At 37.2% G+C, this 72,089-nt stretch overlaps 1 pseudogene; it reads left to right on the top strand.

Annotated features, from left to right (window-relative positions):
• The first annotated feature begins 21,197 nt into the window (after positions 1-21,197).
• On the top strand, positions 21,198-51,037 carry LOC124228185 (39S ribosomal protein L13, mitochondrial-like; annotated as a pseudogene).
• The last annotated feature ends 21,052 nt before the right edge of the window (positions 51,038-72,089 follow it).

The following is a 72,089-nucleotide window of genomic DNA, read 5'->3' as shown; positions in this document are numbered from 1 at the left end:
CACTTCTCCAGTCTAGGTACATTTCCCCTGTTGCCTTCTCACATAGGCTCTATATTCACCCTTGCAGGACTTTCCATTTTGTAATTAATCATTTGCTCGACATATGATTATTCCTCTATCAAACTACATGAGTTCTAGAACCTTACCTGTCTTATTTACAGCTTAATATATTTAATGTTTATCTATATTTATCTACCAGGCACTGTACAATATCCAGGAGAAGCTGTCTGAAAATCATTTTTCATAGTAGCAAGAAACCCAGAAGGTGACTGGTGTTACGTAGGAAGAAGATAGATGTCAGCTACTTGGTTCAAAATGCTAATTAGTGATTATACTTGCTAGAAACAAAACACTTGTGATACGCTAGAATTTCTACAACACTAACAGCAAGAGAGAGTGGGTGGGATTAAGTTCTTGATTGTGTGGGGTGCTCTGTGTAAAGATTTAAAGCTGAAATGCTAGTATGTGTATAATGTACTTGATGTTGTTCTGTATTCTTATGAACTTCTAAAACGACATTGAGGTGACAACATTTAATAATGTGGTATCAATATGAAAATAGTACATTTTCCACTCTTATTTAGACACGTAATTTACATTCTTTTTAGAAATAATCAGAAAATAAACAAGCAAAAAAAAAAGAAGATAATGAATGAAATATATCCATTATAGCATGCTACAAGGATGGCTATTGATAACATTTTCTGTATATATTTACATCCTTGTGATTATATATGGAAAGTGTCCCAGTGAAAATTACGCAAATTACTAATGCATATTTTGAAGATACATCAGTGTTTAGATAGGCAGTTCTTAATTTGCTACCTTAAGTTTCTCCTCTAATATATTAAAATATGTTATTTTAAAATGTTTTGTAATTTTTTTGGTTTCAATTATTTTATTGAGAACATAATGGTTTATAACCTTGTGTAAATTTGGGTATACATTATTATTTACCAGATTCTTTATAGACTTCATTGTGCTCACCACTAGTAGTCTAATTTTTATCCGTCACATATGTATGTGCCCCTTTACCCCTTTTGCCAACCCTCCAGCCCTCTTCCCCACTGGTAACCACTAATCTGTTCTTCTCACCCATGTGTTTGTTTATCTTCCACGTATGAATGAAATCATGCAGAATTTGTCTTTCTCTGTCTGGCTTATTTCAGTTAACATCATACCGTCAAGGTCCATCTATGTTGCAAACGAGATGATTTTGTCTTTTTTTATGGCTGAGTAGTGTTCCGTTGTATATATATACCACATCTTCTTTTTCCATTCAACTGTAGAAGAGCACTTGGGTTGCTTCCACGTCTTGGCTATTGTGAATAACGCTGCAATGAACATAAGGGTGCATAAATCTCTTTGGATTGTTGATTTCAAGTTCTTTGGATTAAGACCCAGTAGAGGGATAGCTGGGTTGTATGGTATTTCTATTTTCAATTTTTTGAGAAATCTCCATATTGTTTTACATATTGGCTATACCAGTTTGCATTCCCACCTGCGGTGTTTGAGGGTTCCCTTTTCTCCACATCCTCTCCAATATTTGTTATTTTTTGTCTTAGTGATTATAGCCATTCTGACCAGTGCTAGCCATTCTGACCAGTGCAAGGTGATATCTCATGTTACTTTTGATTTGCATTTCCTTAATAATTAGTGATTTTAACATCTTTTCATGCATCTATTAGCCTTCTATATCTTAGAAAAATGTCTTTTCATATCATCTGCCCATTTTTTGATCAGGTTGTTTGTTTTTTGTTGTTGTTGAGTTGTACGAGTTCTTTATATTTTGGAAATTAACCCCTTGTTGGATATATGATTTTCAAATATTTTCTCCCAGTTGGTGGGTTGTCTTTTCATTTTGTTCATGGTTTCCTTTGCCTTGTAGAAGCTTTTTAGTATGATATAGTCTCAGTTGTTAATTTTTTCTTTTGTTTCCCTTGCCTGAGTAGACATGGTATTTGCACAGATGCTGCTAAGAGCGATGTCAAATAATGTACTGCCCATATTTTCTTCTAGGACTTTTATAGTTTCAAGTCTTACTTTCAAGTCTTTAATCCACTTTGAGTTAATTTTTGTGTATGGTGTAAGAGAATGGTCTACTTTCATTCTTTTGCATGTGGCTGTCCAGTTTTCTCAACACTATTTATTGAAGAGACTTTCCTTTCTCCATTGTATGTTCTTGGCTCCTATGTTGAAGATTAGCTGTCCATAGATGTGTGGTTTTATTTCTGGGCCTTCAATTCTGTTCCATTGATCAGTGTGACTGTTTTTGTGCCAGTACCATACTGTTTTGATTACTATAGCTTTGTAGTATATTTTGAAGCCAGGGATTGTGTGCCTCCGGCTTTGTTCTTTTTTCTCAGGATTGCTTTGGCTATTCGAGGTCTTTTGTTGTTCCATATGAATTTTAGGATTCTTTGTTCTATTTCTGTGAAAAAAAAGTCATTGGGATTCTGATTGGGATTACATTGCATCTGTGGATTGCTTTAGGTAATATGGAAGTCTTAACAGTGTTAATTCTCCCAATCCATGTGCATGGAATATCGTTCCATTTCTTTATATCTTCTTCAATTTCTTTCAATAATGTCTTATTGTTTTTAGTATATAGATCTTTCACCTCTTTGATTAAATTTATTCTTAGATATTTTATTCTTTTTGTTGCAATTATAAATGGGATTGTATTCTTGACTTCTCTTTCTGCTAATTCATTATTAATGTATAGACTGCAACTGATTTTTGTAAGTTGATTTTGTGCCCTGCAACTTTGCTGTAGTTGTTGATTATTTCTAATAGTTTTCTGATGGATTCTTTAGGGTTTTCTATGTATAGAATCACGTCATCTGCAAATAGCACAAATTTCAGGTCTTTGTTGCCAATTTGGATACCTTTTATTTCTTCTTCTTGCCTAATTACTCTGGCTAAAACTTCCAGTGATATGTTGAATAGGAGTGGTGAGAGTGGGCAACCTTGTCTTGTTCCTGTTCTCAGAGGGATTTTAGATTTTCACCATTAAGTATGATGTTGGCCGTGGGTTTGTCATACATGGCCTTTATTATATTGAGGTACTTTCCTTCTATATCCATTTTATTTAGAGTTTTTATCATAAATGGATGTTGGATCTTGTCAAATGCTTTCTCTGGATCTATTGAGATGATCATGTGATTTTTATTCCTCATTTTATTAATGTGATGTATCATATTGATTGATTTGTGGATGTTGAACCATCCTTGCATCCCTGGTATAAATCCCGCTGGCTCATGGTGTATCATTTTAGTGTATTGCTGTATTCAATTTACTAATATTTTATTGAGGATTTTTTTGTGTTTATGTTCATCAGCAATATTGGCCTGTAATTTTCCTTCTTTGTATTTTCTTTGTCTGGTGTTGATATCAGAGTCACATTGGCCTCATAGAATGAATTAGGAGCATTCCATCTTCTTCAATATTTTGGAATAGTTTGAGCAGGATAGGTACTAAATCTTCTCTGAATGTTTGGTCAGATTCTCGAGAGAAGATGTCTAGTCCTGGACTTTTGTTTTTTTGGGAAGTTTTTGATTACTGTTTCAATCTCTTTACTTGTGATTGGTTTATTCAGATTTTCTATTTCTTCTTGATTCAGTTTTGGGAGGTTGTATAAGTCTAAGAATTTATTCATTTCTTATAGGCTATTCAATTTGTGGGCATATAATTTTTCATAATATTCTTTTATAATCCTTTGTATTTCTACAGTATTCGTTGTAATTTCTCCTCTTTCATTTATAATTTTATTTGTTTGGGCCTTCTGTCTTTTTTTCTTGGTGACTCTGGCTAAGAGTGTGTCAGTTTTGTGTATCTTCTCGAAGAACAAGCTCTTAATTTCATTTATCCTTTCTACTGTTTTTTAAGTCTCAATTTCATTTATTTCTGCTTTAATTTTTATTATTTCCGTCTTTCTGCTGACTTTGGGCTTTGTTATTCTTTTTCTAGTTGTTAGGTTCAGTTTAAGATTACTTATTTGAGATTTTTCTTGTTTGCTGAGGTGGGCCTGTGTTGCTATGAATTTCCCTTTTATAATCTATTTTGCTGCATCCCATAAGATTTGGTATGTTGGATTTTCATTTTGTTTGTCTGCAGGAATTTTTTAATTTCTCCTTTGTTTTCTTCATTGATCCAATAGTTGTTCAGTAGCATGTTGTTTAGTATCCACAAATTTGTGATGTACCCAATTTTTTCCTTGTAGTTGATTTCTAGTTTCATAGCTTGTGGTCAGAAAAGATACTTGATATGATTTAATCTTCTTAAATTTATTGAGCCTTGACTTGTTTCCCAAAATATGGTCTGTCTTTGAGAATGTTCCATATGCACTTGAGAAGAATGTATATTCTGCTGTTTTGGGATGGAATGCTCTCTATTAAGTCCATCTGATGCAGTGTTTCATTTAAACCCACTATTTCCTTGTTGACTTTCTGTCTGGATGATCTATCCATTGATGTAAGTGGGGTGTTGAGGTCCCTTACTATTATTGTGTTGCTGTTAATTTCTCTCTTTAGGTCTGTTAATAGTTGCTTTATGTTCTTTGGTGCTCCTGTGTTAGGTGCCTATATATTCATAAATGTTATGTCCTCTTGGTGGAATGTCCCTTTTATCTTTATATACTGCCCCTCTTATCTCTCATTGTCTTTTTTACCTTGAAGTCTACTTTGTCTGATATAAGTATGGCAACACCTGCTTTTTTATGTTTACCGTTAGCTTGGAGCATTATTTACCATCCCTTCATTCTGAGCCTGTTTGTCCTTAGAGCTGAGATGTCTTTCCTGGAGGCAGCATATTGTTGGGTCTTGTTTTTTAATCCATCCAACTACTCTGTATCTTTTGATTAGAGAATTTAATCTGTTTACGTGTAGAATGATTATTGATATATAAGGGCTTAATACTGCCATTTTATCTCTTGTTTTCTGGTTGATCTATGTTTCTGCTGTTTCTCTTCCTTTGTATTTTTGACTGCCATTTTCATTTTGGTGGTTTTCTGTCGAGATTTTTCTCAGTTTTCTCTTTTATTATGAATTGTGGCTCTGCTCTGATTTTTTTGTTTAGTGGTTACCATGAGGTTTGCGTAAACGATCTCGTAGATGAGATAGTCCATTTTCTGGTAGTTTCTTATCTCCATTAGCCTAAGCATATGCCATCCCATTCCTCTTCCCTGTCTGAGTTATTGTTGTCAAAAACTATTCTGTTTCATGTTGTGAGTTTGTGACTAAGTTGAAGTGTTTATAGTTACTTTTGATTCTTTCCTTCCCTTTATCTTTATTATTAGTATTACTGCTGAGGAAGATTTGCCCTGAGCTAACATCTGTGCCAATCTTTCTTTATTTTTTTGTGTGTGGTCCACCAACACAGCATGGCTGCTAACAGAGCAGTGTAGGTCCATGCCTGGGAACCAAACCCGGACTGCCACAGTGGAGCACACTAAACTTAACCACTAGGCCACAGGGATTGGCCCTCCTTTATCTTTTATGTTGTAATTAAGTATTACTTCCCTGTCTGAGAGAGAGGTACAATTTTCTGATTTTGTCTATCTATCTTCTTGCTCAAGCTTTGTAGACCTTTCCCTTTTTGTTTCAGGTATGAGGGCATCCTTAATCATTTCTTGTAGGGGAGGTCTAGTGGTGATGAACTCCCTCAGCTTTTGTTTATCTTGGAAAGCTTTTATTTCTCCATCATATCTGAAGGATAGTTTCACTGAATAAAATATTCCTGGCTGAAAGTTTTTGTTTTTCAGTATTTCAAATATATCATTCCATTCTCTCCTATCCTATAACTTTTTTTGCCAAGAAATCTGCTGAACGTCTGATAGGGCTTCCTGTATAGATTGTTTTCTTCTGCCTTGCTGCCCTTAATTTTTTGTCATTGACTTTTGCCAGTTTTACTATTATATGCATTGGAGAAGGTCTTTTAGCAGTGATGTAATTAGGAGTTCTACTGACTTCAAGTATTTGTAAGTCCAGTTCCTTCCCCAGGTTTAGGAAGTTCTCAGCTGTTATTTCTTTGAACAAGCTCTTTGCTCCTTTCGCCCCCTCTTCTCCCTCTTGAATACCTTTAATCCTTATGTTTCTTTTCCCAATTAAGTTGGATATTTCTTGAAGAATTCCTTCATTTAAAAAAAAAATCTTAGTTCTCTCTCCTTCTAGACCTGTAGCATTTCTATATTTCTATCCTCTGAATCACTAATTCTTCCTTCCATAACATCAACTCTAGTTTTTAGGCATTCTAGATTATTTTTTATTTCATGAATTGTGTTCTTCATATCTAGAATTTTTACTGTTTTTTTTTTTATAGTTTCAATCTCTTTGGTGAAGTATTCCTTCTTCTCATTGATTTTATTCCTGAGCTCATTGAAATGTCTTTCTGAATTTATTGGAACTCACTGAGTTTCTTTATGATGGCTATTTTGAATTCTCCGTCATTTAGGTTGTGAATTTCTGTGACTTCAGGGTTGGTTTCTGGAGAATTGTCATTTTTTTCTTCTCTGAATTGTTGCTGTAGTTTCTCATGGTGTTAGATGAACTAATCATTTGCCAGTGCATTTGTGGTAGTTTCAGGTCACAGATTCCACCTGCTACCACTGGGGGGAAGCAAAAGCTGTGTTTCTGATCTCACCTGTCTGCTAGATGTTGTGGGGTTCTGTGGGCACTTGCGCCAGCCAGGAAGGTGTTAGCATGTTGTGTAGATCTGCTGCCCCCTCTTCTTACAGTTGTGTAGACCACTGTGCTTGTTTGGTGGGACTTCTTCAGAGGGTCTGAGCCTGGGCCATTCATTGGGACTGCAGTGGTACAGTGGGCTCTCTTGCAAGCCAGGAAAGCATTCACACACAGTCTCAGGACTGCTGCTGCCTCTTCCCACAGTTGTGCCAAAGCATGTTTCCACTTGTGGGGCTGCAGCACTACTATGCGTGCTTTTACCAGCCAGGAAAGTGTTCACTTGGGTGCATAGATCTGCCAACACCTCTTACAGTCATGCTGTCTTCTGTGCTTTGTGTGTGGGACTTCCTCATGGGGACTGAGCCTGGGTGACTCCTTGGGACTACAGTGGTGCGGTAGGCTCTCCCACCAGTTTGGAAAACAATCATGTATTGGCTCAGGGCTGCTGCTGCCGCTGCCTCTTCCTACAGTTGTACTGAGGCACATTCTCACTTTTGGGGTTGCAGGGGTACTATGGGTGCTCACACTGGCTGGAAAACATTTGTGCGTGTGCACAAAGCTGCTTGGGAAGTGCTGGGGAGTGCTCAACTATCTCCACCACTTCTCAGGGGCCAGTCCATCCACCTTCAGATGTATAGCTGCATGGGTCTCTCAGGTGTCCTGTTGTGTTGTGTGGGTATCCTCTGTTGGTCAATGAATATCCATTTAGTTGTCCTTCAAGGGGGAGAGATAAAGGGAAGAGCTCACCCTGCCATGTTGCTGATGTCACTCCTACTTTAAAATGTTTTCACTTTGATTCTCTTGATATGGGTTCTACTAAAATATTCTAATTGTGAAAAAATATATATATACATATTAAATTGGGAAAATACACAGACACATACAGGCAAATATACTTATAAAAATGGAATAAGTTCTCTAAATTTTCTTATTTATTTTTTTATCTGGATACTGTGTCACGATTGTCTACCTATCTTTTTAATTAATATACTTTCTCACTAAAGTTTTTAATAGGAGTGTAGAATTCCACACTATGATAATTTATTGGACCAATCATCTATTTTGGCAGATCTGCATTGTTTAGGATTTATCTCAATTATAAGAGCATTGCCATTTCCATCCTTGATGGCACATCTTTGTGCACTTGCCTAATTGTATTCTTATTCTGGTTCTAATCAAATGGAGGTTACATTTTCCCAGGTGTCCTTATTTCATGGGAAATTATAGAATAAACTTATTGTCATAATGTTTAATATATATAGTTTTGTAGTGGAGTAAATTGCAAAAATGCATACATTTTAAGAATAAAACTGGAATTTCAAAGAAATTTCAAGCTGTCAGCTTGAAGGCCATTTGAGAGTGGGGAAGCTAGCAAAGGTGGATAAGTGGAAAGTCATGTGGGAGTGGGAGAAAATCACATCTACTCAAATCATTAAAGTTTCTTTGATGGATAAGTTTAGGAAGCTTTTAAGATATAGCTCTAAAAGAACTTCTAGATCAAATGACGTTTGCATTTTTGTGACTTTTTAACCATGTTGCAAATGTTTCCCCTAGACATGTTTTACCACTTTCCCTTCTATCTGTAAAAACTGTGTCAATTTGTTGGAGGGTGGTATAATCTTCCAATGCTTATGATATTTAAAGGTATATTTTAAAAATAAAAACATTGTGAGCACAAATATCTATTATTTGAGATTTCAACATTTCTCTTTCTTCTCATCCTACTTATGTTACCATCTCGAGATGTTCATATATACAACCTCTTTGAAGCCTTAGCTAATTTTGAATGAATGAAATTTTGTTCTTCTTTCTCTGATTCTATAAGTAGGCAAGGATTAAAGTGAATTTCAAAATCATTTCATGAGGGTGGTCAGACCAGCTGCACCAAAATTAAAAAAATTATTTATGGGTATCTAAATTTATTTTAAAATGAAATCATCACATTCTGCATTGACTTTGATTAAGAAAAAAAAAGTTCTAGCTTTTCAGACAGCTGGCAGCCCAACTACAGTTGGAAATGAATATTGCTTTGTGAGCATAGCAATGAGGACTGTTGAGTGTGCTGTACTGTGGTAAATGATTAAATAATGGCCCAAATTCAATCCTGAAATAGAATGGACACAAGTATTACACCAGTTGAGACCCCTCCCTTTTGTAATTCATTAAAGTGCCTTTCTCATAGCAGGATAACTTTTTATATGTCATGAATAATTTGTTAATGATACCTATAGTCATTGTACAAATGTTTTTAAGCTACAATTATCATATAAACCATAATAAATTAGGTATACTATCAGCTCTCTGAGAGTGGGACAGACTCTTATCTTTGTATCTCTAATACTCAGCACAGTATCTGGCATAAGAAAGAAACTGAGTATAAGGTTTTTGAATACGTGAAATGTAGCAAGTGGCCCCAAAATTATGATATAAAATTAAAACATACACTTCAGAGATGATTTTCAAATTCCCTAATTTAATCGACATTAATTGAATGCCTACTATGAGCCAGGTACTGGAGATATGGTGCTGAATAAATCAGACAGGTCCCTAATCCCTGTATCCTAGAAATTTATAGTATTCATGTTGCTAATGAGATTAGCATGCTCCCCAAATCCCATCTTGTCCTTTCTATCACAAAACATAATCTGTCTCACCAGAATCTTATTAAGTCACAAGGAGACACACCAGCACAGAATTATACTAAATTTTAGTAATCACAGCAACTCCACTTCTTATCCTCCTCCCTTTCTTTGGTCCAGTGATACTGGTCATCTTTCTGTCCTTGGATTCCCTAAGCACTTTCCATTCTTAGAGATTTTGTGTTTGCTCTTCCATCCATCTGGAATGTTCCACTTCAGATCTTCTCACTCAGGATTTGGGTTGAAATTTTTCTCCTTAAAGGGGTCTTTCTTGTTCTCCCCTCTCCCAACCTTAACTAGTCACCCCCACTCCAGTCATTCTAGCACATTAAACTCATTTTCTTCATAGTGATGAGAACTTTTTGAAATTATATTGTCTGTTTATCTGTTTATTTATTCTTTCCTCCACACAGACTCTAAATTCCATGAAAGCAAAGAGCTCCATGAAAGCAAATCTGTCTTGTTCACCACTATATTCCAGTGTATAAAGGAGCAACCCACCAGTTTCATCAAGACAATTAGATTCAGTTAAGAAATTTTTTTCCCATTTTGTATGACAACTATGCACCTACACTGGAAAAACAAAGTTCAAAGAGGGACAAAACACTATTATTTTTGTATTAAGAAAATAAATAATTTAAATGAAAAGTTCAAACAGTAGAGAAAGATACAGAAAGAAAAGTAAAAGCCTCTCCTTTCTTTCCACTCTTGGTCTCACTTGCACTCCCCAGAAATTTAACCTTTAACTTTCAGACATTTCTGTTTAAATGTTTCCATTGGTTGCCACTGGCACTCTAAGTAATATACTTATATTTCTTGATTTATCATTATTAGACAATCTCTCACCATAAAAGATGAGGAATTTGGTGTACTTTCTGTACATCTCCCTCTCTTTCCCTACTTCATGTCCCATTTCTTATTTATTTATTTATTATTATTTTTTTTTGGTGAGGAAGACTGGCCCTGAGCTAACATCCGTTGCCAATCTTCCTCTTTTTGCTTGAAGAAGATTGTCCCTGAGCTAACCTATGTGTCAATCTCCCTCTATTTTGTATGTGGGACGCCACCACAGCATGGCTTAATGAGCAATGTGTAGGTCTGCTCCCGGGACCCAAACCTGTGAACCTTGGGTCGTTGAAGTGGAGCACACAAACTTAACCACAGTGCCACTGGGCTCGCCCACCCCTCATTTCTTGATATTATTATCTGAGTACTTATAGTTACTTTCTCACTGTTAACAGATTTAAATCTCTCAATTAACCCATTTAGATATTATCTAATTATGTTAATTATGGAAAATTGGGCAGTTAGCTCTCCTACAATTTTTCGCTCTGCTCTTCTCACCTATTCTTTTCATAATTTTTGTCGTTGCTTCTTCATTGGCAAGGTTATGTCATTTACAGTCTGTAGGTTGATTCTAGTACTATAACCACAATTTGTGAAACTATTACTGAGTAAATTTTCTCAAACTGGTAGCATGATTGGATAGAGGAGAAACTCTAAACCAATGCTGTTATCTATGTATTCCTCTAAGGATAATGTTTCAAGAGCAAAGTTCAAATTAATTTTCTTACATCAACCAATTGCTCTAAATCACATCACATTTTCGTTAGCTTCCTATTTGGATCATTATTTTCATGCACACGTGAGAAGTTTTTGCTGGAGTTTCCAATTGTTTTCTTCCCATTGGCCAAAGAGGTAATTAGCTTTATTATGTTTTTAAAATTTTCTGGATTTTAAAATGAAATTCTCTAGTGGGATATACTTTTATCCTGAAAATATGGTTCCTAGAGCCTTCTGACCTTCTGTGGAAATGTAAATTTATTCATTTATAAGTGCATGACCATCGTTCTGAGATTTATTTTCATTGTATTACTATTTTGGTTCCACTCCTGTTATTTCTTTTTAACTTTTTTATGACTTTCTCCTTCTTGCATCCCTGATTTTACTCTGCCTATGTATATCCTCAGGATATTTTTTTTTTCAGAAAATGATGAATGGGATGTAAATTCTTCAGTGCATGCACATCTGAAAATTGCTTGGTTTTATTCATACCTGACTGATAAAATTGGGTAGTAAAAAATTTCTGGATTCCAAACCATTTTGTCATATCTCTAAACGTATTTTTCCTTTGGCTTCTGGCATCCATTACCACTGATGGGACCATCTGATACTAATCTTATTCATCTTCTTTTATAAGTAAACTTTTATAAGGAATTTTACCCTAAAAGTTTTAAAATTTCACCAGGATGTGAACAAGTGTGTGTCTTTTTCCTTCTTTCCATTTATTCTCCTTGACCTTTAGTGGGACTTTCAATTTGAAGACTAAAAATTGCCTTTAATTCAGGAAAATTTTCTCTTATTTTTCCCTACCATTCATTACCTCTTTCCCCACCCCACGTCTTTTGGAAGTCCTCCTAGAAGGATGTTTTAAGGAGCAAGCAAGGTAGCTTGAGACCCTCACAATTAACCAAAACAAACAAACAAAAAACTGCCTTATTCTAGATCTATTGTATAGATCTGAATTTCTCTTAGGATCTGCTCTATCTCTTTTTCCCAACTACAAGACCAACATCTTGGAGCCTGCCTAGGAAAATTTTTGAGGTTCTAACTGGGGTCAAAAGTTCTAGCTAACTACTAGACTGGAGGGGAGAGAGGCCAACTGGTCCAAAGTGTTCTTAGTTAAACCCTTTAGTGATTGATTCAAATTCCAAACAGAGCTTGGAGCCTAGAGCTCTATTTGGGGCTCTTCAAAGAAGATGGCTCCCTAGTGCACTGTAGCTCTGTAGTTTCCTTTGCTGTTGACTTTCCATTAATATGATCCATTCAAATTCTATCTGTTTGAAATGTATAAAAATCTCTAGTATGTACATGATATACTCACTCATTTTCAGTGCTGCCATGGATTTATTATTTTTATTATACTTTTTACTGAAATTTCAGAGTAATCTTGAGGACAAGGAGAGGCAAACAATATGCTCAATCTGCCATACTGAATCAGACATCAACACATGACAATCAGATGCATGGTTTTGTATAGTAATTTTAATATTGGGCTTTTTCAAAACTACATCAAAATCATTAAATTTTTCAGTATTTAAATTAGTAAGTAATATGTTCAAGACATACCTTCTGTCTGATCCCTGAGCTTTCCCTCAAGCTTCACAGGAACAGAAATTGAGTAATAATGTGTCAAGACCTTCTGCTTTGTTGATTAACAAGAGCATAATCCTTGTTGAAACAAGTGATCAATTTCTTGGAGACAGAATTTGAATGGAATTATAAAGAGATAACCACACAACAGTGTGGTTAGTGCTAGGATAAAACCAGAGCATTGCTTTTTCTGTATCATTTCCCTTCTTCACTGCCACAAATCCCCAAAGTTTCTTTGCCTTTGAGGCATGTCCAGAACACTATTCTTCCTCTGCCAATCAAGTTATTCTTACTTTCTAGATTCTTATCTATCAAATTCTCTGTTTTCAGCTTTTTAAGACCTGTCTGAAATCCCAAATTCTTCATAAAGTTTTCCTTAGTTAATTAGAAAAATAGCTAAAATTTTTTATCATGATGAGAATAATTTTTATTTTATTCTTTTAAAAAATAGCTTTAATGAGATATAATTTATATACCATACAATTTACCTATTAAAGTGTACAATTCAGTGGCTTTTAGTATATTCATAGAATTACGTATCCATTACCACAGTCAATTTTAGAACATTTTTATCACCTCAGAAAGAAACCCTGTACCCTTTAGGTATCACTTCCCTATTCTCCCATCCCTCCCACCACCAGCCCTACGCAAGCACTAATTTACTGTCTCTATAGAGTTCCCTATTCTGAACTTTCATGTGAATAGAATCATATAACACATGGATTTTTGTGACTGACTTCTTTCACTTAGCATGCTCTTTTCAAGGTGCATCCAACTTGTAGCATATATCAGTACTTTATTCCCTTTTCTGGCCAAATGATAGTCCATTGTATGTATATTTTGCATTTTAATTATCCATTCATCCATTGATGGACATTTGTGTTGTTTCTACCTTTTGCCTATTATGAATAATGTTGCTATAAACATTCATGTATAAGTGTTTGCATGGACATATGTTTTCATTTTTCTAGGAGTAGAATTGCTTGGTCATATGGTATTTTTGTTTAAATGTTTAAGAAACTGCTAGATTGTTTTTCAAAGCAGCTGTACCATTTTCCTTTCTCACTACTAGTGTACCAACATTCTGTTTTACCGCATCGTTACCAACTCTTGTCATCTGACTTTCTGATTCTAGGCATCTTACTCTGTGTGAGGTGATATCTCATTGTGGTTTTGATTTGCATTTCCCTGATGACTAATGACGTGAGCATCTTTTTATGTGCTTATTGGCCATTTGTTTATCTTCTTTGGATAAATGTCTATTCAGATCTTTGCCCATTTTTAAATTTGGTTGTCTTTTTACGATTGAGTTGTAAGAGTTCTTTATGTATTCTACATACAAATCTCTTATCAGATATATGATTTGCAAATATTTTCCCCCATTCTGTGAGTTGTCCTTTCACTTTGGCATCCTTTGAAATACAAAAATTTTAAATTTTGGTAAAGACGAGGTTGTCTATTTTTGTTGTTGTTGCTTATGCTTTCAGTGTTATAACTAGAATTATTTTCCAAATCTAGCGTCATGAAGATTTATCTCTATATTTTCTTCTAAGGGTTTTATAGTTTTAGCTCTTATATTTAGGTCATTGTTGCATTTCAAGTTAATTTTTTGTATATAGTGTGAGGTAAGGGTTCAACTTCATTCTTTTACATGTCACTATCTAGTTGTCCTAGCACCATTTGTTGAAAAGACTATTCTCTTCATATTGAATATTCTTGACACCCTTGTTGAAAATCTGTTGACCATAGATTCTATTGATTCCATTTTATTCTTTACTCCACAATATATATTTATCTCTTTGCTTGAATATAGTTTATTTCTGGAGAATACTAAAATTCTCTGTAACATTTAGCCAGGCAGATAATCTGGAAATCAGTTAGTTATTGCTGTGTAACAACCAACACAAATTCTCAGTTGCATAAGCATGTATTTAGTTTATGCATCTGGGGGTTGACTTGGGATTGTCTAATCTAGGCTGGGTCTGACTAGGACAACCTGCATAGGGCAGCTCTTCTGCAAGTCTCTCTCATTTTATGTCTGGGACTAGTGTGCCAAACTGGGCATGCTTTTCTCATGGTGACAGCAGGAGCTCCAGGTAACAAGCACAACTGCATAAATACATTTCAAGATTCTCCTGTGTCATGTCTGCCAACATTTCATTAACCAAAACAAGTCACATGGTCAGGTCTAACATCAAAGCAGCAGGGAAGTATATTTCTCCCATGGAATTGAGGGAGAGGAAGTGAATATCAAGCAATAATTCAGGCTATCACAATGCCTCCCATTATGCAAAACTTGTTCTAGGAAAGAAATTGAAAACTCCAAACTCCTGTGTTAGCTACCCCTTGCAAAATTCTCTTATTATTTCTAGGAATTTTCTTTTCTCTCTTCCACAGAGTTTTCAGAATTCCTAGTCATGTCATCTATAAATAATTACAGCTTACCATGTTCTCTCCAATCTTCATGTCTTTTATTTATTTTTCTTGCTGTATTACCTGGGTTAGAATATTCTAGTTCAGTGCTGAATGGAAGCAATAAGATCAGGCATCTTTGCCTTCACATTTCACCATTAAATGTGATTTGGTCATAGATTTTCTTTTATACATTTTATCATATTCAAGAAGTTTCCCATTATTTCCAGTTTGTGGAGAGCTTTTATCATGAATGGGTGTTAAATTTTGTCAAATGCTCTTTCTGCAACTTTTGAAATGATGATTTATTTTTCTTTTCAGTTCTCCTGAAATGATAAAGTATATTGGTTGATTTTCTTACAGCTTTATTGAGGTGTAATTGACATACAATAAACTTGACATATTTGAAGTGCACAATTTGATAAGTTATGGCATTGGTATACATTGTGAAATCATCATTGTGATCAAAATACTGAACATTTCTATTGCTTCCAAAAATTTCTTGGTGGCCATTGTAATTCTTCCTTCTTGTTTTTCCCTTTCCCTCACCCTGATCCCCAGGCAACCACCGACAACGGTTACCACTAGTTTTCACTTCCTAGAAATTTATACAAATGGAAGCATATGGTAAGACTATTTTTTTGTTTGACACTTTTCACTCAACATACTTATTCTGAGATTCCTCAATGTATAACATGTAACAATTCATCGTTATGGAACATGATTTTGGCATTGAATCTAACCAATCTTTGCTAGGTCAAATATGTTTTCTCCTTTGTATTATACTAGATGTTTTATAGGTTTAGATTTTACATTTATATATATCATCAATTTTGAGTTATGGTGGACATTTGTGATTATATTGGGCCTACCTTGATAATCCAAAATAATCTCCCCATCTCAAAATCCTTAATGTAATCACATCTGCAAACTCCCCTTTTCTCTGTAAGGTAAAATATTCACAGGTTCTGGGGATTAGGACACGGGCATATTTTCAGAGTGGGGGGTGGTTATTATTCTGCCTACCACAGATGGATTCTCGTAAACAATTATCCTTGGATTTTTCATGTGATACAAGTGACCTCCATGTTGCTCTAAAATGGCCTCATATGGTGGACAGCCTGCGGATGAAGCGAGAAAGACTAAAGATGTAAAGCTCTACCACCCAAAGCTCAGTCAATTTGTAGTGGAGACAGCTCCAGCCTTGGAGTAACCAGGATTTGGATGTGAATCCCCAGTTTCTCCATTATTCACTCTGTGACGTTGGACAGGCTAATTTACCCTCTATCTTCAAGTTTCTCACTTAAAAATACCTAGCTTATCTAATAGGGTTAATTTGAGGACTAAAGAGACAAGGTAAGTTAAAATGTCTAGACAGCACCTGGCACATAAAATGTATAATAGTTTACATTTCTCCCAGAAAACTTTGCTTCCATTAGGCTGTATTTTTCTGAACAAAAACAATGCTTTATTTATTCCTGATGCTTATGTTATTGGTTTATGTGCACTGAAAACATTCATCTTCATATTACTATCACGGCTGAGAGCACATTAGTAGAGAAGTTAAGAGTTGTAGAGTTCTAAATCTTGCTGTCAGTATGCGCTAGCTGTGTGAGATCAGCTCATTTGTTTACACCTCGGGTTCTTATCTCCTGAATGAGGGGAGTAACAGGACCTCCCTACCTCAGTGTTGCTGTGAGGATAATGGAGGCGTATGTAAACTGCTCATCACAGGACTGAGCCCGTGGGCATCCCTTGGCTGTCTTGGGTAGGCTTTGAGGCGCAGTAATTAATTTGGCCCCTAGAGGGAGCTCCGTGTGAGTGAGAATCCTGTGAAGCAGGCAGCAATGTGGTGCTTCTTTCCTTGGATTGTGTTTTTAGCAAAACTGATTAAGCGGTGATTTAAATCGCACAGATTCACAGCCATGTGACATTATACATGAATTTTTAAAATTTTGAAGCAGAGCATTAATTTAGGTTCATTCTAGGTTAACAATAAACTATTTCACAAAATGCTCTTAATGTCCTTGGCAAGATCAGAGCATTTAAATAATCTCACATACCAGAGCATCATTCAGTGGCTGACCAAGATTGTAAATCCCCTAATTCATAAAATATATTTTTGGCATATATTATATATATATATATATATATATATGTAATGATTACACTAAAATAGGCAAGGCATCAATCATTTTGAATCTTTCAAACCATAACCTTTCAAAGAAATTAATTCTTCCTGTGACAAAGATTGCTAAGGCAATAAACTATAAATGGCTTTCACGGAAGCAAATCCAAATAGAAGAGTTACAATTAACATCAACACTCCAGATAACCCAGAGCAGCCCTAAACTTATTTTCAGCTTATTGAAAAAATGAAAATATGAAACAAGAAAGATGTCACACTCAACGCTAGAACCAGAATGCAATATTAATAAGTTTAAAAGAAGATGCATTAAAGGAGAGATTAATGTGAAGCTTACTCCTCATGTGGCAAGAAATAAGATAATGTAGTTTAAAAACGTTTCTCCTAAGAAATTATTAAATTCAATTTTTGAAGCAACTAAATAGGAACCATCTTAAAGTGAAGGAAGGAATTTCCTGTTTTAGACACTGTGAAACTATTTCACTGTGAACTTACTTTTGCAACAATACAGCTGATTTTCTTTAGCGTGGTGAAGCAGGTCTGAGCCAGAGCCCCACAGTAGGACTAGCTGTTTCCCTAACACACTTTGCACTTTCAAAGTCTCCATGATTTGCTTTGTGATTCCTTCCAGGGAAGGTTCCATTCTTTCTACCCTTGTTTGCTGCTCTTTGAGTAGAGCTCAAATATCTCATTTTCTCAATAATCCTCCCTAAACAAGCTTTCAACCCCTCTCTACCGCATGCAAATGTTTATTTCCTCATCATGTTTCCCAAAACACATGTTCTAGTCCAGTTATTGGTTTACAGTCTTGTCTCCATGCCTGAATTCTGAACTTTGTGTGAGCAGAGACTCTGCCTTATTTACTTCAGTATCTTCAGAACCTTCCAGGGTTCCCAGGACATATTATGAAGTGAAGTTGGACTTTTGTAGGGTTAGGTACACACAGTGCTATGTATTCCTGGGCAACTTTAAGTCTGTGAGATGAGAGCAGTAGTGATAATGATGGTGATTTAAGTACGTCGGGAGCCTGATATACAAAATTAAGAGACCATTATATCCTTTCCTTTCTTTCCAGAAACAAAAAAATTACTCATTATTATGTTCATTACAAGAAAATCCAATTTCTTTTCAAAATGAGTGCTTAATGTTTTAGACAAAAGCAGAACAAGATAAAATTACTTACACTTACTCAAGCCTCTCATTAGGTGTACTCAGGAAAATCTTACGTACAGAGAAAATAGATCTTCATGATGTATTTGGAGGTGTGCTGGGCAAACTCCAGTTCCTACAACTTCCTCTTACCCCTCCCATTTGCTATCTGGTCTCCCCACAGAAGCCAGAGCAATTTCTTTTTCGAAGAAAAGAAATCAGACCATATCATTTACCTGAATAAGACTCTCTGATGGCTTCCTAATCCACTAAGAATAAAAGACTCTTTTCTTTGGCCTCCAGGTCCCACTGGGTCTGGCCTCCACTGACCACTCTCGTCATTTCTCACTGTGTTTTGTTTTATTCACAAGCTACAGTCTCATTCCTTTCTTCTCTTACTTGAAGGCACCCAGTTTAGTCCCACTTTCAGCCTTTGAAGAACCCTCTTCTCTCCTGGAGAGCTTTTCCCTCACCTCTTTTAAGAGACTTGCTATCTTGTTTGGATCCAGATTAAAGACACTTCCTAAGCCATCCCTGAGCGCCTAATCTAAATGGATTCTCAGATCTTCCAAGGATGTCATCTTTTTTATCTTTATTTGTAGCATTTAGCACCACTTAGCTATTTGTTTATTTTTCTATCCCTCTCCACTAGCTGGGACAATCCTTAAAAACAGAAACTTTGTTCATTTCTCTTTCCCAGACTCCCCAAAAGGCAAATAGGGGCGCAAAAGCATTTCTTAAACAAAAGAATGTTCTACAAGGAATCAATTTCCCACAGCAACAATTCCTCAGTCCTCTTCATGTTTCCCCCTGATATTCTTTTAAAATATTTCCCAAGGGAGTTGGAATTAAGAACACGTTCAGCTAAGTTATCTTCAATGTTTAGAAAATTAGTAGATTAATTGAAAGGATCAGCATCTTGAGAAGCAAATGTTGGAAACACTCCTGATTTTGAGATATCCGAAGACAGGTGTGTCCATTCGGCTAGAACCGAGCAGACATGGACTATAGCAACTCTTCTAAGGAGTCTAGCTAACAATGAGACCAAAGAAAAGGTGAGAGAGAAGTTGGGCCAGGAGAAATTTTTTCTTTTTTCTTTAAAATGAAAGAAGTAATTACATGTCTTTAAAAATGATGTAGTGGCAAAGATCATATTAATTAGTCGGAACATGTGTTATTGTAGAAATTTGAGAATTAGTTTTTCATATTTAAAGTGCTATAAATTACCCAGAGGTAATATAGCATCTCCAAGAGGAGATGCTAATATGTAATTAGTGTCATAATCAGAGTGAAGTTGTTAGATATTTATGAAGGGAGGGATCAGAAAAGGATTTTGGTACAGTGTCTGATAACAAGCGAAAAATGCACTGGGTAAGTTTGGAGTATAATACATAATACGCTACTGTATTTATCCTGGACGTAGTGGGCCGTATTAATTGGGCCTGCTTCATGGGGCTCCAACAGTGAGAGCCTGGGAAAAATCCCTTCACTGCCTAGGTTTCTTCATTTTTAATATGACAAGAATATGTTATCATTTCTAAGAGTCTCTAACAGGCCTGAAAACTCTATAACTAATTGGAGCATTGCAGGTTTCAGAAGTAAAATGCACTGAAAGCAGGAGGAAAGTGCACAAAAGAGACAAGTGAAGGTAAAATTCATCTACTTCGCATCTCTGACTGGATGGCCTTATGTGCCACTTGGAAAGTGCATTACCTCTTTCTAAGTAGAGTAAATCAGTTAACAAATAGCACCGACAGGGCATGCCTAGCAATTTAAGATTGCAAAACGTTTCCTGGTGGAATACATTTTATAGATAGAAGGCACCTAAAAAATTATGTGATGTAGCTTTTTTTAAAAACTGTGGAATCCAAGTATTGTGAGACGTTAGTAGGTATTATGTAACAAATGAGTTCTGTGGCCAAATAAGTGTGGAAAACATTGCACACTATATTTGGTTGGGAGATTCTCAGATCTCATCAGTATATTAAAGGCCTTGAGAAATTCTTCAGTAAGCAAACCCAATTAACTTTGAATATATATTTTATTCATTCAACAAATATTTATTATGTACCTACTATGTGCAAAGCTCTGTCAGAGGTACTTGGGATAGATCAGTGCCAAAATAGACCAAGAATCTTGTCCTCATGAGGCTTGCATGTTGGAAGCTTGAGGTGAGGAATAAACAATAAACATAAGGATAAGTAATTTATAAAATATGATAGAAATGATAAATGCTATAAAAAATTAGAGGCATGTAAGGGGAATTAAGAGAGTTCGTGCAGGGATGGGAACAGACTTCATTCAGTATCTCATGTGGTGGTCAAGAAAGCCCTCATTGAGAAGATGACATTTGAACAAAGACTTGACAGAGGTAAGGGAATTATACAAGTAGATACTTGGGGGAATAGCATTTCAGTCAGAGAGAACAACCAAGGCTAAGGCAAGAGCAGGTCTGATGTTCAAACAAAAGTGAGGGGGCCATTGTGACTGAAGAAAAATGATCAAAAGGGACAGACACAGGTGAAGAGATGAGAGAGGATAGCTCCTGGAGTTTTTTGCAGGCCATTGAAGGCTTTCGGCTTTTTCTCTAGGTGAAATGGGTAGCTACTGAAAGGTTTTGACCATAGAAATAACTTGAACATATTTAAGCTGTAAAAAGATCATTTTGGCTGCTGTGTTGAGAATAGACTATAGAGTTGCAAGGACAGAAACAAGGAAACTCATTAGGGGTCCATTGCAGTAATCCACGTGAGGGATCATTGTGATCTTGACTAGGAGGATAGCAGTCAAGATGGTGCAAGTGGTGCAACTTTTTTGCATGTAGAACCAAGAGAATTAGCAGATTACATGGGGAGTATGAAAGAGAGAGAGAAGTGTCAAAGATATCTTCCAGGATTTCAGCCTGAGGAACTCAAAGGATGGAGTTCTCATCAACTGAGTTGTGAAGGCTCTATGTAAAGCTAGTTTTTCAGGGAAAGATCAGGAATTTGGTTTTGGGTTTGTTGATCTTTCATAGACATGGAACCTGGAGATGCTGGGAAGGCAGTCAAATGTATCAGTCAGAAGTTCAGGAGGGAGAGCTTAACTGGAGATACAAATCTGGAAGCAATCAACATGTCAATTATATTTGAAGACATGAAACTTGAAGAGGTCATCAAGATTGTGTCAGTAAAAAACAGAAATGAGTGGAAGAGTAAACCTTGGAGCCTCCAATATCAAGAGGCTGGGGAGAAGGGGACAAACCAGCAGAGGAGACTGAGAAGCAGCCAAGGAGATAGCTAAACCAGGAGAATATGGTGTCCTGGTGGACAAACGATGACACTAGCTCAAGCAGGTCACAGTGGCAATTGCGTCAAATGCTTCTAACAGGCCAAGTAACATAAGGATTGAGAATTAAACATTGGATTTAGCAATGTGGAATCATCGGTGACCTTGACAAGTGTAATTTTGGAAGAATGATGGAGTCAAAACCCTTATGAAGTGGGTTTAGGAAAAAACTGGAAGAGGGCTAATTGGAGATAAGTATAGCAAGTCTTCCAAGGAGTTTTGTTGCAAATGGCATCAAAGAGAAGGTAGGAGGAAAGTAGGGCCAAGGGGAGTTTTTTTATTTTCCCTTTAAGATGTAAGAAATACTCATATACTTGTATTCTTATGACAATGATCCAGAAGAGTGAGAAACTGATGATGGAGACGAGGGGGGACTTGCTACACAATTTCCTATAGGCACAAGTAAGGTTCTGGCTTTAGATGGCAGCACACAGTTCATTTATGGTAACAGGTAGGAAGGCAGAGTTCGTGGGGGCAGATATTGGTAGGTAAGTGGAAGGGGTAGTGGGAGTCTATAAAAGTCCTCTTCTGATCACAGAACCCTTTTCTCTTCCTCCTCAGCCCCAACACAATACTTCTAACATACCCAGGTGCACCAGTATGCCAGAGAACACTGGGAAACACTGTTTCATTGCCCCTCCTTCACTTTACCATAAACTATATCCAGAGGGATAATATGGCTAGTCTAGCTTACGTATATGGTTAATGTTAGTAACATTTCCTTTTTTTTACAGATAAACTACTTGAGCACTAAATAATCTAATCACTTCCAATTCTTCTCCTAAAGTAGTTGGTGTAACCTATATTGATATCATCATTCACAGACCATTTCTCAGTACCTGATACATATAGACTCTCAATAAGTATTTGTTGAACAAATGAATTCATTAAGAACTCACGTGCTTTTCAAAACAAAGAGGAGGCCAAAATATGGCAATTCACTTATTTCACTCATTACAGTAAGAGCAATTAAACTTTTAAGTTCCAAATTATTTAGAAATGGGAGAATTATACAGTCACTGCATCATTGTATTAATTTTCTATTGCTGCTGTAACAATTTGCTAAAACTTTAGCAACTTAAAACAAAACCTATTTATTATGTCATAGTTTTTTGTGTCAGAAGTCTGACACCAGGGCCCAGCCCGGTGGCGCAGAGGTTAAGTTTGCATGTTCCGCTCCAGCAGCCTGGGGTTTACTGGTTCAGATCCTGAGTGCAGACCTACACACCACACTTGTCAAGCCATGCTGTGGCAGGCATCCCACATATAAAGTAGAGGAAGATGGGCACAGATGTTAGCTCAGGGCCAGTCTTCCTCAGCAAAAAGATGAGGAATGGCAGCAGATGTTAGCTTAAGGCTAATCTTCCAAAAAAAAAAAAAAACAAACCACCAAGAAAAGAAGTCTGACACATATCTTACTGGGCTAAAATCAAGTTGCCTACATGGCTGCCTTCCTAACTGAAGGCTCTGTGGAAGAAACCACTTCCAAGCTCATTCAGGTCACTGGCTTAATTCGGTTCCTTGGGTTCATAAAACTGAGGTTCCTGTTTCTTTGCAGGTGTCAGACAGGGGCTGGTTTTTGCTCCTAGAGCTGCCCAGGTACCTCGCTATGCTTTGCATGTGGGCTTCTCCAGCAATGGTAAGTTGAGTCTCTCTAACACTTTGAATGTCTCTGACTTCAGCCAAATAAAGTTCTTTGCTTGTAAGGGTTCATGTGACTAGATTCAGCCAAAGTGGATAATAACTTATAATCTCCCTGTAACTTCAGTCACTTCTGCAAAGCCCCTTTGCCATGTGATTTATTCACAAATTCCAGGGATTAGGGCATGGACGTCTTTCAGGGGGAGCATTCTGCCTACCAAAATCTTTTGTCTAAAAGATTTAAGGTATTTTCCAAAAGATATTCCTATGAAATTATGCTTTGTCATGAGATGAGATTACAGATATTATCCCACTTAAAAAATCAAAAAGAGGCAAAAAATTTAATTAATTTCCTAAATATCATTCTTATCCTCTTCCCTTTCACTTTCACTTTATTCCATTCAATTCCAAAAACTTTAGTCAAATAACTTCTGTGTGCCAGACACCAGTGCTAGTTGCAGTGGATATAAAGATGGAAGACATTTTCTTAGCTCTTAAGGAACTCACAGCTTACTTGGGGGAATCTCACAAACACAGTTTGCAGCAAAAGAGTGTAGTAAATGAACATTATTGGACAAAGAAATTGAGTTAGAACTGCTTGAAGTTACCTTATACCCCTTAAAGCCCCCTAATGCCATATAGAACCACAGGAATACTTCCAAAGCAACTAGATTTTCAAGGAGCCCCAGCAGTCTCTAAAAAATGTTTCTCTCCTTCACCTGTATCTTCAACTGCCTGAATAAAAATCTTTTGGGGCATTGCCTTCTGACTAAAATAGAAAACATTTCAGTTTTGGCATGAGCCTGCTAGTCTTTCTAAAACTTAACTTTACAAAGTCAAATAAATGCCGTAAAAATCAAGGCTCCCCGTCATGATCAATAGAGTGGGGGCGGGGAGTCAAGCTGGCAGGCTGGGCTGGGGCCTGCATATATGTCTGAATCCCCCTGGGATGCTCTTTGACCCTTTGGCAATCGCTCTTGCTGTGCATTGTAGTAGACTGCTGAAGCACTCATTGGCAAGGCTCTGAAGATTTAAACAGTAGCAATTTGTTATATAGACCCTGGCACTGTCCTTCACAGACCAAAAAAAGACTCAGTCTTTTATTAACACAATCAAGACAACTGGCTCCACGATTGTCTTGCTTTTTGTTCTACTTTTGGATACCAATATTTCAAAGAAAATGTGGTTTCCTCAGTTCAGATAAAGTTCTTTTATGTTGTGCATTGAATAATTCATTCATGTGTTCATTTATTCCTTCCTTTCGTTGTGCACCTCCAGAATGTCAAACTGTGTAAGCTTTAGCTTTAAATGTATGCAGACTTCCTCAATTTTTTTATGGAATAAAAAACTTAGTTAGCTTTAGCACATACAGTTAACTTAACCATCAGTCTGTAGGGATAAAAGGAAAGCAGGGCTACCATTTGTATTTTTGAGCATCCAGTGAGGCCCTGATCGGTCCAAACAGACATCAGTCAGAGGTCTTGGGCAGCATCCTGGAGACATCTTGCTATACCTGGTATGGCATTAACTTTTTAGTTTTTGGAAACTGGGTAGATTGAGAGGGTCTTAGGTATCAGAGGAAAGGTCATATTACCAATTGGCAGGAAAATATTTAGATATTTATACAATTAGTATGGCCATACTAGTCATGAGAGCTAAATACCCATCCTGAGGGAGAGGGTGTTTGTGAATTAACAGTTGAGTTTCCTATGGGCAAATCTTTGCATCGTTTATTTGTTTTGTCCCATTCACTTCTTTAAAACTCATCTTAGAGAAATTTTTCCCAAATCTCCCTCTTTTTTAGAGTCACCCGGTGAACTTTATCTGTTTATTTATTTATTTATTTTGGTGGGGGAGATTGGCCCTGAGCTAACATCTCTTACCAATCTTCCACTTTTTTGCTTGAGGAAGAGTGGCCCTGAACTAATATCTGTGCCCATCTTTCTCTATTTTGTATTTGGGTCACTGCCTTGGCATGGCTTGATGAGTGGCATAGGTCTATGCTGGGGATCTGAACCCACGAATTCAGAGCCATGGGAGGGGAGCCCCCTGGACCTAACCACTAGGCAATAGGGCTGGCCCCAAGCTTTATTTTTAATTTTAATTGTTTTTAAAAATTATTTAAAATAATATGTGCTCATGGTGAAAAAAAATCAAACTGTGTAGAGAGCTAGAACATGAGAAGTAAATCTCTTGTCCTACGCGTCTGCGTGTAGAATCGCACCCCAGAAGAATTCACTTTTCACTGTTTCACTATTCAGTCCTTCAGTGGTTGCCTCCATAGCTAAACACAATAGTTTTATTTCTATGATTCTTAATAATTTTAAATAACCTTCATTTAATTTGGAGACCTTTTAAAAACACATAGACCATCAGGACCCGCCTTCCTAGAGTTTGATTCAGTAGTCTATGTTGGGCTTGGGAATCTGAAATTTTGAAAAGTTCTGATATGATCCATTTGTTCAGCCAGAGTTGAAACTAATTTATCAGAGAAAGTAGGGGATGGATAATAATATAACCATGTGTTATTATAAAGATCTTTGCTCAACCAGCATGGCCATGCTTGATGGAATTTTAGAACCTGCAAATTTCTATTCACTCAGAAAACATCTTACCTTGCTTTTCTCATCTTTTTCTATTTTCACATTTTTTTCATTCCTTTTCTAAATCTGTTTGCCTTACTATAAGCCTCATTTTTGTGTCCTAGAGCTGATCTGTTAACCCTAGATTCCCTGCTTTTCTATCCAGATGTAGGGAGTTGAATAAATTTCTGTGTTACATCATTGTCCAAAGAAAATGGACCTGATGAAAGATCATTAGAGTGGTAGACAGCAGAGTTCTCAAAAAAGATGTTCAGAATTTTCTGGGAAATTCTCCTGATCAATTAATAGGATACATGTTCTCAATAGCTGGAAACTCAGCATATTGATTTAACATAGCAACTTATATTTAGCAAAAATTACTCATCATACTCAGGAGCATAAAATCTCTATGCTCATTTCTGCCTGCCAAAGCATTTAATGCCGCTCCAGTTGTTTATAATAAGGTTGGTGCTGAGTTTTCAAATAAAAATTTCTTCTACAGGATGCACTCAATCACTGGGAGTATTAGGTGATGGAGAGTACAAATACACACTCAAAATAGGGCATGGCATCTGTTAGGTTCTGCTTGCTAATAATTTTCTGTTCTTATGCTAAGCCTCTGAGTATTACCAATATACTTAACACAGGGAGCCAGCCTTGTGCCCTGGGTGAATGGAGCAACCAGGTCAGTTTGGTGTGTCATATAAAAACTGTTCTTAGTTGTATCATGTCTCAATATTTTGAAGTGTTGTTTTGTAGAAGATTTTAAGTTTAATCATTATTTCCTGCAGAAGGAATTGCTCTTCTCAATTTTTACAAAAATATCTATAGATATTCTGAGAATCTACACCAACCAAAACCAGAAGAAGGAAAGTATAAGGGAAAAAAACAATTTTTTTTATCCTAAATCAACTTGTTTCAGAATTTACCAGCAGATTTTTCTGATCCCCAGGATGTAGAGGCATAGACTTAGAATTTGATACTTTCCTCCCAGCTGCCTTAACTCCCATTCCCAACTCCTGTACATAGCGCTTCTAAGCTCCACCAGTTTTTCCTCTCAAATATGTTAGACAATGAATAATTAGAAGTTAAAACATTTTTAAATATCATTTACAATAGTGTTGAAACCATTACTACTAATGTATTAATTTAACAAAAGTTGCACAAAATATTGCTTTACTGAAAACTACAAAACAGCACTGAGAGAAAAGGTAAAAGACCTAAGCAGTAGAAAGAAATACTATATTTATTGATTGGAAGACTCAATATTCCATTCTCCCCCCAATTTTATACATATATATGTGTGTGTGTATTCAATATAATCACAAATTATCTAAATTCCCTGTGGGCTTTTAAAGAATATAGACAAACTGATTTTAAAATGTATTTGGAAATGCAAAGAACTTAGAACGTCCAAAATATCTTTTAACAAAATTAGACATACCTGACTTCAAGATATGTTTTAAACCTACAGTAGTAAAGACAGTGTGGTATGAGTAAAATAACCGACAAATTAAAATATAGAATCTAGAAATAGACTTGCACATGTATGATCAAATAATTTTCAACAAAAGCATCAAAGCAATTCAATGAGAAGAGGAAAATCTTTTCACAAATGGTGCAAGAAAAACTGAATATCCAAATTAGAAAACACTTCAATTACTACCTCAATCCGTACTCAAAAATTAATTTGAAATGCATCATAGATTTATAAGTAAACGCTAAAATTATAAAACTTGTAGAGTAAAAGACAGTAAAATATTTTCATGAACATGGAGTAGGCTAAGATTTTGAGAAAGGATAAAGAAACCATACGTTGGATTTAATTGTAATCACAAACTTTTGTTCATCAAAAGACACTGTTAAGAAAATAAACAGATTAGGGGAAAATATTTATAACAAGTACATTTGACAAAGGGCTTATAGTCAAAGTATATAAAGAATTCATATAATTCAGTAATAATAAGGCATATCATTGCATAAAAATTGGACAAAATATTTGAGCAAACACTTCACAAAAAATGCGAACGACTAATAAGCACATTAAAAACTGCCCAACATCAGTAATCCTCAGGGAAACGCAAATTAAAACACATTGAAAAAAGATTGACAATACCTCAGCGTTTAGAGGATATGGAGCATCTGGAACTCTCTTACATGGTTGGTGGGGGTACAAAATGGTACAACTACTTTGGAAAATAGTTTGGCGATTTCTTAAAAAGTTAAACATATATGTACTCTATGACTCAGCTACACTCCTTGTTATTTACCTAAGAGAACTGGAAACATCCATCCACAGACTTGTTCTTGAATGTTTAGAACTACTATATTCGTAATAGCCCCAAATTGGAAACAACCCAGGCATGTATCAACAGGAGAACAATGATTACATAAACCAGATATATTCATACAATGGAACAACAATAAAAAGAAATGAACTACTGATACATACAACAACATGGCTAAATATCGAAAAACTCCACTTAAGATTTGTGCATTTCATTGAATGTAAAGTAGAACTTAATGAAAAATTTTGAAAATGCCTTCCAGATTTATCCATTGTGGCTTATTGCCTTAATAACCAGGGAGTTTTTTAAATGCAGGACTGTGTTTTATTTATGTTGATATCCCAGTGAATGGCCCAGTGCACGGCACATTTTGTGCCTTAACAGAGTCCAGGCACGAGCCAGTTGCTGAAAAAAAGATCTAGCTTTGCCATTCCACAGATATCAAGCATTATCTAGTCTGTTCATTCCAGAACTTCAAGCTACTTCAAAACCAGTGAATCTCTTCATTCTTCTCCTCCGTGTCATCCTTTGGCACCATTCAAAATACGAGTTACTTCAAGTATTTGTCTCATTTATCATCATCTCTGTTAAGTTCAATGTTTCCTCCCCTTTCCCCTACTCCAACTCATCTTTCTATTATTTTCCTCTGTGCTAAATTCTTTATAGCCTTTGGAACTTTTTTTGTTCCAAAAAAGAAGCAAGGAGAGAAAAAAGCTAAGGAAAGAAGAGAGAAAATCCTCCTGAAGGAGCCTGAATTTTTCACCAAATGCTCTAGGTTCATCCTTGCATTAATTGAAGCAGGGGACATTTGAGACCTTGCAGCTCTCTCAAGTGGAGGGTGTTTATTATCCCACTCTCACACCTGTGTAAGTTACCATGCATTCTTATTACTTCTGATTGACATCGAAACTATATGTTTTTTAAAAAGTTTTAACAAAGACAAACAACAAACACCATCTCTTTGTAGCTCAATGACATATAGTTCACTGCCACCCTTTCTGCTTATCACTGACGTCTGTTGAAATCCTAGTGACTCTCCTACATTCACTAAGGATTCTGGCATCTGACTCACTCTGTCTCTTTTAATCCCATATCATCCTATGTCAATGTCTATGTAGATGTCTCATTCCATATCTTAGTTTTCAAGTTCCTTGACCTTCATTTCCATCCCAGTTTAGCAGCCCACTTCCATGTCTTCATCATGGTCCCATTTATTGCCTACTTCTTTTTTATTAACAGTTTTATTGAGATATAATTCACATACCACAAAATTTACCCATTTAAAGTGTACAATTTATTTTTGGTTTATTCACAGGCAAGCGCAACCATCACAACAAGTCAATTTTAGAATATTTTCATCACCTTAAGAAGCAAACTTGTATGCTTTAGCTATCATGCTTCTGTACCCCCATTCCCCAACCCCTCAGCCATGAGCAATCACTAATCTACTTTCTGTCTATATAGATTTTCCTATTCTGAACTTTCCTGTGAGTGGAATCATGTAGTATTGAGACTGGCTTCTTTTTCTTTAAGCATAATGTTTTCAAGGTTTATACATGCTGTAGTGTGTATCAGTACTTCATTCCTTTTTATGGCCAAATAATATTCCATTTTATAGATATACCACATTTTGTTTATCCATTTGTCCATTGGTGGACATTTGCATTGTTTCCACCTTTTGGCTAACGTGAATAACGTTGCTATAAATATTCATGTACAAGTTTCTGTATGGACATATATTTTCATTTCTCTTGGGTATCTTCCTAGGAGTGGAATTGCTGGGTCATATGGTATCTTTATGTATTGCCTACCTCTTAATATCCAATGTGTCACTCTCTGACCACAAATCAGGCTTTGTCATTTTTCTCTTCTCTGCACACCTACTCTGCAACTATATAAAGATACAATTTCATTTTTCCCCAAACTATGTGATCTCTTCTAACTTTATTCTCTTACCTATATACCCCAGGGCCTATCACTTGAATCATTCACTTGACACAATTCTCAAATCTCTTGCCTTGTTTTCTTTCTGTTATCGCACAATATGAAGCCCTAGCTTTGAGTTAATCTAAGCATTTTCTGCTCTTAACAACTTCCTAGTTCAGCATCATTAAAAATTCCTAATCTCTAACCTCAGCTGGGCTTTTGATGCTGTCTGTCAGTGCTTTCATTCGTCCTAAGTCAACATGCTGTTTTGTTTCCCGTAACAGCTACTTCAAACTTTGACATCTTTTCTCAAACACCTACATGATCAACCTGTACTCATCCCTCCAAGCTCTTTCATTCCTTTTCTAGCCCTCTCCCCACATTCACTCTGCTCCACATCAGCCCCCTCCTTGTTTCTAATCACTCAAAGTATGTTCCCTCTTCAGGGTCTTTGCTCTTGCTGTTCGTTATGACTGGGAAACTCATCTCCTTGTTGTTTGCAGTCTCGCTCCGTAACTTCATTCAGGTCTTTTCTCAAATGTCAACTTATGAGAGAGGCTTGTTTTTCTAACCTAACTAAATTAGTATCATCTTCCAACAACCCTCTTATCATTACTGTCTGTCTATTTCTCTGCTTTATTTTTCTTCTTAGCTCTTATCTCCACCTGACATTTTTTTTTTATTCATTTATTTGTTGTCTGCTTTCCCCACTAGGATGTAAGTTCCATGAGATTAAGGCATTTGTCTGCTTACGGTCACTCATGTATTTCAGCAGAGGGAAAAACCTGGATATAGGAAGGAGTCAATAAATTTTGTGGAATAAATGAATTTTATAGAAACCTCCTATTATTCCACTTTCTTCCTCTCTCAGAAGATTACTGTCTCCCTCTACTCTCATTATCCATCCAATCTCTTCCATATGTACCTGAACTTTCTTCTTACTGTTCACAGTAGAATAGATGTCCCGCTCCTGTCAAAGAGAACCCTTCCACCTATGTTCTTTATCTCATCTTTGCCTTTTAATCTGGCAAATTCTATAATTTATTCCCTATTTTTCATACATCCTTAACCTCTCCTCTGCTGCCACTGCCTCTTTTCTTGGAGCCAGTAAGCACACTTGAATATGTTCTACTTTTAAACACTAACAAACAAAACCCACCACCAACTAAAATAATCTTCTCTAGAACCCACATTCCCCTTTTATGCTACTTTTTTATATCTATATTTTCATTCACATCCAAGCTCCATGAGAAAGAATTCTATTCATATTATTTCCACTTTCTCGTTGCTCATGTCACTCCTCAACCCACAGTAGCCTGAATTCTTCTCTAATTACTGTACCAAGATTGCTTTTATATTAAGATTGCCCATGATCTTCATAAGGTCAAAATCAATAGACAGTGTGTTTCTCTTTCCTAAGAACTCTTCTGGGGCAGTTGACTTGTTGAGCATATCCATCTTCTTGATACACGCTTTCCTCTGTTATCGTGACACATTCTTCCTGCTCTTTCTGATTGTTTTTTCTCATTCTCTAACACAGGCTCAGCTTCCTCAATTTATCCGTTAAATGTTGATGGTTCCTAGGATTTCAGATGCATCCCTGACTCTGTCCAGTCACACTAGCCTTCTTTCAGTTTCAAAAAATGCAAACTCATCTTTTCCCTGTGCCTTTAAATTTGCTATCTTCTCTGCCTGGAACACTTCTCTTTTGTCCCTTTACTTGGCTGACTTCTTGTCCTTTAATTCTCACCTTGAGTATGACTATATCCATCAGGGTCCTTATAGGAAACATATGACATACTAAAAAGTGAGTCATTAAAGAAAATTTAAGAAAAATAGCATTTATAAAGGTATGGACAGGATTAAGGGAAAGGTACAAGGATGATAAAACACTCTAGGACTGGTAACAGCAGGATGCTGGCCATCAGAAGGAAGCACAGGCTACCAGAACTGGGTGGTGGTTAATGCTTTAGAAGAAGGCTGCCTGACAGAAGCTGTGTCCTTCAGAAATGCAGCCATTGTTAAACCGTGGTCAAACAAAAAGTCAGAAGGAAGAATAAGTACCCCGACTTGTGCTTTCCTCCACTCTTTAACTGGCTGAAACTACTAGAAGCCGGAGGTAAAAGGAGCTTGGTTGATGTTGCCTCTGTAAGTCATCCTCCAAGACTGAGAATGACGAAGAGTGGAATTGTAGGGCCAAGCAGTCAATACCCAGAACAGTTTATCCCTTTTCCTCCTCAGCATCCACTGTTGTCCTTTGTCAAGATGAAACGCCGTGCTATAACACAGGGGAACAGAAAGTTCTATCAGCTAACATGTCATTTTGGGGTGATGCCAATTCAGTCAGAATCCTACCTGAAACTTAAAATATTAGCACCAGTGTACTTCATATAAGGTAGCAGTAAAAAGGGTAGAGAGAATCAATTAATTAAAATAAAAATAAGCCCTACAGGGGCTGGTCTGGTGGCATAGCGGTTAAGTTCGCGCACTCCACTTTGGTGGCCCAGGGTTCACAGGTTCGGATCCCAGGTGTGGACCCACACACTGCTTATCCAGCCATGCTGTGGCAGTGTCACATATACAAAGCAGAGGAAGATTGGCATGGATGTTAGCTCAGGGCCAATCTCCCTCACAAATAAAATAAAATAAAATAAAATAAATAAACCCTACAGTCCCTGATTCTGCAGCTAGTCATAAGGACTACATATTTATATCTTTCTTCCTCCACCAATCTTTCTATGTTCCCCTGTCTCTTGGCACCTTGGCTGTTTTTATTTCCCCCTTTTTGCTGCTCCATACCTTCTTTGCCTCAGTGTACAAGTCTTTATTGATTGGTACAGTTTTTCTTAAACCAGTACCATTGGGCAAGAGAGTACTGAGAAATAGCTCAGTAAACCCCTGAATACCAGTCTTCTTTGCCCTTGCTGTGTAGCACTGATCCAATTTTCCCAGAAAATAAGTATGAATTATTCTGGCCAATATAATTTTCTCCTTCTTTGCCTGTTGGCTCAGAGTTTGAAAAATACAAAATAGTGAGGTGGCAGTTCCAACTCCCACCTTAATGGAAAAATGACTATATTCCTTGGCGGAAGCACTTCTCCAGGAGGCACTCAGATCTCCAACTCCAGATCCCAAGGTCATAGACAGGGGCCTCTCCTACCTCCATCTCTTTTCCCAGATCCATAATTTCTGGCTTTTCGTAAGATGTCCCCACATATTTACCACTGGTTTAAGTCATATAACAAATTCTACAGGACAGCAGCTCAGCCTTGAAGAATATTGGCTCCAAGCTCTCACCATATATAAGTTTTTCACTGGCTATTTCACTTATTCTATCAATTCAGCTACTTATTGGTTAAAATACTCTGTAAAACCAGGGAATTCTGTAGCTGTGAGCTCACTTCATCATTTCTTTTGCCAGCAAATTTGATCTGAAATGGTGTCCTAATGTAAATGATATAGTGATAAATAAAACTTTTTATTAAGATCACATTTTCACAGATGATGGTGTTGACAGAAGTACTGCAGTCAGAAAAGGGTAATCTGTACCAGAATGTCTACCTATTCCTGAGGGGACAGATAGCTTCACCCTGCTCACCACCTGATGATGGAAGGGCTCTCCAAAGTAATTCACGTGGCACTGGTGCTTGGGTGGTACCCCAGGGAATGGGCCAAGTGAAGCTCAGCACCTGCCTTTGCTGTTGGCTGGTCCAGTACTCACCTTTGTTGAGGGGAAGCCCATCTTGAGCTCATGAAGAGCTGCCACTCTTACCATCATGGCATCCTTTGCACATGGGCCCATTGAGTAAGCACTGAGATCGTATAGAAAGAGGCCAGCACACCAGGTAGACCCATTCATAAACCAGGCCCACAATTTGTGCTTCTTTGTTTTTGACCAGAGGGAACTGCCCATGAAGACATGGGTGTGGTGATGTTGTAGGAACAGATACCATGGGACTCTGAGTCATCTACTCATGAAGTTGACTTGTGTGTTTCACACACTGCTGAGCATGTTAAATTTTATGTTTCAATGGATTAGATAACAGTTCATGATGGGCAGTGTGGGTCACATATTCACTTGGTGTCTCGTTATCAGGTGTTCAGTCTTTTAGGGCCCAGTAGCAAATCTAGGTGTTACTTTTCAAATAGAAAATGGTGGTTAGAAGCAGGCTTGGCCTTCCCCACAAGTTGTAGAGATTTATTCTGTGATTATTCTACTCACTAGTGCTAGCGGTTCCATTCAGGATCTCTTCTCCCATAGACACTTCTGATACCATTGGGTTACTGCTCATAAGATCCAAGTGGCAGGGCAGTTTGTAACTCATCGAGAACCTGCTGGAAAGCCTTTTCTTATTCCAAGTCCCACCCAGAGTGGCAATGTTATGGGTCACCTGATAAGTGGGTTTGAAAAGTATCTTAAATGTTGCCTCCTAAATCCAAAGAGTCCAGGTAATGTGCCTCCTTCTTGGTGGTGAGATGTGAGAAAGAGCAACTTGCAACTTGTCTCTCACATTAGAGGGCATATCTGGATGTGCCCACAGATCACTAGACCTAGATATTTCACTTATGTGCAGGCCCCTGAAGTCTTACACTTGTTTCCCACATTCTGCTTGGCTTCTATTTCATCAGGCATGTAGGGTGCTTACTATTCTGCTCAATGTGTCCAAGTGCATAATATTACCAATATAATGGACCAGCATGATATTCTGGGGGAAATTAAGATGAAGAAGGGGCATCTGGATGATATATAACATAGAGCAGGCATAGTGACATAAACCTAAGATAAGATAAGGAAGGTCTACCACAGTCCCTGCCACGTGAAGAAATACCATCATTGTCATAGATTTTTGTGTTCAAAACACTCATATTACTATTCTACCCTTGAGGTTTAATTTCGATAATTTCGCCCACCTTATCTGATTATTTAGTGATCACCACTTTGACTCTACCAGTTCAAGATCCCAATATTCCTACTGAAATCCAAGAGCCCAATTTCTTTGAGGCATCCCTGAATACCATCTCTGGATTACAATTAACACAGAGTTTTTCAAAGATACTAATATCCCTACTTACCATTTCTTAATGTGTTGATGAGGGAAATATCTTCTGATCTTGTATCCTAGGGGATATGGCTAAGGTTGCTACACAGTTGGCACATAATAGGTTAATTTCCATTCTTCTCAGCCTTTTAGACTCCCTCTATCTAAAATATGCCAGGGAAATGTCAGCATTGCTCCATCACTTGTTGCAGCCATGATGGAGTCCAGGCTTCAATTAATCAATCTAGTTGAAGAAGCCACATGCCACTTCCACATGCAAGAGCTTCCACATTAAATTCTGAATCCTAAAAATGTGCTCCCATGTCAGTAAAATCAGCCTGATATCATCTTATGATTTGACTACCATGGTCTAAATCACTTAGAATCTAGTCCAATACATGTTCTCAGAATTCTGCTCACATGAGTTAGGAAGATTCCGCCACTCCTTCAGTCCTTGAATTTCTCCAACTGTGCGATGCTGGACCTGGAGGCAATGAGGAGTAGTGAGTGTGCATCCTGAAAAGAGACAGCATGTCCTTGTAAGCCTCTCCCAGGCCTGGCCAATTAAAATCCTCCGGGTATGATCCTTCATGAGCTTTTCTCTTTCACCCTCTGGATGTTGCCACCTAGGGTTTCCTTGGAGCTATGCATTGAGTAGCAGAGCTCCCATTGGTCTCTAAAAGACTGCTTGGAAAGAACCCCATGCCACCCTACCTTACCCTCCACCAGCAACCTGGCACCACCAGTGGACCGTTAGCATAAGATAGTAACTCTTTTGTGTTTGATCCATTTTATATTTGAGAACTGCTTTTTATAACAGTTTGCTTACCTTAAATTATACAAGGCTTTTTTTACTTTCTTTTTTCTTTTTACTTGAAGTGTGGCTTGTAAATTATTTTAAGAATGGAAAATTACATGATTCTTAGAATTAATGTCATAGATAGTCTCTTCTCCCTGATGGTACTCCTACATAAATTTGTAGATATGACAACTTTAGTGATAATTAGACATTAGTCTGCATGCCACTCTTAGAATGTTATTTCTTCTTTCCCATTAAAGAAGCTACATTCTCACTGTATTATAAAAGCTGCAATTTTCATCTCCAGGAAAATCTAAAACATATACATAAAACCTTTAATCTAAGAAAAATATCAAGTTGATAAGCAAAATGATCTGAGCAGCTACCAAAAGGGATCTTGATGCAGGACAAATGTCTTCATTGTTTTAAATATTTAGCAATTAAATAACCTTGAAATTTTTGGCCTTGCAAAACTTTCACCAGACCTCTGCTTACCATACATATCGTTTGTCATGCAGGTAGATACACTATTGGGCTATGTGAATAGAACCTTGAGTTACTTTTCTAGAAGAAATGATAAATCTACCTTGATAATCACACTCATTATGAACAAGGACATAAATTTGTAAATGACCTGATTGTAACATAGGCCAATTTATTCTTTATAGAATTCAATATCATACTTCATTACAGATGCCCTGTGGTCAGATTATTTCTGAAAACATATGCTTAATTCTATAAAGTAGAATAGAAACATTAGTAGTTTATTAAAAGCCCCTTAGACCTCCTGCGTATTTTCTTTGAAGTGTCTACTGTATAAGGCAGAGTGGTACAGTAGGAAATATGCTGACCTGAATGTCAGAAAGCTGGGGGTTCGTATCCTGGCTCTGCGACTTACTTTATATGAACTCCTGAGTAAATTACTGAGGCCTTAAATTACTTAAGCCTTATTTTTTCTCAACCTCCAAATGAAAACTTCTTAGGGTACTGATGAGCAGCTAATATGTATAAAGTGCCTGGTACATAGTTCCTTCTTGTCCCTTTATTTCCTTTGGCTCTAGCCTGATTCTTCTTGATTGAATTAACATGATTTCTCAGTGACTTGCATATCAAATCAACTTGGCAGAATTATCATGTGCTCCAGATACGATATCACTCAGAATATTTGTCCTTTGGATCTGGTTCATGCATTATTTAAAAAGCAAGCATAATTTGTTTATAAAATTAAATGTGTGGAATCTAAATATTAAAATATATTCAAATTCATCATTTTACATCAAAGGCAGTCTGACTTTGAAATTCTCTTCTAACATTGGTAGAGGACACTAAGCTACACTCACCTCTTGGGACCAGTAAAGACAGGCGTCTCTTGTCTGGGCTAAGCGTGGATCCCTGTAGGTATAAATCGATAAAATTTCAATACAATCCACTACAATACAATACAGAACAAATTCAATAGAGGAGGAATTTTCTGAATAGTATTTACTCAAAGCAATGTTCTTCATATTTGTAAGAGGATATGAACGTATTTAGAAGCCAACTTAGGGTAGAGGAGGCTGATGTATGGTAATCTACCACACACCTCTACTTTCTCATTTTCCCTTCAGTCCTCAATTCCCTGTAAACTGGTTTTGGTACTCTCTGTTTTGCCGAAACTATTCTTGATAAGTAGCTCATAGTCTCCAAATTAATAACTACTAGGAGCACTGTTCAGTTCTTATTGCATTGTATCCACAGCTGCATTTCAAACTAAATGTAATTATTTAAAATTTCCCATCATCATTTTAATAAACTTCCCTCTCTGTTTTTACTATCTCTTTAACTGATCTCTCTTGATGTGTTTCAGAGTCTCTCCCCTACACTCAGCTACTTTTCACCAGAGGTTTCACCTTCAGCCCAATAGTCTTCTAAATGTATGTGCTCTTTCTTGAGATGACTCTAGTTTGACCCACGGCCTGTGGGACTACTCTATAGGTGTATTCAGCCCTTCCTCGCTACTGAAGCTTAATATATGTTTGTAAATGGATCTTAGCTGTATATCTCCACTTAGGATGTATGTTAGGGGTCTGTATCAGACAGCTGTTAGAGTTTCTGCCCAGTTCAGAACACCTTCTTTCTAAGCACTGCTCCTGACACACTGTTGTGGCAGATCTTGCTTGTGGTCTCCTTAATCTCCATTTCTTCTTCTATCCTACTAATAGAACTTTCATTTTATTTGGGGTGTCAGTGTGCCCAGCTAGTAAATTAAATGTCAAAACTTGACCAATGAGACAGAAATGACATCTTCTATGGATTCTAGAGAGTTTTGCTTTTCCTAATATAGGAAACACCTCTTCTTTTTTTTTTGCAAGGAAGATTGGTCCTGAGCTAACATCTGTTACCAATCTTCCTAAAGACTATTGCTGAGCTACCATCTGTGCCAATCTTCCTCCATTTTATGTGGGATGCCATCACAGTGTGGCTCGATGAGCAGTGCTAGGTCTATGCCTGGGATCCAAACCTGCGAACCCTAGGCTGCTGAAGCAGAGTGTGTGAACTTAACCACTACATCACCAGGCCAGCCCCTCTTCTTTCTTTTCTTTTACCTGGAATGCGAATGAAAGCTGAAGGAGGAACAGCCATTTTGCTACAATGAGGTAGCCTTAAAGATGAGATCCACAAACTGAGAGTGGTAGACAAGACAGACAGAAGCAGCTGGAAATACTGTTGACACTGGAGCTTCTGAACCACCTCTGGACTCTTGTATTCGTTAGAATTAATTTCAGCTGTGAGCAAAATAATAGTGGCATAACAAGATAGACATTCATTTCTCTTTCATGTAAATTACGTCCAGGGATGGCTGATTCCTTAGCCGTTAGGCACTCAGACTCCTTAAAAAATTTTGTTGCTTATGACTTTGAGAATAAGAAGGCCACTAGGCCATATAATCCAGTTTTTATATCCACATTTAATTCATGAGCAATAAGAAGGACATAATGTCTCCCTTTAAAAATACTTTCTAAAAGTCACATAGGACACTTCTATTTGCATCCCTCAGCCAGAAATTAGTATATAGTCCCACTTAGCTGCATGGTAGCTATGTGTTCAGCTAAAAATCATTAATGCCATGGCAAAGGAAGAAGGTGACGGGAATTGGAGGCAGTAACTAGCTGTCTCGGCCCCAACTGCTTATCTTCGAATTCTTGCTATGTCAAAAAAATAACTTCACAATTGATTAAACTTTTAAAATTAGGATTCCCTTACATGAATCCAAATGCAATCTGTAATTGAATCAGAATTTGGATTCTAAGAGGGTGCTAAGAGTAATAGAAGATAAAATATGGAATCGACTAAAGGAAGAAAGTAGGGCACTGGACAATATGGACTCGTGTTGCATACTAGAAAATTGGTGATGATTGTTCTGTGGAATTAGGTCAAACTGTTGTCTGTTGTATTTTAGACCATAAGACTTCCCAGGCTATAGTATTAGGAAAAATGGTAGGGCAATTCAGTCTATTAGAGTGTATGAGTTACTTGTTGTCACTATCATCAGACCATTCTACAAGCAAAGATGGAAGAGTTGTTTTAATGATCTATTGCAGTGTAATAAACTACTTCAATACTATCTGATTCAAAACAGTAATTATTATCTCTTTGGTTCTTATCGGCTGACAGGGCTCAGCTGTGTTATTTTCTTGTAAGATCTCTCATGTGATTTCATGTCAGATGGTGAATGGGGCTGGAGATATCTGAAGTGTTGACTGATCTGGACATCCAAGAGTCTTTCTTCCCTTACATGTCTGATGCTTTAGCTAGCATGGCTGGGAGAACTGGGAAGGTGGGATCTCTCTCTCTGCATGCAGCCTCTCCTCATGGGTAAAGTGAGTTTCCTCACAGCATGATCATCTCAAGGTGGTCATGCTTCTTAAATAGTTGTTAGCTTTCCCCAGACCGAGTATATGAGAAACCGAGCTGTAAGCTACTAGACTTCTTATAATCTAGCCTTGAAAAGCATGCAGCATCACTTCTGCCACATTCTGCGGTCAAAGGTGAATTACAGGGCCAACCTAGATCCAACAAGTGAGGACTACACAAGTTTATGAATACCAAGAAGCATGATTCATTAGAGTTGGAGTACTATCTTTGAAGAGAATACAAACTTGCTAAGAGAGTTGCTTTATGCCTGTGTTCTGAGATCTAAATTGGATAGTAAATTTGGATACTGAAAAATTGTGAAAATCAATTGTTTTTGTATTCTAAACAAAAGAAATTTTAATCACAGCTGTGAGAGCCTTAGCAAGAGCAAAGACTGACCCAAGTAACTTTTCTTGAGAGTCCTCTATCAAAGAAAGCTTTTTAGGTCAGCAACATGGCAGAGCGAGCTATCCCCTTTATATCTCCCCCTTCAAACTACAACTAAATGGACATTCATTAATCAATGGAGGATACCCACATAGCACAACAGGATACCTGAAAGACCCACACAGCTATACATCTGAGGGTGGATGACTACCCCCAGGGAGGTGGTGGAGATAGGTGAGCACTCTCTGGACCCCAAATAGCCCTGTGCACGGAGCAACTGCTCTCCTGGCTGGCGTGAGTGCCCATAGTACTGCTATGGCCCCAAAGGTGGGAGTGCATCTTGGAACAACTGTGGGAGCAGGCAGTGGTCGACCTGAGCCCCCATGTGATCACTTTCCTGTCCAGCAGGAGAGCCTGCAATGCTGCTGCAGTCCCAAAGAGTGGCCCAGGCTTGGAACCTGTGAGGAAACCCCACCCACCAGGTATAGAGGCCAGTGCAACCTTAAGAAGAGGCATCAGCACATCTACACATCCAGGTGAATGCTCTCCCAGCTGGCCAAGCACCCATAATACCCCACACCTTCCAGCAGATGGGGCGGGATCAGAAATACAGCTCTTGATTCTCCCCAGTGGTAACAGGTGGAATCTTCAACCTGATAACACCACAAATGCCCTGGAAAAAGATTAGTTCATTAAACACCACGAGAAACTGCAGCAACACTTCAGAGCAGAAGGAGAATGACAATTCTCCAGAAACCAACTCTGAAGTCACAGAAATTTACAATCTAAATGACAGAGAACTCAAAATAGCTGTCACAAAGAAACTCATCAGGTTATAAGAAAACTCAGAAAGATAGTTCAGTGAGCTCAGGAATAAAATTAGTGAGAATAAGGGATACTTCACCAAAGAGATTGAAACTATAAAAAAAGCAGAAATTCTGGATATGAAGAACACAACAAATGAAATAAAAAAATAATCTAGAATCCTCAAGAAAGCTTTTGAGTTTGAAGGAAAAGATGGAGTTAATGCTGTTGCCATCCAAACAAAGACTGTTGTTCTAAATTGCTTCAAGATAGCTGCAATAGACTAAGGACTACCAGGATGTGCAGAGCAGAGGCCAGTTGGTTAAAGAAAGGACCCTTCAGGTTCAAAGACTATATGTCAGCAAGATCATTAGTTCTCATTTTACATACTTAGAACTGATAGACTGGAAGCCTACTAAGTTTTTGAGGAAATCATTTGTCAAAGAAACTCAAGGCCTTGTAGGCATCAACCTGTGATTTTTGAACCCCCAAGGCCATCCCTTGCAAAGGATTGACAGCTCCTGGGATAGGCATTTTACTCAGAGCTATGGACCAGTGATTGCTATAGTTTCTTATTCTCCATTTCTCCAAATAGAAGAGCTTTTAAAAATTTATTTTATTTTTGTTTATTTTATTTTTGTGAGGAAGATTGGCCCTGAGCTAAACTTCTGTGGCTAATCTTCCTCTTTTTGCTTCAGGAAGATTGTTGCTGAGCTAACATCTCTGCCAATCTTCCTCTATTTTACATGGGATGCTGCCACAGCATGGCTTGATGAGCTGTGCTAGGTCTGCACCCGGGATGTGAACCTGAAAACCTCAGGCCACCAAAGCAGAGCCTGCAGACTTAACCACTATGTCACTGGGCCAGCCCTATTTTTGTTTCGCTTTAATCATGATCTTTCTACCCACTCTCTACTTGGGGCAGAAAGCTTCTCTTTATGTTATAAGTAGCTGGCCCATGAGGAGTCATATCTGGAACCTGTTAGACAGAGGAGTGCACATTAGCCAGAAATTCTTAAATTTGAGTGAGATGCAATAACTGGCTGAGACTTTGAAGTTAGTTCCCTTAGGAAGAGGCTGTACGTGATCTATGCATGGGAAAAAAGGTGTTCAGGGTGTGGGGTGTACATCGTGGTAGCCATTGCTTATTGCCTACTCCATATTCATTTTCTTCTTTCTTCTTCCTTACCAGTAGTACCCCAATATTGTTGTGTGGAACTATGGATACTTTCACCACTGGTTAGGGTATAAATTGGTATTAGACTCTTTGGTAACCAATTTGGCACTGTTTTGTAGAGCTGATCATATGCATATCCTAAGAACCAATAACTTCATTCCTGTGCTTTGGAGAAACTCTTGCACATGTACACTGGAAAGATTTGCAAGAAATTCCACAGAACCATTATTTGCAATGACAGAAAAACTGGGAACAACCCAAACATCATCAAAAGAAGAATGAATAAATACATCATGGAATATTTATACAGTGGAAAATTACCTATCAGTGAGAATCAATGAACTACAGTCATGTGGAGCAATACAGATGAAAATATGAAGAGAATGTTGAGTAAAAAAAAAAAAAGCAAGTTGCTGAAGACCTCATACTTTACAATCCTATACTGTAATATAAAAAATAAGCAAAATTATATAATATATTGTTTGGGTATATGTGCCTATGTGATAAAACTATTTTTTGAAAAGCAATGGCATTACTAACATAAAATTCAGGTGGTTGTTACCTCTATGGAGGAGAGGAAAGGGATGGGAGTGGACACACAAGAGACCTGTCTATGTGTAAGGTATAAAGGTAAGATTTGAGTTCTTAAGTTGAGTGGTTTGGGTTTATGCTTTAAACTCACATATATGTCACAACTCTTTTTATGTATGAAGTAGTACACGATAATGAAGACACACTTTGTGTGCTGATGTGGGATGGTGTCTAAGATAGACGGTTAAGTAAGGCAGCTATATCCTGGTTTGCATGGGATGTCATGGTCTGCACCTAGGGTCCCACATAATTGTTAATTGCATCATTTTCCCCCTCAAAAAGGCACAATTAAAATGATATTTACATGTTCATCCTATTGTTAAGTAAATAAAATGCAAGGTGCAGAATAGTGTTTATATCATGCTCCAGTTTGTGTAAAATGACACTCAAAAACACATACATTTAAATTTAAAGAACCAACAAAAGAATTAATTACAGCCAACGTTTTGAAAAAGAGGAGGACTTGTGGAAATGAAATACTTGGGAAACAGGATAGTTTACAACTGGATAACAGTGGATGCCTGTGGAGCAGAATCAGGTGGTTGGAAGACAGGGATGAGAGACTGACTTTTCTCTGTAAACCCATTTGACCTGTCAGAATTTTGTGCCTTATACATGTATTGCCTATTTAAAAAAGAAATTTAAAACAACAAAATTCATTTTCAATATAATGTGAGCCATGCCAGGATAACTATTACCGTACTAGCTTCCATTTATCGGGTTCTTGCTTTGTGCAAGGCACAGTTCTAAACACTGTGCATATATTAGATTAATTAATCCTCACATCAAACCTAACAGGTAAGTGGCACTACTACTAGTTGTGTGACTCAGAAATGTTTCCTGATTTCTTTGGGTAAAACTATTTTTATTCTATCCTACGTATACTATTCTTATTCTTGCTCATACTGTGATATCACATATGTTAAATGTCAAATGTTTGCTAAATTAGTAGCTATTGTAGAAAGTGTTCTGGATTAGAAGTCCTGAGCTCTTTTTCTTTCCCAGTTACTTATTTCCTATATAAACCTCATCAAGTCACTTTGCCTCCTCCCTTAGAGAACCTGGGTTTTTCACTGTAGCTTGGAAACAATGTGCCTTCTCATTTCACAGGCTACTGTGAGGATCAAATGAAGGCATACAAGTTAAGGCAGGTTGGGAACCAGAATGCACCATATGAATATGGGTTACTATTATTATTAATGACCTACTATAACACTTCAATCAAGAAAGCCATAAATCAAAGAGATGTAACTGAAAACAACTTGAAGACTATTTTCACTTTCAGCACAAGTGGTATTTCCTCGTTGCGTGTTGCTTTATATAGCCCACAGTTTTATGCATAGCACAGCCTTGAAATGGATCAGCAAGAACATAATGATCGTACTTTAAGCAGGAAATGTTAAATGATCTATGTCTGTCGTTATGGGCTAAGTCTCGATTAATTCAGGAGGTGGATTTCTCAGTGGAAAAGAAAGCAAATGACCTCGTGTCATTTACTGTACATGAATAAATTTGACATTTGGGGATAAAATGGTAAGATAAGTTGAATTTATGGCTTTTTCTCTTAAGAACGCCCTGGCAATACTACGCAGTATTTACTTAGCTTCACTGTCTCTTCTTTTGCATAATTTGGGGGCAGACTCCTTTCCTCCTCCCCCTGCTCCTTCTTCCTCTTTTCAGGAACAAAACAACTATGTAAAACACTATAAAATAACAACAACAAAAAAGCCTTACCAGAAATTAAACAGAAAAAAAGTAGAGGAATTTGATTTTATTAAAAAATAGCATCTATGAAAACATATGTAGAATATTCTTCAGGGTTTTCAAATTAAAAATCCTTCAGAATGCCAGGTATATAATAATGGGACAGTAAAAGAAATGAGAGGAAAGGCAAAATATATAGCTGTGTCGTTTTTACAGCTTTGTGAAGTTGCCTGGTAGACTTGCCTATGGTTTGGTTGATTTTAGTTTTTCTTGGCTCTTATAAGAGCAGAAACCCAGAAAAATCTTCTAGAGATCTTTATCTCATTGGTGATAAAAAAAATTCATAATACCAATAGGTTCAGACAGCTCAGTTTATTCCTGCACAGAAATTTTATTTTTCTCTCAATAATGTCTCATCCTCCCCCTCTTCTCCATAGAGCCTTTAACCTCCCTGCAGTGACACTCCACTGAGCCGCTTTCCAAGGGGAGAAAGAATGTTTGAAAATGTGGGGGAAGATGCAAACAGCAACCCACATGAAAATCTTTATTTAGATAGTTTTTATCCTGAGATTTAAAAAATGCCCACCAAGGTACTCAATCCTATTTTCTTAGCAAAGGGAAGACAATAAAGGAAGAAGGTGGGCAATGCTAATACACCTGCACGCTGGTTGGAATTCAACATTTCCTCTTATTTAGTGCTTTATTATTTTATTGTTAGTCTCTATCCAGAGCTCACAGCATCAATAGGCAAGAGCTTGCTGGGTAGCAAATTTGAGTGTGGATTTTGAAGTCAACTTGACCTCACTTCAGATTCCTTGAGTATTTTTAGATCTGATAGTTTAACTGTGTCAACAGAAGTAACCAGAAATTTCACCCTACCCAAAACAAACAAAACAAAACAAGACAAAATTTCCAAGAGTAATAGTAACAACAATGAAAGCAAAATAGCCAAAATGTATGTTTATCGTAGTGGAAAGAGATTCTATTTGAAGTCAGGAAATCTGCATTTAATTTTCTAGAACAAACACTCACGAGTGATGTGAACATAAACTCCTTAGCCTCTTTCTTCATCGGTTCAATGGGAGTGACTACTTGCCTAACTTCTCTATAGTTCGTGTGCAGACTGAACAATGGTATATCTCAGGGATCAGTAAACTTTTTTTGAAAAGGGCCAGAGAGTAAATGTTTTAGGTTTTGTGGGTCATTATGGTCTTTACAACAAATACTCAACTCTACTGTTGTAGGGCAAAAGCAGCCATAGACAATACAAATGCTAACAAATGCATCTGTGTTCCAATAAAACTTTATTTATGAACACTAAAATTCATATTTTATATAGATTTCACGTTTCCAAAAAATTCTGTCCTTTTTTTGATTTTTTTCTCCAAGCGTTTAAAAATGTAAAAATCATTCTTAGTTGCAGGCTGTACAAAAACAAGTGGTGGGCTGGATTTGACCCACAGGCTATAATTTGCTGACTTTGATGTATATTAAAGCGTTTAATAACCTTCCATAAGTGTAAGTAGTTGTTACTATGTTGTGTAAGATCACTGAGGTACATTTTAATGACAGATTGATTTCCCTGTGTCACCTCAAACTTGGTGAGATTTCTGCTTGCCATCTCTGCAACATTTCAGTGTTGTTCCAAGAAAATCATTTAAGAGGGGAGGATCTTTTGACTAAAAAAGTTCCAGGATGCATTTCCCACCCAGAGAGAAATAGTTGTAGAGTTACTTGGCATTTGAAATTAGATGAACTATTGAATCATCTCAGAGTGAAGCATCCTGGATTTCCCCAGACGACGTAGGCGTTCATTTTACACCTTGTGCCTGCCCCAATATACAACCCCATCACATTGTATTGTAATTGTCTGCTTAGGTGTTGGTCTCCCAATGGATTAGGAGCTTTGTGAGGGTAGAGACTGGGCCCCAGTACCTCCTAAAGTGTCTCACAATATTATTTGTTTGTTTATTTATGCCCCTGTCCAGCTAATAAAGAATCGACAGAGTTTTCAAAAATACTTACAGAAAAAAAACATATAAAATAGACGGGGAAATGGGATAAAGGAGAAATATGAGAGTTAAAATTATAAAGGGGAGGTAAGAGTATCGCAGAGAAGTATGTTCCACTTGGGGCTGTCCGTGGCTCCACATGGCCAGCCATCTTGCCCCTGTCATTTCCAGCAGCGGAAGCCAACTTCTTTTTTTTTTTTAATTTTATCTTTTTTTATTTTTTGAGAGGAAGATTAGCCCTGAGCTAACTGCTGCCAATCCTCCACTTTTTGCTGAGGAAGACTGGCCCTGAGCTAACATCCATGCCCATCTTCTTCTATTTTATAGATGGGACGCCTACCACAGCATGGCTTTTGCCAAGCGATGCCATGTCCACACCTGGGATCCGAACCAACGAACCCCGGGCTGCTGAGAAGTGGAACGTGCGAACATAACTACTGTGCCAGCAGGCCGGCCCCAGGAAGCCAACTTCTGATTACCCTGATCTGCAGATAGACATGGAGTACCATGACTGGTCTGCAGACATTACTAAGGGAGAAGGTGGTCACAGCATTTGAGAGATGATGCTGGATTAGTAATTGTATATCTATATTCTCTGGCCTCACAAGATTATGTCATTAGTTTAAAAGTGAGAATTAGGCAAAATTTGAAAATGTAGGCAAAGTTTATCTTTAGAGTCTCCCTACCTCTCCTTTCATTCCCCCTTTTCTGTGCAGGTTTGCACCCTATTCCACACCCCGCAGGCCTTTGCTCTCAACTCTCTGTTAGCTAATTACTGTTGATATGGGTTAGCTCCTGATCCCTTTCAGCAGCACTCTCAACATCTTAAAATGTTCTAAGGGAAATGCAAAGGCTCCATGGAAAAATAAGTTTGAAAACTTTGAAAATCTAGCTCCTGCCCTGAGAATTGCAATATAAGTCCTCTTGAGAATTCCACAGTAAATCCACCTGTGTAAATATTGCTCAAACGGATTTGATTATGGGATTTTTTTCAGATAATCTCTAATAACATCTGATGGATTCATTTTCTATATATTTCAATTCACTTCAATTAAGCAAATACATCATTTAGAGAAAACTGCCTACTGCATCGAATACTTCATAAGTAAGAAGAGTAATTCTTCCCTTCATGGAGCTTATCATTTAGCAAGGAATGATCCATTTTGGGGACAAATGACTTATAATATTATTCTTGGCAGTATGTGAACTTTAACAGAATTGTTTATGAGGGTTAAACACCTTTCAAAACCCAAAGAAATGATTCTTTAGGGTTGAAACATTTTAGGACCCACAACAAGCAGCAAAGAAGAGAAGATAGTTTTAGGAAGGGGCCCAAGTTCAGTGTCTCATAGTACATACTATGCAAGATGCAGCCTATTCCATATACTCATAAATGCAATTTGCAGCATGGTAGAATGGCATCGAACTTGGGATCAGGAAATGTGAATTTGAATCCCGCCTCTGTCACACGATCTTTTTTGTTCTGGAGCAAAACAACGCCATGATTACATATTTAGAAAACACAAGAGAGTATACTCACAACTACTAGAAATTATACGGGGCCAGCCCCATGACTGAGTGGTAAAAGTTCTGTGTACTCCACTTCAGTGGCCCAGGTTCCCGGGTTTGAATCCTGGGTATAGACCTGCTCTACTCATCAGCCATACTGTGGAGGCATCTCACATACAAAGTAGAGGAAGCCTGGCACAGATGTTAGCTCAGGGCCATCTTCCTCAAGCAAGAAAATAAAAAAGAGGAGGATTGGTAATGAGTGTTAGCTCAGGGCAAATCTTCCTTACACACACAAAAATAAAAACTACTAGAAACTATAAAAGAACCCAACATGATCATTGGTTACAAAATTGATATGTAAAATCAATTGCTCTACTATATACTGACAATAACTGGTTAGAAAATTTAATGGGAGAGAAAGCTCTCCTTTATAAGAGCAACAAAAAACACAAAATAGGGCTAAATGTAACAAGAAATGTTCAGAACCAAAATTCTGCTGTGGGAGAATAAATTTTAACAGACAATTTCTGGTTCCAGAAATATCTTGGACAAATTTGCTTCTGACCTCCAGCTTTTCTGATGTGAAATCAGAGTTCATTTGTATTTTTCTTCTGCTTCGTATAACATCATTTTTTCCTCTGGCTGATTTTAAGAATATCTCTGTAGCTTTGCTTTTTAAGAATCCGACTATGATATGCCAAGGGGTTTATATTTTTCACCAAATTTAGGAAATTCCTCTTCATCCTTTTTTGAAATGTTTTCCCTCCATTTCACTCTCTCCTTTCTTTCTAGATATGGATATTGGACCACTGTTAGGCTATTGTTCCGCAAATACTTCAGTATTTCATTATGTCTTGGCTGCTAATTCCATAGCTGTTTCAACAAATTTTTTGCTCTCTAAATTGTGGATCACATTTTCCTGCTTCTTCATCGGTTCAATGGGAGTGACTACTTGCCTAACTTCTCTATAGTTCGTGTGCAGACTGAGCAATGGTATATCTCAGGGATCAGTAAACTTTTTTTGAAAAGGGCCAGAGAGCACATCTAATAATTTTGAATTGTATGCTAGGCATTGTCAGTATGTGGAGGCAGGGTATAGATTATGTTGTCTTATTCCAAAAGGAAATTTTATTCTGCCATATAACTAAATGAACTAGGTCCTTTTGATCATGTTAGGATTGATTTTATGCTGTGTTAGGATAGAAATATTTCAGTTTTGTCCTCAGTCCTACGACATGACCCTAACTCTAGGACTTGGTCCTCACTCCTAAACTCTGGCCTTTCAGGGGTTTCAACTGAATGTCTGAAGTGTTCAGTGTGGTCTCTTCACTTTGGGATTGAATCCTACCTTCTCCTAACAATCTGAAATCTCCATTTATATCCTCTGTATCTCCATGTATCTCTCAGATCCACAATTGCTCTGTTGCTCTTTATAGAGTCTTGTTCTGCACAAACTTATCCCATCTGTAAGCTAAGGTATCAAGCCAAGAATTCTACCATGTAGAATTCTGGAGGCCCTTTCTGTACATTTCCCTCCTCTCTGCTAACCTGCCCCTCAGATTTAATCCACCTCACCAGACCTGAACTCTAATCTCTGCCATTTCAAGTCAGTAAGACTACTGCTCTGCTTGCATTTCATCTTCTTGTACTGAAGTCAGGAAATTGTCCCCAGGCTGGTTGCTGGGAAAATGTGAGTTTAACCTTGTGGGTTTGCCTTCTATCAAGGATCACATTTCTACTGTGTCTATTATTCAATGCCTGAAAAACAGTTGCCTCATATTTTGTTCTGTTTTATAATTGCTTAAAGAGACATGATAAGTTTTATACCATTTTCTCCATAACGGCTAGAAGTGGAAATCAGCACTTTTTTTGTATTTGTAAGTCTGCTTTACATCAGTGAGTGCCAACTTTGGTTGTGAAACATTCAAATTGCCTGCAATCATTTTAAAGGTACTGTAAAACTTTCATAACAATAGCTTTGTAAGGTCAAGAGTAGGCATTACTATAAAATAATTTTTAAAATACAGCAGAAGAAATAAGGTTGAAAGTCTCACTTAAAGCTGTATAATGTCGGTGTGCCATCAACTGAGACGGAGAAGGCTGAGAGTGAAGCAGGTTTCTGGTGGAGGAGCAAGAGTTCAGTTTTGGATACGTTGCTCTGAGATGCTTCTTAGCCCAGGCCTGCTCCAAGTGTGATTCCTTCCTTGGACTGTTACTTGTCCCTGATGAGCAAGCACTACTTTTGTTTGAGTTTGGTATCTCTCAGATGGGAAAATGCAGCCTGTCGGTGTCGCAATCCAATGTACACATCAGGATAGATGCGGAGAGGGCTGATGGCCACTCTGAGTTTATTATAACCAGCGTTTCAATATATACATAGCTTACATCTGTTAAACATATACAGGTGTTCTGGATGAAGTAATTAACGAATGCCAAGAATTCTTAGTGATTTCTCAAGGAGCCCTCTCTTGGCCTCTGTTTTGATATTATCATGTTGTTGCTGTGCTCCTATATTTTTATCTCAGAACAGGCAAGGTCTCTTAGGCAATGGTCCCTCTTGCTCCCGATATCGATATCGTTTCTCCATCTGTGCCCCCGGGCGGCCGCCGCCTGGCTTAGGTTGCCCCCCAGGGGGTCTTACCCGTCATTGGCTAACCGGCCTTCTCACCTCCTGGTCACAGTTTGTTGGCAAGCTTTTTCCAGTGATTATTAACCCTTCCTGTGTCAGGGGCTACACAGCCTCCTGGGAAACTTGCTGCTATGGCATCAATGAAACGTCAAGGATTACATAAACCTGTGTACCATCAACTGAGTGACTGTGGGGATCATGTTGTCATAATGAACACAAGGCACATTGCATTTTCTGGAAAAAAATGGGAACAAAAAGTATACTCCTCACATACTGGCTACCCAGGTGGATTTAAACAAGGCTGCTCAACTTCACCAGAAGAATCCAGTGGCGATTGTAAAACTGACTATTTACGGCATGCTGACAAAAAACCTTCACAGAAGAACTCTGATGCAGAGGTTGCATCTTGTCCCAGATGAGGATATACGAGAAGATATTCTTAAGAATTTAGTGGAAGAGCTTCCTCAACCACGGAAAGTACCCAGACATCTAGGTGAGTACACACAAGAAGAAAGAGGCCTTCCCAAGAATGTGGTCTCCACCTGAAGATTATTGGCTATAGACGACTAAAAATTGCAGAAAATAACAATGAGGTGATTGAAACTTCTTCCTGGTGAATTTCTCCTAACTTACAGGGCAGAGGGAACCAAGGGCTGCATTTTGACAAGAAAGTTGTTACGAGTGCTGAAAATTTGTGGAGAAAGGTCAGGACACGTTCCTTCAATAGGAAATTGAAATAAAATACACTATTTTATAGAATTATTTTATTATGTAATCTGATTTGAATGTTATAAATGATGATAAGAATAAAATTGCTTACTTGGTTAAAAAACTGTGTAATATCTTTCAAAACTTAAGTCTAAAGAGAACATTTTACACTGTAATAGAATTGTTATTTGGCAGCATTGATTTTGTTCCTCAAAGGCCCAAGCCTAAGATTTCTATATTAAACTAACCAATCCAAAAACAATCTGTACCCTCACAGATTGCTTTTTTACAGGAGTTTAAGGAAATAAATCATCGCGAATTCTGGTAACGATTGGCTTAATTAGCAAATAAATGCCTAATAAATAAATTTCTTTAAGATAGGAGACTCACACAAGAAAAATAAGTACTATAGTTTGATAAAAGTCACATTTGAACTAAGGTCAGAGTGGAAGTTGAATATTAACAGCAACATAAATTAACTACCAAATTAAAGTGAACTTAAGGTTTACATGAGAGAGGATGGGCAAACAGAGAAAAAAGGAGAAGAAAAAGTCTATCAGGAATTGGGGGATATAGGAATGAAAAAGAATAAATTATTTTTTCCTTTTTGGTGTTTTCCATTCATTCAGTGCTTAAAAGGGGTCTTAGGATCAAGGGATTATTTTCTACTCACTTGAAAGCAACAACAAAATACTGTGTAATGAGGAAGTAAAGTGTAATTGAAAATTAGTGTTTGGAATGAATTTGTTTCTGAACTTTTAAAGTAATTTGTTTTTTTCTATATTAAATTTTTAAACTATTTGGTTTTTGTCCACCTCTAATTAAATGGAAGGCAGTGTTCCAAAATTTGGGAGTATAAATCTACCTGATGATACAGAAATTGAGTTTTACCATGTTTATAAATCAGAGAACTCTTTTAATGTATGATACAAAGTGATTCTACAGAATTCTTGGATCCCTCTCACCTGTCTGTTTCAGTAAATATCACAAGAGAAATCACTTGATCTCCTTGTTTCCATTTCTATTTTAGAAATAGATGGAAGGGACTAAAATTCGGGATCTGTTACAGTATGCTTGTTTTTTTTTTTTTTTTTAGGTAACATTGGTTTATAACATTACATAAATTTCAGGTGTACATCATTATATTTCAACTTCGATATACTCTGCATGGTGTTCACCACCACAAGTCTAATTTCCAACCATCACCTTAGCCGGATATATGATAGGTCTATTTTTAATTTTCGAGGAATCTCCATACTGTTTTCCATAGTAACTACACCAATTTACATTCCCACCAGTAGTGTATGAGGGTTCCCTTTTCTCCACATCCTCTCAAACGCTTATTTATTGTCTTTTTGTTTTATTTATTTATTTTATTTAATTAATCTTTTTATTGAGGTAACACTGGTTTGTAACATTATATACATTTCAGGTGTACATCATTATATTTCGATTTCTGTGTAGACTATGTCATGTTCACCACCCAAAGTCTAATTGCCATCCATCAACGTACACATGTGCCCTGTCACCCCTTGTCCCTCCTCCAGCCCCTCTTCCCCTCTGGTCACCAACCATCTATTCTCTGTGTTTAGGTATGTGGTGGTGGTGGTTGTTTTTTATCTTCCACATATGAGTGAAATCATACAGTATTTGGCTTTCTCTGTCTCACCTATTTCCCTTAGCATAATGCCCTCAAAATCCATCTATGTTGTCACAAATGGCAAGATTTCAACTCTTTTTATGGCTGAGTGGTATTCCATTGCACGTATATACCACATTTTTACCCGTTCACCTGTCAATGGGCACTTAGGTTGTTTCCAAGTCTTGGCTATTGTGAATATTGCTGAAATGAACATAGAGGTACGTATGTCTTTTTGAACTAGTGTTTTCATGTTCTCTGGGTATCTCCCCAGAAGTGGAATGGCTGAACCATATGGTAGTTCTATTCAATTTTTTGAGGAATCTCCATACTGTTTTCAATAGTAGCTGCACCAGCTTACATTCCCACCAGCAGTATATGAGCGTTCCCTTTTCTCCAAATCCTCTCAAACACTTATTATTTCTTGTTTTGTTAATTATAGCCATTCTGACAGGCATGAGGTGATTCCTCATTGTAGTTTTGATTTGCATTTCTCTAATAATTAGTGATGTTGAACATCTTTTCATGTGCCTCTTGACCATCTGTATATCTTCTTTGGAAAAATGTCTGTTAATATCCTCTGCCCATTTTTCAATTGGGTTGTTTGTTTTTTGTTGTTGTTGAGTTGTATGAGTTCTTTATATATTTTGGATATTAACCCCTTATCAGAAATATGATTTGCAAATATCTTCTCTCAATTGTTAGGTTGTCTTTTCATTTTGTTGATGGTCTCCTTTGCTGTGCAGAAGCTTTTTAGTTTGATGTAGTACCATTTGTTTATTGTTTCTTTTGTTTCCCCTGCCTGAAGAGACATGATGTTCAAAAAGATACTGCTAATATCAATGCCAAAGAGCTTACTGCCTAAGTTTTCTTCTAGGAGTTTCATGGTTTCAGGTCTTACATTCAAGTCTTTGATCAATTTTGTGTTAATTTTTGTGTATGGTCCAAGATAATGGTCTACTTTCATTCTTTACATGTGGCTGTCCAGTTTTCCCAACACCATTTATTGAAGAGACTTTCCTTTCTCCATTGTATGTTCTTGGCTCCTTTGTTGAAGATTAGCTGTCGATAGATGCGTGGTTTTATTTCTGGGCCTTCAATTCTGTTCCATTGATCAGTGTGTATGTTTTTGTGCCAGTACCATGCAGTTTTGATTACTACAGCTTTGTAGAATATTTTGAAGACAGGGATTGTGATGCCTCCAGCTTTGTTCTTTTTTCTCAGGATTTCTTTGGCTATTTGGGGCCTTTTGTTGTTCTACATAAATTTTAGGAGTCTTTTTCTATTTCTGTGAAAAATGTTATTGGGATTGCGTTGAATATGTAGATTGCTTTAGGAAGTATGGGTGTCTTAACAATGTGAATTCTTCCAATCCATGAGCATGGAATATCTTTCCATTTCTTTGCGTCTTCTTTGATTTCTTTTAACAATGTTTTATAGTTTTCAGTGTAAATGTCTTTCACCTCTTTGGTTAAATTTATTCCTGGGTATTTTATTCTTTTTCTTGCAATTAAAAATTGGGTTGTATTCTTAATTTCTCTTTCTACTATTTCGTTGTTAGTGTATAGAAACACAGCGGATTTTTGTAAGTTGATTTTGAACCCTGCAACTCTGCTGTAGTTGTTGATTATTTCTAATAGTTTTCTGATGGATTCTTTAGGGTTTTCTATGTATAGAATCACGTCATCTGCAAATAGCACAACTTTCAGGTCTTCCTTGCTAATTTGGATACCTTTTATTTCTTCTTCTTGCCTAATTGCTCTGGCTAAAACCTCCAGTGCTATGTTGAATAGGAGTGGTGAGAGTGGGCACCCTTGTCTTGTTCCTGTTCTCAGAGGGATGGCTTTCAGTTTTTCACCATTAAGTATGATGTCAGCTGCAGGTTTGTCATATATGGCCTTTATTATGTTGAGTTATTTTTCTTCTATACCCATTTTATTAAGAGTTTTTATCATAAATGGATGTTGGATCTTGTCAAATGCTTTCTCTGGATCTAGTGAGATGATCATGTGATTCTTATTCCTCTCTTTCTTAACGTAGTATATCACCTTGATTGATTTGTGGATGTTGAACCATCTCTGCATCCTTGGAATAAATCCCACTTGATTGTGGTGTATGAGCCTTTTAATCTATTGCTGTATTTGGCTTGCCAATATTTTGTTGAGGATTTTTGCATCTAAGTTCATCAGTGATATTGGCCTGTAATTTTCATTCTTAGTGTTGTCCTTGTCTGGTTTTGGTATCAAGGTAATGTTGGCCTCATTGAATGTGTTAGGAAGTGTTCCATATTCTTCAATGTTTTGGAAATAGTTTGAGAAGGATAGGTATTAAATCTCCCTCGAATGTTTGGTAGAATTCTCAAGAGAAGCCCTCTGGTCCTGGACTTTTGTTTTTGGGGAGGTTTTCAATTACTGTTTCAATCTCTGTGCTTGTGATTGGTCTATTCAGATTCCTATGTCTTCTTGATTCAGTTTTGGGAGGTTGTATGGATCTAGGAATTCATCCATTTCTTCTAGTTTATCAAATTTGTGGGCATATAGTTTTTCATAGTATTCTCTTATAGTCCTTTGTATTTCTATAGTGTCTATTATAATTTCTCCTCTTTCATTTCTAATTTTATTTATTTGAGCCTTCTCTCTTTTTTTCTTGGTGAGTCTGGCTAAGGGTTTGTCAATTTTGTGTATCTTCTCAAAGAACCAGCTCTTAGGTTCATTAATCCTTTCTACTGTTTTTTTTTTTAAGTCTCTATTTCATTTATTTCTGCTCTGATTTTTCTTATTTCTTTCCTTCTGCTGACTTTGAGACATCACAATCCCTGACTTCAAAACATACTACAAAGCTATAGTAACCAAAACTGCATGGTACTGGCACAAAAACAGACAAACAGATCGATGGTTCAGAATTGAAAGCCCAGAAATAAAACTGCACATCTTTTGACAGCTAATCCTTGACAAAGGAGCCAAGAACATATAATGGAGAAAGGAAAGTCACTTCAATAAATGGTATTGGGGGCCAGCTCAGTGGTGCAGCTGCTAAGTTCACATGTTCTGCTTTGGCAGCCCAGGGTTCGCCAGTTCAGATCCTGGGTGCGGACATGGCACCACTTGGCAAGCCATGCTGTGGCAGGCCTCCTACATATAAAGCAGACAAAGATGGGCACAGGTCTTAGCTCAGGGCCAGTCTTCCCCAGCAAAAAGAGGGGGATTGATGGCAGATGTTAGCTCAGGGCTAATCTTCCTCAAAAAAAAAAAAAATGGTATTGGGAAAACTGGACAGCCACAGGCAAAAGAATGAAAGTAGACCATTATCTTGCACCATTCACAAAAATTCACTCAAAATTGATTAAAGACTTGAATGTAAGACATGAAACCATAAAACTCCTAGAAGAAAATATAGGCAGTAGACTGACATTGGTCTTAGCAGCACCTGTACAAATACCAGGTTTCTTCCTTTTCCTCTTCCCCTTCTATGTTTTTGTTGTCACAAATTATCCCTTTTTATATTGTGAGTTCATTACCAAAGTAAAGTAGTTATAGTCATTTTTAATGCTTCCTTTCCCTTTAATCTTTATGTTATAATTAAGTGTTTACTAACCTATTCTGATATAGAGTGGCAATATTCTGATTCTGTCTATTTATCACCTCGCTCAAAGCTTTGTATTCCTTTGACTTTTTGTTTCAGGTCAGAGAGCTCCTTTCAACATTTCGTATTTCTTGTAAGTCAGGTCTACTGATGATGAACTCCCTCAGGTTTTGTTTGTCTGGGAAAGTCTTTATTTCTCCTTCATATCTGAAGGATAATTGTGCTGGATAGAGTACTCTTAACTGACAGTTTTTATCTTTCAATATTTTGAATATATTATTCCACCCTCACCCAGCTGTAGAGTTTCTGCTGAGAAATCTGCTAATAGCCTAATGGGGGTTCCCTTTTAAGTTATGTGATTTTTTTCCCTGAATGCCTACAATATTTCTTCTTTGTCATTGATTTTTGACAATTTTATTACCATGCGTCTTGGAGAAGGTCTTTTTGGATTGAGATAATTGGGTATTCTATTACCTTTATGGATTTATATATCCAGTTTCTTCCCCAGGTTGGGAAGTTCTTGGCTATTATTTCTTTAAATAAGCTCTCGGCTCCCATTTCTCTCTCCTTATCCTTCTGGGATGCTCATTATCCTTATGTTGCCCTTTGTAATGAAGTTAGATAATTCTCATAGAATTTATACGTTTTTTAAAAATCTTAGGTCTCTACCTATCTTAGTCTCTCTACCTTAGTTCTTAGTTTTTCTACCTGTATCATTTCCAGGTTTCTATCTTTGAGCTCACTAGTTCTCTCTTCCATATGGTCTGTTCTATTTCTAGTGCTTGCTAATGCATTCTTCATCTCATTTATTGAGTCCTTCAGCTCCAGAATTTCTGTTTGGTTCTTTTTCAGAATTTAAATCTCTTTGGTAAAGTATTCCTTCTGTTCATTGATTTTATTCCTGAGCTCATTGAATGGCCTTTCTGAGTTTTCTTGTAGCTCATTGAGTCTCTTTATGGCAGCTATTTTGAATTCTTTATCAGATCACAATCTTCTGTGACTTTATGTTTGGTTTCTAGAGAATTGTTATTTTTTTCTTGTGACACTATGCTACAATCGCCTTCTGTGGTGCTTGCTGAGTTATTCTTCTGCCAGTACATTTGTCATACCAAACAATTTTCTTATTTAGGTATAGCTTTGTTTGTTTTGATTCTAACTATTCAACCAGTTGGTGATTAGAAGCCTTTCTTTTGTTTTTCAATAAGTGGTGCTATAGCCCAGTTTTTGGTTTCTCTTACCTAAGGTGCCTCTGGCTATATTTGAAGACTGACACATTCCACCCTCCACATGTCTATTCAGGGTATCACCAGTACTCTCATCATTGCCACCTGTGCCTTTGGGTGGAGGTGGGGGTGGGAGACACTGATGCCTTGCTCTTGCTGGTGCTGGGGGCACAGGGATGGCTGATGTCTCCACTGCATCCAGGATCACCTGGGTCAGAAGCTCTGTCATGTGGCATGGGGAGGAAGGGTGGAGAGGGAGCTGGTTCATGGGGCACTGCCTCTGCTGTTGCCCATTACCTTGTGGCCACAAGGTGCAGCTGTGGTTGGAAGGTCAGAGGCATGTGCTCACCTCTGTTGCTGCTACCAGGCTCTGAACCACAGCTGGGGTCCCAGGATCATGGGGCTTTTCTCCCACTGCTGCTCTGCTCCCAATGCCAGAGTCACAAGCATGCCTCCACAGCTGCCCACCAGATTCTCTGGAGCTGGGGACAGCTGGCTTGGTCACTGTGGCTGGGGTCTAAGATCCTAGGCACCACCTCTACTGTTCCTGTGGTTCACCTCCTCTATGTGCTCCAATCCACCCACCTTCATATGTAACAATGTGTGGATATCTCGGTGTCTTGGTCTGTTGGGCAATGTAGTCTTGTTGGGTTATCGCTGTTTTACTCACTATATGTTGAAGGAGCGAGGCAATGGGATCCTCTCATGCTGCTATGTTAATGATGTAATTTTATAGTATATACTCAGTATATTTAACATTAGTGCTTTATTGTGCTTCTGAATCTTATCTCACCTTAGGCCAAATCAACATGCTCATTTCGCATGACCTAAGATTCATATCTGCAAATTTAAAGAAACAGAATGAGATCACTGTATGAAATAAAATCAGTTTTTCCCTGTGAGAATAGATCTGCCATCTCCTTTTAGCTATGTTCAAAATGACTGGGTTTGTACATGCTGCAGGAACTCCAAGGATGATGTTAAACTGGGGAAAGTTTCTTTTCACCTGTAATAGCATAAATTCTGATCTTATGGTGCCAACACTGATTATTATTCCCAGCAGACCTCTGCTTTGACCACAGAACTCAGTGATTCCATTAATCATTTTTGTTTCCTTAAGAGCTAGGAGACTTTACCCAAAGGAGCAACAGCAGAAAAGGATAAGATTATATACTGTTCTTTCATTTCCTAATTTGGAGTCTACAAGCCCAGCATTTAAGAAACCAGGAATTTGTTACTGTTGGCAATAACAGACAGTGATGTCTGATCAGGATTATGCAGGCTAAGTGATTAGGATCATCCTCAATGTGGATAATTTAAAGATAACAAATAGGTAGCCTTATTTTAATGAAGTCCTTTTTAAAGAAGATATAACATTCTTTTTGTATTACTGTATTACCTTAGATTGTATACATCAATATTTATCTCAACACAGACTATTCATAATAAGAAAATAAAATGATCAATTTTCAAATATTATAATACTCTAAAAATTTATTCTTTTGCTGCCCTTTTTAGAATATTCATATTCTTCTATATGGGGTGAGCTAATTAATTACTTTTATCAGAGAAAGGATCTTCACAAAGCTGATTTATGTGCTCGCTGCTATAAATTGCCTCACCTCTATTTTATTTATTTCTTTTTTTAGTGAAGAAGATTGTCCCTGAGCTAACATCTGTGCCAATCTTTCTCTATTTTGTATGTGGGACACGGCCACAGCATGGCTTCATGAGCAGTGTGTAGGTCCACACCTGGGATCTGAACCCATGAACCCTGAGCTGCTGAAGCAGAGCATGTGAACTTAATGACTATGCAACCAAGCTGATCCCTCCTCTATTTTATTTTAAACCAACAAATTGCTTTTATTGCCTCCAAGAAGCAGCCACATTTGTACTTTTAAAATTTACGTAGTTGTTACAGAGAAAATGAGCTAATGATGCCAGAATTAACAACACATTTGTGTGCTAAATTTCCCTATGACTTCCTTGGTCATGTCTTCTACTTTGCCCTTATCAAATCAGGAGCAATTTCCCCTTAGTAAACGCTTTGCAACTTACTCTCAGGTCTATACCATTACTTGTTTAGCACTGAATCATTTATGTACTGAACTCTGTATATTTCACTTTTCTGTTGAATTGTGCTTTTTTTCTTGTGCTATGAAGAGAGGAGTTAAAGTTCTTTTCTCTCTGAACATTTAAAAATGAGGTTTTTAAAAGCAGAACATCTTTCAGACAATCATGCAGCTGCTTTCTTAGAGATATCAGTAACTAGGCTACATCATTTAATGAATTCTATAAGAATTTTATAATAACCTAAAAGTAAATCTAACAGAAAATTGCCAGTTGCAGGACTCGCTTGGACAAATTACCCTAAAAATTCCTTTATAAACACACACACACACAAAGTAAAAACAGAACAAATATGCTTTCAAATGTAGCACAGAAACAAAGGGAATGCAGAAAACCAGTGAGTGAGCATTCAAGCTGCGACTCCTGCATATATCCTGGATCCCTAAGGTTTATAGCCTCTGTGAAGGGAGGTATTAGAAAAACCCCACCCACCAGGCTTGACTCTCTTGACCTGACTAGGGGGAAGGATGTAAAGACAATTCACAAAATAGGAAATGCAAATGGCCAATAAACTTATGAAAAGATGCACAAGCACCTTAGTAATGGAGCAAAAGCAAATTAAGACAATAAGTACAATTTCACCTCTATCAGATTAGCAAACCTTTTAAAGTTAGACAATGTTAAGAGCTGTGGACGATGTTAAGTATTGACAGTTCTACTACACTGCTGGTGGGAGAATAAATGGGTTCAAAGTGCCATTATTTAGTAAACCTGAAGATACTTACACCCTCTGACCTAAAATTCCATACTCCTCTAGGGAAATTCTCAGACCAAAAAAAAGAGACTTGAACAAAATGTTCATTGCAGTATTGTTTGGAACAGCAAAAAGATTAGAAACAATATAAATTCCCCTCCATAAGATAATGAAAAAATAAGTGGTGGTATGTTCAAACAATGGGTATTGGACACCACATAGCAGTGAAAAATGTGAAATAAATCAAAGCCATATAGATAAACATGGATATATCCCAAGAATAAAATGTGACAAAAAAAGTCAGCTGCCAAATGACAATGACATGATATTACACAATTTATATAAGCTTAAAAACATATGTATACACAGTATATACCATATTTATAGTGAGTATATAAAATATTTGTAACATTCCAAAACATGCATACAATCCATATATGAGAAGTAAAAGTATAAAAAACTTTGTGGGAATGATAAACACCAAATTTGAGATAGTTGTCATCTCAGTGAAGAAAGGTCTTGGGGAAAGGTAAAGGGAGCTGCAATTTTAATCCTTAAGTCCTTGTTTATTAAAAAAAATAATAATTTTTACAAAAGTTGGAGGGATGGATTAAGTATCAAGAAAAGTGAACAGTTTTATGTGCTATTGGTGTCCTTGGAGGCAATTTGATAATGTTATCAAAATTTAAAGTGCACATACCTATCATTCAATAATTACATTTCTAGGGATTTATCCTACAGATATATTTGACATATGTGTAAAGGCACGTATATAAAGATGTTTATTGCAGCAATGTTTGTAATAGAAAAAATTTTGAAACAACTAAAAGGGTACTGGTTGAATATATTTATTTATATCCATATATAAATATATATGGATATGCTGATTGCAGTATATCCATACAATGGAAACATACAACCACTGAACGAGGTAGCTCTCTAAGTAGGGAAATGAAAAGATCCCTAAGATAAATTAAGTGGGAAAAACAAGGCATAGAAGAGTGGAACCGTATGCAGATGTGGTTTTACTAGTTTAAGAGACATAGATGCTTAGAAATACTTTTATATAGCATATGCATAAAAATAGTTAGAAGTTTATATAAAACTTTAAAAACAGATTCTTCTGTGGGGGAGAACTAAAGAGAAATGAAATTTAATTGTGTATTCTTTGAATTTTTTAACACATACATTATTAACTGATTTCAACAGCTGGTTATATTTTTCAAGGGCGAGAAGTCTACTGGTAAAAAGAACTGCCAGATTTTTTTTCCTTTAAAAAAATCATAGGGATTCTGGACCTTAATGCTGGTCTCTATGGAAGTTATTTTGATACTATCAAGTATTACAATAAAAAGGCAAGGTAAGGATAGCTTTCCCACTATTATGAACCAAAGGATCAAATAAAAAGCTTCAATGGTTCTGATTATCAGAACCGATTTGTTGTTGGCTCCCTAATCAGTATTATAATTGAGAATTATTAATTTCAGCGTCTTTTTATAATCTATCAAGAAACATGAGAAAATAATTTTAAATATGCTTCTGAATACTATTATAGTCTTTTTGTTTCATATCTAATCCTTATTTTAATTAATACAATTAAGTTCATATTTTCTACAAAGGTAGTGATGATGTTGCCGGTATTTATATGTATCATTTTAACAATTATTATCAAATAATTCTTTTCACCAGCTTAGTTTTGCTGATAGGAAGAAAAACAACACTTTACTAAGTACGAAATAGAATATAAGGTTAGTCAATGATATTAAGGATTCTTAACGGATGTTTGATGTTATATAGCCAAATAATTAAGTGAATTTTCCTCCCACTCCCACCACAAAGCACACATATTCTACAAATGGGGAAAGTTCGGGTCCTGAGCTGGTAAGAGACGTTTTAAGGTCACATAAATTATTAGTAGCAGATATAAAGCTGGAACTCATGTTTCCTGACTCCTGATTTCATGTTAATTTTATCTGTATCTAAATGACTCAAATGGTAAATCAAAACCAGCTATAACAGAAGAAAGAATGAAGAAGGATAGAAACAGAGAAAGAGAAAAGGGAGAGGGTGAGAGACACAGAGAGAGAGAGAAGAGAAGGCCACCATTTGTTGGAAACCACTATATACCAGGTAGTTTTATACAGTTCTCTCGCTCTCTTATTTTTTTAGTATGGATAAATCTTTATTCTTTATTGAGGTAACATTGGTTTATAATATATAAATTTCAGGTGTATATCATTATATTCCTATTTGTTTTTATTCTTATAAGCACCCTCTAAGGTGCAATACTGCCATAGCTATTTTATGGTTGTGGAAACTGAGGCTTGGTTGTAGTGAAGGAGGCAAGTGGCATTAAATAAATAGCTAAGGGATGAGCAAATACCCTTTCCCATCTTATACTTACTTTAAGCTATGCACTCAGTGGTTGGAATTATAAACAGAACACAGATACTATTCCAATATATATGTATATTTGTACAGTCAAAATGGGGTGAGATAAACGTGTTGAGTTGAACCACTATATATTTTGACCTCTAACAAGAACAATTTTATATGGCTTAATTATCTAATATGCATGATGCAAAGTGCTGCTTAGAAGGCTTCCACTATGACATTCAGGGCATGCTGACATACAGACCCCATAATGGATCTGATGATTCCGAGTGGAACAGCCAAGCAGCTTAGATAAAGCAGAACAAGGATCAAACCGGTCTCTTGGGATTGGCGATCTAGGCTCAAAAGCCAAGTGCACCAGGGAAGCAATGCTGTTTCTCACAGGCTTTGCTGGTCACAGATCCTATCTCAGGAGTTGAGCTGCTAGCAGAGCCAGATGATTATTAGCAAGCCCATTCTGAGTGTGGTTTTGACAGAATGCATCTGTTGGCAAGAGTGTGCGAGGCAGCAAATGCTTGTGGCTTGTTCTTGCTCTGACTGCAAAATTAACTTGTCTTAACCTTTACTTGGCTGAGTGCCTGAAGCTCTCCTTAGAAGAGATGCAATTATCCCCTTGCCCTTTTCAAAATTCTCTCCATGTTATTTTTTAGTCTGGCTGCAGCAATGTCATACCCGATGACTGATATGAGCCTTAGCCAAAGGTGTCATTACCTGAAGAGGGTACAGGGATGTAACCGTATACCATGATCTATAGTGAACTATCCTGTAAGTGCTACAACTCCAACAGCTTTTCCTGGTTCAGCACTCAAGCCAAGCTGCAGGGCAGAAGGGAAAGGAGGTGATTTGTTTGCTTGAGGATTGGGTCATAGCTGGCTGGGCTATGTCAATTAAAGGGCTTCTTCTGATTGCAGTGTTCTTTTCCTTGCAGCTCTGATACCCCAGCTCCTGAATTACTGAATGAAAGTGAAAACTCAGGGCTCTGTCTCACTCTGTCTCTCTGTCTCTGTCTCTGTCTGTCTGTCTCTCTCTTTCTCCCTCCCTCTAAATACTATGAGACGCTTCTTTGAGAAGAAATCCACCTATCTAGCAGCTTTCCTGGAAGGTTTTTAACCACTCTTCACTTGTATAGGGTGCTTGGTGAGTGGTTTTGCTGTGTGTGTGTTTGTATGTATGTATGTATGTATGTGTGTGTGTGTGTGTGTTATTTTACTACAGTCGAAATCTTTACTATTTTATTTTTTCCTTTGCAATCTCATTGAATTAACTTACCTTATTTTTGCTTCTACTCATTCATCAATCCATTCCTCTGTCAATCCAGTAAACATCTTCAGTATAACTGATATAATATCAGGCTCTGGGGATGAAAAGTCATATGCCATAGTGATTAAGAGCATGTTTTCCTGGGTTAAGAGCCCAGTCAGAAACCTGGGCTCCAGTCCAGGGTCATCCACTTACTAGATATTACTTTGGTTTTCTGATCTCTCTACACCTCAGTTTTCCCATTGTTTAAATATAACCTACCTTAAAGAGTTGTTGTAAGGATTAAAGGAAATAATATAAAGAGATTTGCACAGAGGTGGGAATACAGTAAGTATTCAATAGATGTGAATTATTAATAATGATCTATAAAAATTGCTTACGTATCTTTTAAAATGAGACCATAGGAATAGTTCTGCAGCTAGCTCAGGCCTGAAACAAAGATGCCTTTGCCACCTTGGAGGATATTTTAACAGCTTCTAAACAGACCTTCATATTCTTCTCCAGGACCTGGAAACTGATAGTCTCACATCCAAGGTCTTTGTTGACAGAAGGTACAGGCAAAAGAATGTTACCCTCTTCCTATTTCCCTCTCTATCCAAATTATATGCAGCCCTAAAACTCTTCCACTGGGCAACAGAATTCTTTCTTCTGTTTAGTCCTTATATGAGGACATTCATTATCATCAACCAAACCTTCCAAAAGTTACGCAATTCCTTTATGAAATATATTTTGAGTTCATTCTAAAAAAATATACAAATAAATTTCACTTCCAAAAAAAATCAGTCAATCACTATTTCCATCAGATCACAATACAAAACAGATCTAACCAAGGGGTTGGTGCCTTTCTGTACGACTTTTTGGAAGAGAGGCCAGTAAAGAATCCTTCTCTACCTAATGCAATGCCTCCTACACTAATGAACTAATCAGAACTCAATCCAGTAATGTTTGAAAATGATTCACCAATGTTTCATTCTAGTTGCTATCCAGACCAAAGAGGAAAGTTGGTAGAATGGGCATCATCTTTAATAGGGTTTGGGGGAGGAACTAATTGTGCTTCATGAAGGAAAGCCTCTTTGCACACACAAAAAAACCCAGCAGAGACTATAATCTCCCCCATCTCTCTAAGAATAACTGATTAAAATTTCAGAGTCAAAGAATAAAAGTACTAATACACTCTAACATGAAGGGTTGCAGCCTCCATCATGCTGGATTTACTCCAACATGAAGGAAACTATCCTGAATTATTTTATACATTTTCCTAAGGATAAATATCCTTAGCAGTAGATACTCATGAATAGGCAAAAACCTAAACAAATTTAGCAATACACAAGTTCAGGGCTTAATGTTGGCTCCTCATTTTCTCTAGTTTCTTAATATGTTCCTCTTTTCAGACTCTCTCCTGAGTATTTAGGGATTTTAAATTCAACCCTGTGGGTACAACCTATCTTGATGATGTCAATGACCTGAATAATAGCATTTATCTTTTTTCCACCATAATCCACCTTCAGGTCTCAGCCCCAGTGTCACTTCCTTATATACATTTCCTTCCCCATGATACACTCATATCTATCCTTTTCCTTTGTTTTACTTATCATCAATTATAACTATTTTCATATGTGATAATTTGATTCGTATTTGACTCCTTCACTAGATTAAAACTCCTTGAGGATAGGTAGCTTCTGGTTTGGTTTTTCTTACCCTTATATTCTGTTGCCTAGCAAAATTCCTAGAATATAGCAGTCAATCAGTAAAAAAGTTATTGAACGAATGAAAGAATTTATAAGAATAAATTTCTTCCAACATGTTTTCTTTTATTTTTCCCTACCACAGTCTTTCAGTCTCATCTTGACCTAATCCATATTTCTCATGGAATGAAACTGTCCCATGTATCTGGCTGAATCCTAAATAAACCTTTCTTCTATTCCTATTGATAAATCTAAGAAACCAACCCTTTTCCCCATTGAAACGCTCTCAAATGCCTCAAACTAGCTCAGATAAAGTAGGTGTTATGAGTCAGCCACAACGAACACCAAGCCAAAGCAATTAAGGGCAAAGAGTTGCATTTTAGATAATTCTGAAATATGTTAACTGTGCTTCTAAAGCACTAAAAATCCTCTCCTGGAATTTAGCTACGTAAATACAAATCTAGGCAAGAGACGGTTTGCATAGCATTAGAATGTTTTAAACAAAATAAACTCCAATAGTCACTACTTTTGGAAATTTTATAAATAATATAAAATGGACAATAGACCATCGATGTTTGAACTTGGTATCTGTGGTTTAGATTACTTGGGAATGATCATGAAGGTCATCAGAAAGTATTCATTTATAACTTAAGTAAGAATGTCTCCCCTTACGGTATTTTGAGGAATAAATACATATCAACACCTAGCACTCAAAGCAGATGTGCAGGGCACTTCTCTAGTAAAAAGCTCAAATTTTGCTGACCAATATCTTTATTTCAACTAATGAAATCTGTATCTGAATTCTTGAATCTGCATTCTTGAATGGGAAATTATAATGATCTCCAGAGTTATCCCACAGGCAGGTATGAGTTAACTGACTATTTGCATAATCTCAGAATTAAACAATAATTCTTCCACATAGTAATATTATAGGTTTCTAATTATTTAAATATTCTTTCACACCTGCAGTTTAACATAACAGTATTTAGGAAAAGAAAGTGGAAGAGTTATTGAAAAAGTGCTTAGAGGGAAAGCAACTGGTAAGACGTGAATTTTACTTACTTTTTTCCTTTTCCTTTTTGTTTCACCTCCAGAAGATGGAAGGTGTGAGAATAAGTGAGGCTTCAGAAACTTCTCTTCCTATGCTTAGAGAGAAAATATGATAGCATTTTGAGGGATGTCTCATTTCTGTCTTGACTCCACAACACAACCAAGATAAAGGAGAGGAGGTCTAAATGGCAAGTCTGGGTGACAGCAACATGGCAAACCAACTGCAAACAATGGGAGAAGAAAGACTAATTCAGCAGTACAGATGACATCTATAAGCCACAGAGCTTTTTCTGAATTTCAGTAGACTTGACATTTTCTATAATCAAGACAAAACAAAACAAAACAAAACAAAAATAAAAACAACACAAATTAAAACTCCCAAATATTTAGCTTGACTAAAAAAAGACACTACTACTTTCCTAGAGTGATAAAGGGAAGGTAAAGATTAATAAAGGAGAGAATAAAGTTCTGGTTACGACAGATGAGCAGGAGAATGGAGGTCGAGTAAAAAAGTGAATTACTAGATGCCATATACATTTTCTCCTATTCTGAAGTAGGGGTTGCTTTGAGTGTAAGATGAAGAAACTTCACTATCCCTTCTGTATGCATGATAAAGTTAGTAGTTTAAGACAAAGGCCATATGGCTGCCTCATCCTGCTGATGCCATGCAAAGAGACAGGACATTTCTCTCTGCTGTGCTTGCTCTTTAGGCTTAGCTGGTGGAGGTCATGTCTGAGTGGTGACAGAGGGAACATGAGCTTGAACTGCTGCGAGAGGAGCAGTGCCTCTTCCTCCGGTCCATTCTCACTCTGCTTTGATCTCTGCTTCCAATTTACTGGCTGCTAAAAAGGCTTGTATCTGACCTTTAAGGACATTGTGCATTCTGCTAGGCACCTGTAAGAATAAAATTAGTCCCAGTTTTGCCAGAGATGAACTCACTTCCTCATGTTCTCCAGCTGCAGGAAATCCATAAGAACTCATTCAAGCTGAGTTTATCAGTCTTCATCCACCTGCTCTCACATATTTTTAGGGCTCTGATGTGCCTGGGCCTTGCAGTCTCTTTCTCTTCAGTTTTCATCATATTAAATCAATATAGTTATCATTTCCAGGTACACAACTCAACACGTTCTCTCAAGTTGCCTTGCCCGTGGTTGGAATTGGATGTAAGAGTTGAAGATTGTATAGTGTACGTTTGCCATTCCTACACTAATGTTGGCCTTGATACTCAGCTCCAGGTTTGAACTGGAGATCAGAGCTTAGCCAATCCTGAGAGCAGAGGATCACGTCTGCCAAATCTGCCTAACCTGTGGTACTCTCTTCCCCAGCTATCAGTGATACTGCAATTTTAAGTCAGTCTTCTTCAGAGCCCTCATTATCCAGGGCTTAAAGAGGTGGTTATGAGCCTGGTGACCCCATAGACAAAACAACCTAGCTAAGGTCTTAGCATTTTGGAATTATATATATATATATATATATATATATATATATATATATATATACATTTAGCATACTAGGACATGAAATAGAAAAATCTAGCAGAGGGAACAGAGATGATAAATGGGAAAGAATGGACCTGGTTTTAAAAAGTTTATTTTTCCATGTTCAATGTTATGGGATTCTTTCTTAGCTAATTTTCCAGTAAAAAAGTTTGATAAACATATAAGTAGGCCAGCTAGAACAATTTCATTTCACATTGATGTTTGACTTTTGACCCGATATGGTACATATAAGAACATATTTCTTAGAAACCTGGTCCAGTTTGGAGTTCAGCCCCACCTGGAAGGGCCCTATAGAGGCATAGAATGCCTGCAGGATGCTGTGCTTCAATCTGACAGCCTTCTGAGCCTTCGCTAGGATCCATCTGCAGACCACCTTAGAGGGATTTCAATACCATGATTAGCAATGGTTCTACTATGGTTCTACTATGAACTATCATTCAGAGGAAAATATTGTTTCCTTAAAAGCCATTTCTTCACAGACAGCCTCTTGTATCAAAACAGAAAATACCTTATCAAATTGATTTATTAATGTAAATGATAGTCTTTACTTTTACCACTAAGAAAAGCCCATGATTTCTTGAATAATTCACAATCCCTACAGGTAGAGCTTTTAAATACATTGACCCTCTATATTTCTACCCTAAGTCCTGGCATTTGACGTATAATAACCGAAATGGTGTATCCTCTTCTAAAGTCTAAAGTGCTCCTAGCATTTGGACCAAACCTTCTTTTGGGGGGAGTTTCTCTCTATGAAATTTATTTTGGAAGAGTTTGTAAGAACCAGCTTGTTTGTTCCATATGAGAGTATTATGAAAAACAGCAAGCACATTGGCAGATTGTTTTTAGTAGTATTAGCATAATCTAATTAACAATGAGAACATTTGCATTTACTGGCATTCCCTAATATTTAAGTAGGCAATGCTCAATGACCTTATACAGCAGGATTTTAAAAGAGATAACGAAGGTGCCCAGTGAAAGCCATAATGAAAAATAACTTTATTATTATTATTTTTATTATTAATTATTGGGTTATTTTATTTGGATCTTGTGGGCTCTTCAGGTTGTTCTCTACAAAGGCAATGAAGAGCTTACCTTTTTGGCCAAAGTAACAAATTATCAACATAAACATTCAAAGTTTTCAAGCTAAAATCATACTCTCCACCCTTTATGGTATGAAAATTCGCTGAGTGAACAAATTAAAAATAATTTTCCAAGTTAGAGGGACTTTTGCAAGGTCCCCAGTGGCTCCCATTCAGAGAGAGGGTAAGAACTTTCATATAACCATAAAAAGGAGCCTCTGAAATCTTCACAACAGAATTTCAATTCTTCCCCCTATAGGTCTGACACTTGAGACATTTGAAATTTTCTTTCATCCACACGCAAAATATCAACAATCTAGGAACTCATCAGAGAATTCCACAACAAAAGATCAGAGGTTAACAACTTTGTTAGAAGCTTCCTTGAAAAATCCAATATTTGAGAGTTAGAGAAGCATGTTAACTTTCCAGTTCTCAAGAGAATTTCAGCTCCATTCCTTAATTAAGTTCTCATCAGAAAGCAACAGGGAGAGCCAGCCCAGTGGCGCAGAGGTTAAGTGCTCACGTTCTGCTTTGGCGGCCCGGGGAACTCTGGTTTGGTTCCCGGGTGCAGACACGGCACTGCTTGGCAAGCCATGCTGTGGTGGGTGTCCCACATATAAAGTGGAGGAAGATGGGCATGGATGTTAGCTCAGGGCCAGTCTTCCTCAGAAAAAAGAGGAGGATTGGCAGCAGATGTTAGCTCAGGGCTAATCTTCCTCAAAAACACCACCACCAACAAAAAGAAAGCAACATGGGCTGTAGTAGCTTAGTTTTCTGAAAAGGTATCCTCCCTTTGGTCTTAATAATATGTCCTTAGTTTTTAATATATTTCACATATATAACTATTTAACAATATATTAATATATTGGAAGCATCCCTTTGAAAAACATTTCTGTACTTTGGTAAACCTCTTTTCCATTATGTTACTCATTGCCCTTTATGTAAAGATCCACACAATAAATTCTTCTAAGAATTTTGTGCCAGGAGGTGTTTCTCCCTCTAAATTAATATCTAGACTTTCTTTTCATCAATACTTTGTAACTATGAGCCAATATTCTTCACTTTCTTTATTTTGTTTAATAGAAACCTTAAGGTTAACTTAAACTTTTATTGTGATTATCGACTAATTTCAGGCATACAGTTTATATTCTCTTTTCTTCCTTGTGATTGACTTTAAATTATTTTTTTATTGTTAAGCTTTGGTTTAACATCATAAATTGTATCGATCCTCTTTGAAATTTTAGATGAGATTTAAGTATAGTGACCATATATCCAGGATTTTCCAGGGACATTTGATTTCAAGTGGTTTTATTCTTTTACTTAAAGATGATTACTTAGTGGGTTGGCCCCGTGGCCGAGTGGTTAAGTTCGCGTGCTCTGCTTTGGCAGCCAGGGTTTTGCTGGTTCGGATCCTGGGTGAGGACATGGTACCGCTCGTCAGGCCACATTGAGGTGGCATCCCACATGCCACAACTAGAAGGACCCACAACTAAAATATACAACTATGTACTGGGGGAGTTGGGGGAGGAAAATGCAGGAAAAAAAAAAAGAAGATTGGCAACAGTTGTTAGCTCAGGTGCCAATCTTTAATTTAAAAAAAGATGATTAAGTAAAATCTAACAATATGCTTCCACATTCTTAGATTGTAAAATTTTTCATGAAAGTAATTTCACTGACCATTGAAAATTTGAAAGACCTTGAGCCCCAATTTTGGGTTGAGAGAATATTGTCACATAGCTTAATATCATAAATAAACCCAACCTCATTCTAGTAATCCAGACCCATATTTCCACTGACCACTAGACATCTTCACTTGGATGTCCCCATAGTCCTCAAACTCAGTGTATCTTTTCTGCCAAACCTAGTGCTTTTGCATATGCTTTTCATACCTTGGTTAGTGACAAATTTTTCTAAGCAATTTCTCTCACTGCCCCCATCCCATTCAAATCAATCATCAGTTTTATTTTTTAATCTTTGAAATGCCTAACTTATTATCTGTTTTCAGTTTCTTCCTTCACTCTTCTAGTTCATCATTTCTCCTCGACCTCTTCCTATTGCTTCCCAACTGCCCTTACCCACTTTCCTAATCTGATCTCTGCCCTATCATCTGAGGTTTTTTCTAAAACTGAATTCTGATTACGTCAGAATATCAATAAGTCCTCCATTATCTATAGAATAAAGTTCAGTTTACATAACAATGACATATAGTTGTTGTCTCTTACCCCAATGTCTACCATTTATTCCTCTAATGCAAGTGTTGGCAGTGTTCACCCTTCACCTATCCTCACTTCCTTCCCCTCCCCCCATCACAACTCTTTTCAAGGACCACCTTTCTCCAGTAGGTTTGAGAGAAATTAAAGGTGAATCAGTGCATACCAGAGCCTGCTTTTCTGCTACTGCCAGCAACTACCTTCTGCTCTTAGATCTGGTTCAAACTTTCTCCTGCTTCCCTAGAGATCATGAAATTCTGGAACAACCATCCCCCTCAGCTGCTAATGCCTCCAACATGTGGGCTGCAGCAGAGGGGTAACACCAAGGGCCTGCCCTTCTCTTCTATGCTCCATCCTTAAATTCCCCATGGCTCCACCAGTAAGAGGCTATTATATATGGCTGACTTACATGAAAGGTTTGAATACATTGAGAGAGAACATACTG

Source organism: Equus quagga, chromosome 16, assembly GCF_021613505.1.
Source record: "Equus quagga isolate Etosha38 chromosome 16, UCLA_HA_Equagga_1.0, whole genome shotgun sequence".
Lineage (NCBI taxonomy): Eukaryota > Metazoa > Chordata > Mammalia > Perissodactyla > Equidae > Equus > Equus quagga.
The sequence above is the reverse complement of the archived record's forward strand: the minus strand, read 5'-3'. Positions and strand labels throughout refer to the sequence as shown.